At 39.7% G+C, this 72089-nt stretch overlaps 1 protein-coding gene across 1 annotated transcript; it reads left to right on the forward strand.

Annotated features, from left to right (window-relative positions):
- Window positions 1–18607: 18607 nt before the first annotated feature.
- On the forward strand, window positions 18608–53155 carry LOC133055567 (phosphatidylcholine transfer protein-like). The gene is made up of 6 exons (XM_061140723.1): window positions 18608–18742; window positions 44944–45058; window positions 47495–47574; window positions 50759–50930; window positions 51808–51875; window positions 52981–53155. The coding sequence occupies exons 1-6, from the start codon at window positions 18608–18610 to the stop codon at window positions 53074–53076; spliced, it is 666 nt and encodes a 221-aa protein (XP_060996706.1). The 3' UTR covers window positions 53077–53155.
- The last annotated feature ends 18934 nt before the right edge of the window (window positions 53156–72089 follow it).

Here is a 72089-nt window from a genome sequence, read left to right on the forward strand (position 1 = left end):
GTGCTCTTGAGCTGGGAAAGATTGAAGACAGTAGGAGATAGAGATGACAGAACATGAGATACCAGAACCAGACAAATATACCACAGAAAAAGAAATTACAGGTCAGTATCACTGATGAACATAGATGTAAAAATTCTCAGCAAAATACTAGCAATCTGTATTCAATAGTACTTTGAACATATCATGCATGATGGTCAAGTGTGATTCATCCCAGGGATGCAAGGATTTTTCAACATTCACAAATCAATCAATGTGACATACCATATCAATAAATTGAAGAATAAAAACCATGTGATCATCTCAATAGATGCAGAAAAGGCTTTTAACAAAATTAAGCACCCATTTATGATAAAAAACTCTCCACAAAGTGGGCATAGAGGATTCATACCTCAAAATGATAAAGGACATATGTGACAAACCTACAGCTAGCATCATGCTCAATGGTGAAAAGCTGAAAGATCAGGAATCCTTTAAGATCAGGAACAAGACAAGGATGTCCACTCTCACCACTTTCATTCAACATAGTTTTAGAAGTCCTCGCTTGAGCAATCAGAGAAGAAAAAGAAGTAAAGGGAATCCAGACTGGAAAGAGGTTAAACTGTCACTGTTTGCAGATGACATGATACTATACATAGAAGACACTACGATGCTACCAGAAAACTACTAGAACCCATCAATGAATTTGGTAAAGTTGTAAGTTACAAAATTAATACACAAAAGTCTGTTGTATTTCTATATACTCACAATGAAAGACTAGAAAGAAAAATTCAAGAAATTCAAATGGTAAATTTGATGCATTTAGCATTGTATCAAAAAGAATAAAATACCTAGGAATAAACCTACCTAAGGACACAAAAGGCCTATATTCTGAAAACTACAAATGCTGATGAAAGAAACCGAAGAAGACATAAACATATGTAAAGATATACCATGTTCATGGATTGGAAGAATCAATACTGTTAAAACAACTATACTACCCAAGGCAATCCACAAATTCAGTGCAATCAATCCCTATCAAATTACCCATGATGTTTTTCACAGAACTAGAACAAAAAAATCTCAGAATTTGTATAGCGACACAAAAGACCCCAAATAGCCAAACCAATCTAAAAGAGAAAAGGAGCTGGAGGAACAGGCTTCCTAACTTCACAGTATACTACAAATCTACAGTCATCAAAACAGTATGGTGCTGGACAAAGATAGAAATATAGATCAATGGAATAGAATAGAAAACCCAGAAACAAACCCATGCACCTATAGTCAATTAATCTATGACAAAGGAGGTAAGAGTGCATGATGTTGGAAAGACAGTCTTTTCAGCAAATAGTGCTGGGAAAACTGAGCAGCCACATGTAAAAAATGAAATTAGATCATTCCTTAACTCCATACACAAAAATAAGTCCAAAATGGATTAAAGACCTAAATGTTAGGCCGGACACTATAAAATTCTTAAGGGAAAACATAGGCAGAACATTCTCTGACACAAGTCACAGCAACATTTTTTCTAATCCATCTCCCAGAGTAATGGAAATAAAAGAAAAAAATAAACAAATGGAATCTACTTAAACTCAAAAACTTTTGCACAGCAAAGGAAAAATAACCAAAATGAAGAGACAACCCACAGATTAGGAGAAAATATTTGCAAATGATGTGACTGATAAAGGATTAGTCTCCAAAACTTACAAACAGCTTTTGATACTTAATAGAATCAAAGCAAGCAACCCACTCAAAGAATGGGCAGAAGGCCCAAATAGACATTTCTCTAAAGAGGACTTACAGATGGTCAATTGGCATATGAAAAAATGTTCAAAATAGCTTAGTTATTAGAGAAATGCAAATCAAATCTACAATGAGATATCGCCTCAGACTTGTCAGAATGGCTATCATCAAAAAATCTACAACCAACAAATGCTGGAGAGGGTGTGGGGAGAAGGGAACCCTCCTGCACTGTTGGTGGGAATGTAAATTAGTACAGCCACTATGGAGAACAGTACGGAGGTTCCTTACAAAGCTAAAAATAGAGCTACCATATGATCCTGCAATCCCACTCCTGGACATATATCTAGAGAAAAGCATGGCCTGAAAATATACATGCACCCCAATGCTCATTGAAGCACTGTTTACAATAGCCAAGACATGGAAACAACATAAATGTTGTTTAAGGAATGTTCAATAACACTCCTTATAAATATATACCACAACTTCTTTTACACACACACACACACACACACACACACACACACACACGTACATACATATAATACAGTATTACTCAGCCATTAAAAATAATGAAATAAAGCCATTTACAGTGACATGAATGGACTTAGAGGGTGTCATGCTGAGTGAAGTAATAAAGATAATGATAAAAACATCACTACTAACATTTATTGAGTTCTCACTATGTGCTGGGCACCATGGGACCACTTTCCAAGGATCATTTCATTTCATCCTCACATCAACCATGTGAAGAAGGCTCTAGTACTTCCCTCATGTTACAAAGAGGGAAAGTGATTACTCAGAGATAAATCATTAATCAAAGATAACAAATGAATGAACCAAGACCTGAGCCCAATCATTTTGTCATGGTTACTATATATAACATTAACAATAGCAGCTATGTATAACACTAGCAATAACAGCTATACTTGCACATACATTGTATGGGTTCTGGATTGGATTCTTTCCTTCCCTGGCTGTTGAGCCTGAACACCAAGAGAGGAGTGAGACAAGCAATTCCAGAAAAGTAAGTCAGACTGCCAACCTTGCCAACAGAGCTCACTAAACCAAAGTCACAATTCTCAACCCTAACCTCTGTGTTCTAAGGGTGACATAGGTAAACTGCAGACAGACATTGGGATGGATGATGGAGTTACTGAGATGCAAGTTCACCTAGTCTGGAGGTCAGGATGTCCAGGGCAGTTATTCATGTCAGGAAGTCTTTCTTATCCCATCTGATTGGGAGTCAACTGAAGGGGACATATGGGTACCTGGCCCAACTTTTGAAGGTTCAGAACCCTGTCACTGAGGTGTGAGAAGGACCCTTTGGTTCTGACATCCCTTCTGGAAGATTACCACTGATGTGCCCTCTGCAGTCTTGGGAATTGTCACCTTGCCCCATGAGAGCAGTGGAAACTCCTTGCAGAATGTTTGAATCAGAGTCATGCCTGGCAAGACATGGAGGGAAATAGAAGGAATGGCAGATTGAAGATTAGTTTTATATCCAGTTATTAAGATACTAACAGAAGCAGGGCTGTTTTGTGTAGGTTCATTATTTGTAATACATTTCCCTTTCACTTCTCATTAAAAAGAGGCAACTTTTAAACACTGTTATAGAAACATTAGAAACAGTTTAACACAGAAAATATTCACATTCTGTTTTGGTTCTTTATGATCCTTGCTAATCTTTGTTCATATACTGTCCATTTTTATGTGACTGCCATCATAGACTAGAAAAGTGAAAGGTGAAAGTGAAAGGGAAGGTCACTCAGTCATGTCCGACTCTTTGAGACCCCATGGACTATACAGTATGGGATTCTCCAGGCCAGGATACTGGAGTGGATAGCCTATTCCTTCTCCAGGCAGTCTTCCCAACTCAGGGATCGAACCAGGGTCTCCTGCATTGCAGGCGGATGCTTTACCAACTGAGCTATGAGGGAAGCCCCAGGGGGGAACTGGCGGCATGGTCTGGGAATCGAACCCAGGCCTCCGGTGTGGCAGGCAAGAATTCTACCACTGAACCACCCATGCACTGCATAGACTAGAGTCAGTGGGAATGGCAAGCCACTCCAGTATTCTTGCCTGGAGAATTCCATGGACACAGGAACTTGGTGGGGCTACAGTCCATGGGGTTGCAAAGAGTCAGACATGACCGAGTGATTAACACACTCTCACGTGCGCACGTGCACACACACACACACTCACACGCGTTAGTCACTCGGTCGTGTCTGACTCTTTGCAACCCCATGGACTGTAGCTCCACCAGTTTCCTGTGTCCATGGAATTCTCCAGGCAAGAATACTGGAGTGGCTTGTCATTCCGTCCTTTAAGGAATCTTCCCAACCCAGGGATCAAACCCAGGTGTCCTGTATTGAAGTAGATTCTTTACTGTCTGAGCCACTCTTTTTTCCATCTTTTTTTTTTTTTTCCACTGACCTCTCTGATGCTTGCATCTCCATGCTTGAGTGTAAGCTTATTCATATCCATTCCAAGGGATGCAGAAGCATGACAATCCAGGAAAGAGTAAAATTTTCTATTCTGCCATGTAGTCATGACTCCAATGAAAAATAAGACAGCTGTTAGTAAGAAGATGGGAGAAAGAAAAGAAGAGGGGAAAACAGGTTTTTAAAAAGAGTATTCGTTCTAGTTATTTTCAAGTTAGGAAAACTGACGGTGAGGACACTCACCAACAAGCTGACAAGCAGCGCTGCCCTCAGCAGGCTTGGCAGTGGCCCAGCAGTTACACCCAGAGGAGGGCATCTCTGGCTGTGCCAGGCAGCCTTTCCAAGACTGGGTGAGGGGAGGGGAAAATGCTTCACATTCCTCTGTCTCTGTTCAGTCACTGACTCAGGAAATAGGTCTGTTTTACTCAGCTGGTAGCTTCACTACTTTTTCCTGGGAGGCCAAGGGTTCAAGTTCCACCAACGAAAGTTGGCAGCTCCCCAAAGGCAATGCTTGCCTTGTCATGGAAGGCGGATGGTTGCATGCAGTGGAATAGAGAGCTTTTTCTCTTTGGTTCTCCCAGGGAAACGGGGGGCAGAAGAGCAGGAATGACACCATATCACTCATCTTAATTTGATCCAGCAACTCCAAAGGACCCCAATATGACACTGGTGCAACTGTCACCCAGCTGCAGGCACTTCTGAGAAGAGAGGAAAAACTGGGCTTCCTGCCCCCATGCTCCACCATGTCCTTAAATCAGCACTCAGCTCAGACTTTGTTTCCACCACAGGAATGCAGGCAAGAACGGCACCAAACAGTGGTAGGTCTGCATTGCCAGAGTGAGGAAGCAGAGGCCCACAGGTACAGAACAGACTAACCCTGGAGCTCAGAGTCACACTTGTGCAGAATATGCTCTTGATTTTCTCCAAAATGCTTATACACAACACTTCTTGACTGTCTAATATTACATATAAAAGCAATTTATCAGTTGTATACTTGTAAAAGTTTGGAAAGTATGATCACACTAGAAGGTATTTGGAATCATTTGTATTAAATACAGCTGTTAAGTTTGCTTTTGATTTAACATTGGAAATTGGAGAGCTAACAAAATGGTGGCAGAGAGGGGGTTTGGAGAGAGTGAAGATGATGATGACTCTTTCAAATAAAATAAGTTCCCCTGAATAAAAAACAAAGCCTTTAGGTATGTGATGTAATTTATTATTCTGTCTGAATAATTTCTATGGCAGCCTGCCTAGCCTGAAAAAAAAAAAAGAAGTTTTCTGTTGTTTGTATATTGGACAATGTTTGGTTTATAAATTGCTTCAAGGGTAGCCCTTGTTTTTTCATTTTGTGGACAGCCCTGACTCCAGAGCCATTTGCCCCAGGATCAGGGGGGACTGTGTGTTGGGGGTGGGGGGGAATGGTTTGTTTCTGGAGAAATTGTCTTTAGACTGGAGAAGCTAAGGTGGCGGGAGAAATGTCTCAGCTGATGGACCATCACTCTCTCTCGTCCCCTCTTTGAAAAAGACATGGTGCTTGTGACCAGTTGTTCACGAAGTAGGACCAGCACCAGGACCCCACCAAGAGGCTCAGGTCTGGGGCTTTTGCTCTCAGGACACTTTTCACCAACTCCCAGTGGGTTTCATTTCTAATCAGTTATTCGATTCTCTCTTCCTGCTACTGTAAGTCCCTCTCTCCCACCCTCCCAGACCTAAACATGTCTTGAGAGAAAAGATGACTGCTTCAGAGGAAAGGAAAGCCCAAAACCAGAAGGGAGCTGTGCTGTGTGGATTTCCTTCCACCCCCGTGGAACCTGACTTTAGTTCTCATGTTTCCACCTGTAAGTATTAACATCTTTTCTCTGTTTTCAAGAGCAAGTTTTTTTTGTGGTTCTTAAAGCAATTTTATTGACTATAATTCACATACCATACAATTTGTCCACCTAAAGTGTACAGTTCAGGGCTTTACTATATATATAGAGTTGTGCAACCCTCACCACAATTAAGAACGTTTTATTACCCTCCCCAGAGAAACCCCACATCCTTTAAGCCAATCATTCTCCAATTACCCATCCTCCCAGATGTAGAAAACCACTAATCTAATTTTTGTCTCTACGGATTTGCCTATCTTGGATATTTCATAGAAATGGAATGAATGAGCTTCTAAAGCATGCTTCTATTCTTCCACAGAGTTTGGCAAAAGATCTTGAACCTACTACTGTTTGAGTAAGGTTAAATTAGATTACTTGGTTTTAGAATTAATATAACCCCTGAAGTGGAAAACTAGATAGTCTTATATGAAAAGACTCAAATACCATTACTCAGAGTGGGCTAATGGCCTGGATATTATCAGAATATAAAGACAATCTATGATTCACAGCTTCCGCTCCCCCAGACATGGCATCCTGTTCTGACAGCCCTTTCAACTTTACAACAGGTACACCATAAGCTCAACCATTCAGAAATCTATCAATTCCTTAGAATATGGGTATTCTCTCATGAGCTGGCATGCCACTCTGCCTGTTAACAGGCGATAACATTAAAATGTACTAAAGACCATGTGATTTATTCCCAACATGCTTTTATCCTTTCCAAAACATTTGCTAAGTGAACATTTGTAGAACATTTGCTGTACATTGTCTTTATTTCCAAGGACTGAGGTAAAGATCATATGCAACCAATAGTTGAGAGATAATTGGACACTTTACAGTTTCAACCTCAGGTGAACTCCTCTGCCTGAGTAAATTTTATGGTGAGAATTTCCTTTTAATAGAATGTGAAAACTTTAAGAAAAATGGAGCTTACAGACCACAGTATGGTCTGTTAGATAAATGACCAGGAGTAGTATTTCTTAAAACCACATTTTATAAACAAAGTTATCAGAAAGCCCAGAAAAAAAAAAAAAAAACCCAGTGGTTCAACATTCATGCTTAAATGAAGATAACACATGTGCCTCAAGCCCTAGATGTGCCAGGGCTTGGAGGGAAATTGGGGAGGATTAATGTCAAGAACCCTTCAGGGGCTGCTAGGCACTGTCATCCTAGGTCTGACCTGAAAGCCTTCTGTTTGAGGAGAAAGCAAAAAGAGACCGACTGGATGAAGGCTTAGCTCTCAGAGCTGACACAAAGGATCCAGAAATACTCTCTCATGCAGCTGGCTTCTTTTCACTGAGATGGTGCTGAGTCACAAGTAAAATGGTCATTGTGTTTAGTAACTGAAGACAAGAATGGCTTGTGCTTTTCAACCTAAGGGTGGTCTCGAGCAATGACTCTGGACCCCTGGATGTTGAGGAATATCTAAGAAGGCTAGGGTGCTCTTGCCTTGTGTTTGAAGTGAGGCCTTTGGATTCTTCCTTTGTATCATTTTTCCTAAGGTCTGCCTCATGGTGACCTAGTGACTGTGAATAGTGCTGTTCAGAGTGAAAAGGTGGTTTTACTGCTTTAAGGTCAGATTTCACACACTTGAACCCCTTGCATTAGACACAGATTCTTCACAATTAAAGGAAGCATGAAACTGTCATAATCATTTCTCTCTTTGGGTAGGGATGTGGTTTATATCTTCTCCCAGGAAGGGCATCTGTCCATAAGAGCTCATCCTAAAGATCAAATCAGTCATTTAAGAAGCACTGGGCTAGGAATTTCTTGAGTCCAGGATGACAGAGTAGAACTCACCATGGAAAAGACCTTCAAGATACTGATGTTTTATTGGTGGTTTGTTGTTGTGGGAAAGGGGGAGAGCATGAATGTGGTGAGCATTGTGATGTAAGTGGTGTGGCGTATGATGAAGCATAGCCTGGTGTAGGTTAGAAAGACTTCCCAGGGGAAGTGATTCCTTTATTGGGCCTTGAAGTAGGAATAGGAATTGGCTAGGCATCTACAAGTTGCCAGTTGAGGAGAAGAGACAGGCAGAGATATAAGCCCATGAAAAGGCACAGGATTAGACATAGATTGATGTGGTCTGGCTTGTCCTGAGTGGTGGATATATGTTTTTCAGAAAATGGGGCTGTACAAGTCAGCAAAAGCCAGAGAAATAGAAGCCTTGCATTGAAATGAGACATAGCTGTTTTCTAGCTCTTTCTCTTTCTTCCAACATGTGAATGATGCCCTGAGTTTTATCTTAGTGATTACTACTAAATGTATGTCCCTCTCTTTTGCTCTAATGGACAAAACTGTACTCCAGTTTTGGCTCTGCCACTTACTGTGTAGTCTCAGACAAATTAGCCACATAGAGCCTTTGTTTCATCTTTTGAAAAATAGGACCAAACTAGGAACAAAATCATGAGACTATTGTGAGTGTTATCTGTATCAAACAAGCACAATGATGGGCATTAAAAAGTTTTCATAAAATATTGTGGAGTCATACTGGTACACGAGTGAAAAGGAAACTTTGCCATCTGGAAAATAGCCTTTAGCTGCCTAGACACCAGTAGCTTCCAAAGCAGTCTAGGAGACCTGGGAAGAGACAGAAAGGGGATCTGAACTCTGAAGGAGAGTGACAGGAAGCCAGGGGCCCCAGAGCCAGGAGACAGTGGTCCAGAAGAGCAGATCAAAGTGGGGGGGGATGCAGCTTGTGCCAGACAACAAGGGCATCATGGGTCAGGAGTGCAGGCAGGAGGGAGGGGTGGCAGGTGCTGCTCACGGCACTTCAGGGAGTGGATGCACAGCAGCCCATGGCTTCCTCTTTCCTGTAGTAGTCCTGTGTCCTACCAGACTCTGGAAAGAAACCAAAAAAAGGAATATAGAGAGAGGTAGAGAAAAGGGAAGACAGAACAGCTGTGTTTTTGTATAATAACAGTATCATTCCTTCATGATAAATACTCTCAGTGGGAAGGAACTTAACCTGTGAAAGACCATCCATGAAAAACCAGCAGCTAATCTTATTCTTAATGATGAAGGATTCTTTCCCCTTAAGATCAGAAGCAAGAAAAGGTTGTCTGCTCTTCCCATTCCTATTAAAAATTGCATTAGAGGATGTGACCAGGGCAATTAGTCAAGAAAAAGGAAGAAAAGACATTTACATAGAAAAGGAAGATGTAAAACTATCTGTATTTGCAGATGACTTGTAATTAGAAAAAAGCTTGAAAGAAGAAAAAGATTGAAAGATTTACAGTTTCTGATTTAAAAGCTTAATACAAATCAACAATAATCAGGACAGTGTTGTATTAGCATGAGGATAAACAAAGATCAATGGATGAAAATTGATAGTCAAAAGTAAACCTCAGTTACGATCAGTTGATTTTCTAAGTGAAGTGAAAGTCACTCAGTCATGTCTAACTCTTTGCGAGCCCCATGTACTATACAGTACTTGGAATTCTGTAGGCCAGAATACCAGAGAGGGTAATCTTTCCCTTCCCCAGAGGATCTTCCAACCCAGGTCTCCCGCACTGCAGGTGGACTCTTTACCAGCTGAGCCACAGTGGCAAAAGATTCAATGAAGAAAAAGGTCTAACTTTTTCAACAAATAATGCTAGGACAGCTGGTTAAACACATACAAAAGAATGAACTTGGACTCTTACCTCACAACATATACAAAAATTACCTTAAAATAGATCAAATTCCTAAATACTAGAACTAAAACTATAAAAAGCTTAGAAGAAAACTTGGGGGAAAATCTTCATGACACTGGATTTCACAACAATTTCTTAGATATGACAGTAAAAGCACAAGGAACAAAAGAAAAAAATAGGTAAGTTGGATTTCATCAAAACTGATAAATTTTCTCCTTCAAAATATATCAAAAAATGAAAGCAACCTAAAGAATGAGAGAAAATACTTTTACATTATATATATTTAGATGATGTACTAATATAGGATGAGCCTTGAGAATATCATATCAAGTGAAAGAAGTTAGCCTCAAGGGACCATATATTGCATCATTCCATTTATATGAAATGCCCAGAATAGGCAAATCCACAGAGAAAAAGTGTAGGCTAGTGGTCACCCAGGATTGGGAGTTAACAGATATGAAGTTTCTTTTGGGGTGATAAGATGCCCTAAAATTGAATGTGGTAATGATTGCACAACTCTGTAAATATACCCAAAGTCACTGAAGTGTAAACTTTAAGTGCATTAATTGTACAATATATGAATGATATTTCAATAATGCTGTTATTTAAAAAAAAAAACCCAATAATGACACACATTAACTGGCTGCTATGCTAATGCCAGGCACTGTGGTAAGCTCTAAATTCCAACCTTAGGGTCAGGAGAGTTTTATTGTATTTATTTAGAGTGAAAAACTGTCTAAGTTCAGAGACAATGATCTTGCCTGTGGTCACAAAACCAGTACCATAATAGTCAGGAGGTAGGATAGACCCATTTTTGTCTCACTTTGAGTGTTAGGGTCTTATTAAAAGGTCATAGCTTGGATTTTGTGAGTCTTCTTGTGCTCCAAGTCCTGTGTATACAATATAACTAACCACCAAACAGCAGGAGTTAGTGAAAAGTCTGCTTCCAATTTTCTCAGCAGGGTACTGTGGTGAGGTGTTGGATCCCAGGTGCTCCTGGATATGAGGTGGAGAGGACTCTGTCCCCCCATTAGCTCTGTTCTCTGGCTTTCTAAGGACATTTGTTCTAGAGATGCCCTCACCTCCCCCCTAAGATGTGTCAGAGCTGTAATTCTAGAAGTGAGACTGTTGACCCTCCCCCTTTGGCATCTGATTTTACAGATTCATTCTTGTGTGCAAAACTGATTCCTGTTACTTTTACCTTTGTCCACTTCCTATTTCCAAGAAATAAAACGTAAGAAGGAAGGTGTTAGGCTCATGAAGACAAACATGTCACATAATTTTACCAAGGAAAACTTGAATGAGTTTTGTAGATCTAACTATGAAGCACATGGATTCAATGTTCTTTTGGGGCTCAGCAATTAAGAAGAAAATGGGAACCCAAACCAATTATGCTTAGGATCTTTTCAAATCCCCAGTGTTGGAAATCTTGAAAAACATTCCAGGATATTTGACTGAACTTGGAAAAATCAATACCTTGACTGTGCCTATTCCAGGCAAAGGTGATTGTGAATAGCTTAAAATGATCCAAGTACAAAAGAAGCCACAAGCATGATCACTTCTTTTGTAGGAGGTGGTATAATTGTACCCACCATCAGTGGAAATTTCGTTGCAGGTATTAACTAAAAACATGGTTACAATAAGAGTTTCTTAGAGAGTGAAAATCAATTTAAGTTACCAAATGCAAATTCTAAAGGGAAGAAATGAATTCTTCCATTACAATATCTGTGGTAAAGAGCAGAGGTTGGAAAGGAAATGGCCTTTCAATGACTGTCCTCTCTGCTTTCTGTGCATTCTAAAATAGTCCCAGGGATTTTTGTGGCCTCATTTCATCCTTTGATTTTTCCATTGGGTTCTTAGGAATCAGAGAAGAACATATTGCAGTGATCAGGATCAGAGAGCCATTCCCTAGTTTTCAGTAAATCCAAACCCTTCTTGATAGATTGGGTAGGTAATGGTAGGGCAAGAATAATGCCAGGGGAGAAGTTGAGTCTTTGTTGAAACACTGAAATTGTTTGATGCTGTTCATAAGCAGATACAATGATTTCAAAATTGTTTCTCTCATTATTTCACAGTATTTACTAAGTGTTAGGTACATGCTATGCATTAGGAAAAACAAAACAAAACAAAAGAGTTCAGTGGCTCGGTCATGTCTGATTCATTGCAACTCCATGAACTGCAGCCCACCAGGCTTCCTGGTCCATCACCAACTCCCAGAGCTTGCTCAAACTCATGTCAATCAAATTGGTGATGCCATCCAACCATCTCATCTTCCGTTGTCCCCTTCTCCTCCTGCCTTCAATCCTTCCCAGCATCAGGGTCTTTTCCAAGGAGTCAGTTCTTCCCATCAGGTGGCCAAAGTATTGGAGTTTCAGCTTCGACGTCGGTCCTTCCAATGAATATTCAGGACTGATTTCTTTTAGGATTTACTGGCTGGATTTCCTTGAAGTCCAAGGGACTCTCAAGAGTCTTCTCCAAACATCAAAGTTCAAAAGCATCAATTCCTCAGCACTCAACTTTCTTTATAGTCCAACTCTCACATCTATACACATCTTTGATCAGATGGACCTTTGTCAGCAAAGTAATGCCTCTGCTTTTTAATATGCTGCCTAGGTTGGTCATAGCTTTTCTTCCAAGGAGCAAGCATCTTTTAATTTCATGGCTGCAGTCATCATCTACAGTGATTTTGGAGCCCAAGAAAATAAAGTCTCTCACTATGTCCATAGTTTCCCCATCTATTTGCCATGAAGTGATGGGGCCAGATGCCATGATCTTTGTTTTCTGAATGTTGAGTTTTAAGCCAACTTTTACATTCTCCTCTTTCACTTTTATCAAGAGGCTCTTTAGTTCCTCTTCACTTTCTGCCACAAGGGTGGTGTCATCTGCATATCTGAGATTATTGATATTTCTCCCAGCAATCTTGATTCCAGCGTGTGCTTCATCCAGCCCGGCATTTCACATGATGTTCTCCGCATATAAGTTAAATTAGCAGAGTGACAATATGCAGCCTTGAAGTACTCCTTTCCCAATTTGGAACCAGTCTGTTGTTCCATGTCTGGTTCTAACTTTTGCTTCTTAACCTGCATACATATTTCTCAGGAGGCAGGTAAGGTGGTCTGGTATTCCCATCTCTTTCAGAATTTTCCACAGTTTGTTGTGATCCACACAGTCAAAGGCTTTGGTGTAATCAATAAAGCAGAACTAGATTTTTTTCCTGAAATTCTCTTGCTTGTTCTATGATCCAAGAGATACTGGCAAATTGATCTCTGGTTCCTCTGCATTTTCTAAACCCAGGTTGAACATCTGGAAGTTCAGGGTTCATGTACTGCTGAGGCCTGGCTGGGAGAACTTTTAGCATTACTTTGATAGTGTGTGAGATGGGTGCAATTGTGAGGTAGTTTGAACATTCTTTGGCATTGCCCTTCTTAGGCATTGAAATGAAAACTGACATTTTCTAGTCCTGTGGCCACTGCTGAGTTTTCCAAATTTTCTGGTATATTGAGTGTAGCACTTTAACAGCATCATCTTTTAGGATTTGAAATAGCTCAACTGGATTTCCATCACCTCCACTAGCTTTGTTCATAGTGATGCCTCCTATGGCCCACTTGACTTCACATTCCAGGATGTCTGGCTTTAGATGAGTGATCACACCATTGTGATTATCTGGGTGATGAGGATCTTTTTTGTATAGTTCTTCTGTGTATTCTTGTCACCTCTTCTGTCTATCTTCTGCTTCTGTTTGGTCCATACTATTTCTGTCCTTTATTGTGCTCATATTTGCATAAAATGTTCCCTTGGTATCTCTAATTTTCTTGATGAGATCTCTAGTCTTCCCCATTCTATTGTTTTCCTCTATTTCTTTACACTGGTCACTGAGGAAGGCTTTCTTATCTCTCCTTGCTATTATTTGGAACTTTGCATCAAATGAGTATATCTTTCATTTTCTCCTTTGACTTAAGCTTCTCTTTTTTTCTCAGCTATTTGTAAGTCTTCCTCAGACAACCATTTTTCCTTTTTGCATTTCTTTTTCTAGGACATGGTCTTGATCACTGGCAAGTGATTAATTGGCAAGATGGTGGAGTAGAAGGACATGCGCTCATCTTCCCCTGTGAGAACTGCAAAATTACAACTTGCTGCTGAACAACCATCAACAGGAGAATGTTGAATCCCACCAAAAGAAGATACCCCACGTCCAAGGGCAAAGAAGAAGCCCCAGCAAGATGGTATGAGGGGTGAAATCGTGTTTAGAATCAAATACTATACCTGCCAGAAATGCTCAGAAGGCTAAAACAAAACCTGGTTTGTACCAGGACCCAGAGACCCCACAGAGACTGAGCCAGACCTGTGTTTGAGTTTCTTGCAGAGGCACAGGTCATCTGTGGCCTGCCTCAGGGGCAAGGGCTCTGGATGCAACTACCTGGGTCACACAGCCTGTGGCACAAGCCCTCTTGGGAGGAGTTCACCATTAACCCCACCATAGAGCCACCAAGCAGATGACCCACAAACCTCATAACAATTATACCAAAGAAATTATTGCACTGTTAAGAAAGTTCTAGGACATACAGCAGATTTCCCAACCGGGAGATCTGGCAAAGAGCCTGAGAATCCTTAGAGAATTTGACTTTGGAGGCCGGTGGGATTTGATTACAGAACTTACATAGGACTGGGGAAACAGACTCTTGGAGGGCACAAATAAAACTTTGTGCACACCAGGACCCAGGAGAAAGGAACAGCGACCTCACAGGAGACTTACCCAGAATTGCCTGTGAGTGTCCAAGAGTCTCTGGCAGAGGTGTGGGTCAGGATGGCCTGCTTCAGGGTCAGGGGCACTGAGTGTTGGTCTCAGGTCAAACAACAGGGAGGGAACACAACTCCACCCATCAACAGAAAATTGGATTAATAATTTACTGAGCATGGCCCCATCCATCAGAACAAGACCCAGTTTCACCCACAGTCAGTTTCTTTCACCAGGAAGCTTCCATAAGCCTCTTATCTTTATCCTTCAGAGGGCAGACAGAATGAAAACCACAATCACAGAAAGCTAATCAAACTAATGATCACATGGACCATAGCTTTGTCTAACTCAAAGAAACTATGAGCCATGCTGTGTATGGCCACTCAAGACAGACAGGTAATTGTAGAGAGTTCTGACAAGAAATGGTCCACTGGAGAAGGGAATGGCAAACCACTTCAGTATTCTTGCTTGAGAACCCCAATAACAGTATGAAGAGGCAAAAATATATGATACTGAAAGATGAACTCCCCAGGCCAGTAGGTACCCAATATGCTTCTGGAGAAGAGTGGAGAAATAACTTCAGAAAGAATGAAGAGACAGAGCCACAGTGAAAAATGCCCAGCTGTGGCTGTGACTAGTGATGGAAGTAAAGTCCGATGCTGTAAAGAACAATATTGCATAGGAACCTGGAATGTTAGGTCCATGAATCAAAGCAAATTAGAAGTTGTTACACAGGAGATGGCAAGAGTGAATATTGACATTTTAGGAATCAGTGAACTAAAATGGACTGGATGGTGAATGTAATTCAGATGACCATTATATCTACTACTGTGGGCAATAATCCCTTGGAAGAAATGGAGTAGCCCTCTCTCATCAACACAAGAGCCCGAAATGCCATTCAGGTTCAGTATCAAAAATGACAAAATGATCTCTGTTCATTTCCGAGGCAAACCATTCAATATCACAGTAATCCAAGTCTATACCCCAACTAGTAATGCTGAAAAAGCTGAAATTGAATGGTTCTATGAAGACCTATGAGACCTTCTAGAACTAATACCCAAGAAAGATGTCCTTTTCATCATAGGAAACTGGAATGCAAAAGTAGGAAATCAAGAGATACCTGGAGTAACAAGCAAATTTGGCATTGGAGTACAAAATGAAGCAGGGCAAAGATTAATAGAGTTTTACCAATAGAACGCCCTGGTCATGGCAAACTCCCTCTTCCAATGAGATGACTCTACACATGTACATCACCAGATGTCCAATACTGAAATTAGATTGATTATATTCTTTGCCGCCAAAGATCGAGATGCTCTATGGAGTCAGCAAAAACAAGACCGGAGCTGACTGTGGCTCCAATCATGAGCTGCTTATTAGCAAATTCAGTCTTAAATTGAAGAAAGTAGGGAAAAACACTAGACCATTCAGGTATGACCTAAAAGAAATCCCTTAAGATTATACAGTGGGAGTGAGAAATAGATTCAAGGGATTAGATCTGATAGACAGAGTGCCTGAAGAACTATGGATGGAGGTTCATGACATTGTACAGGAGGCAGTGAACAAGACCATCCCCAAGAAAAAGAAATACATTAGAAAAACTACAGTAAATAAAACAGACAAAAATCCCTTGCCCTACTAGGATTCACATTCCAATGGTTAAAAAAAAATTATCATTATCATTTGGGAGATATTAAATTGTTGTTGTTTCAGTCACTAAGTCACATCCAGCTCTTTTGTGACCCCATGGACTGATGCCCACCAGGCTCCTCTGTTATGGGATTTCCCAGGCAAGAGTACTGGAATAGGTTTCCATTTCATTCTCTAGGGGGCTTTCCCAACCCAGGGATTGAACCTACATTTCCTGCATTTGCAGGTGAATTCTTTACCACTAAACCACTTGGGAAACCCATAATATTAAATAGCTAGTTTTTAAAAGAAAGTTGATGTATTGGTCAAAGAGGGTTAGAATTTATTTTTGTCTTCTATATGCAGCTATAACCTCCTGTTAGACTTTTTGCCCTAGTACTACAAATATTTATTCTATTTTGCTGATAAATTTTAACACTGACCTCCATTGAATAAAATACATTGTCTTTACCATTAACATAGCATCTTAGGCACAAAGCTAAATTTTTGTTTGAAAAAACACATAGATGCATCCTTTAAAAATTTTTCCCCAAAATAACTAAAAAAGTGGAGATTGGGAAATGCACTGAGAAAGCAAAATTTGAATGTAGATATTTAAGAGAATCTTACGAAAAAAGTAACCATCAGGTTTGCATTTTGCTTTAAGGTGACAGGATGGTTCCCAGTCTCCCCTTCCTTCCATTTCTGCATATCAAGGTCATACAGTTCTTTGTGGCAGGAAATGCTATTTTTAGTGGATTTCAGTCTAGACAATAATCAGCAGAGCTCCTGTATGGTACCTGTTGTGAACACGTTAACAGCTACAACTTTTGCAGTGCTGCATTAGCCCAGCCTTGCTTTCACTGCTTCTGAGCCTCCAGCTGGCCACAGCTGCTTTTACTGATGCTCCCTAGCTAGAGGCTGAGCTCCCTTCCCTGTTCTTGAGGGAGATGAATAATGCGACAATACTCCTCCTCCAGGTTTGTATTGTTATTTGAGATTGTAGATTCAAGGACCCTGGATAACTGAAGAGCTCCCATACTGCTTGCCACTAATCAGATCTGAGATGTACTGGCAAGATTGGTTACCAGGAGGGACTGGGTACACTTGGGTTGCAGTTCATTTCTGCTTTCTTCCTCTGCGTTCAGCAAGTCCACAATTTAGAGCTGCAGCCCTGATGTCCTCTCCTTTATCTAATCTGTTTACACCTCTAGTTTACTAGTTCAGATTCTAGCTTTGGTGATCTAATTACTGGTCTGGATATTCTTGCTTTGAAAAAGACCTTGGAGATTGTGTCCATCTGGCTTGTTAGATTGGTCAGTTTCTACCAGTATAATTCTTTTTTTAAAAATTTTTTTTATTAGTTGGAGGCTAATTACTTCACAACATTTCAGTGGGTTTTGTCATACATTGACATGAATCAGCCATAGAGTTACACGTATTCCCCATCCCGATGCCCCCTCCCACCTCCCTCTCCACCCGATTCCTCTGGGTCTTCCCAGTGCACCAGGCCCGAGCACTTGTCTCATGCATCCCACCTGGGCTGGTGATCTGTTTCACCATAGATAATATACATGCTGTTCTTTTGCAACATCCCACCCTCACCTTCTCCCACAGAGTTCAAAAGTCTGTTCTGTACTTCTGTGTCTCTTTTTCTGTTTTGCATATAGGGTTATCGTTACCATCTTTCTAAATTCCATATATATGTGTTAGTATGTCTACCAGTCTAATTCTTGTTCCACTGACTGGGTGCAATTTACTGAAAAAGCCTCTTCAAAAAGTGAAGATGAAGACAGGTACAGTCTCAGCAATACTGTGTATAATCTAACTTCTAGCACCTCTGGAACTCTCCCCTGTCTTAGCTCAGTATTCATGTTCAAGCTAACTCCTGCTCCCTTGCCAGCTCACCTGATAATACTGTAGGCCTCAGTGCAAAGAGCCTAAGGCCCAAATCTCAAGCAAGAATAATTTATAACTGGAGCTACCTCATGTTAATATATATTAGCTGTTTGACATTCCCCCTGGCCACAGAAATAGACAGATCTGGGTTATACATTTATCCCAGTTTTCTGTAGAAGGTTAAGGCTTTGAAAGCAGGAGTGGCCTTCTCTGGTGCTAATTCAAGACCCCTTTAGTCTTCCTTTGGGAACTTCCTGGGATACACAGCTCTAGATTTTTTTAGGGCACCCAGAATGTGGGATGGGTTTCATATCATCATCATCAGCCCCTTTTAATGTTTCCAGCTTTTTCTTTTATTACTATTTTAAGGGTCCTTAAAACACACACACACACACACACACACACACAACAACAACAACAACCTTTGGTGTACAAATGAATTTGAGCATGGGAGGAAGGAATCTTGGAGAAAAGTGAAAGTGAAATTAAAAAGAGAACCAGATGGCTCTTAACAGGAAAGTGGGCTACACTGCCACCAAGTACATTGATAAGTCCTGCCTTCTACCCTATCTCTTTTAGGATTCCTGCCAGTCACCCTGGGCCACACTCTTGCCCTGGTCTTTAACACATACTAAGCCTGTGTGTTGCCTCCCTTGCAGGCAGAAGGGCTGTGGCTGTGGAAGAATGGCCTCTGCCAGCAGGTTCTCTGAAGAGGAGTTCCAGGAGGCCTGTGCAGAACTACAGCATCTCCAGATATCAGGCTGGGAGATGCCAGTGGTCACCTCAGTTGTTAGGGTCTACCAGCGACCACTGAACAAGGTAAGGTAGCAGCATGCAGGGGACCCCTGGGAGGCTGCAGCCTGTCTGGACCCCAGGAGTCTTCCAGAACCAGGAGGAACAAGTGCTCCTGGGGTGGTGCCTCCAGCTAACTTTGCCACTTGTGGAAGCAGGAGGTGAAGAGGTAAACTGAAATTATTCTCAGGTCTGAGGTCTACCCAACAGGAAAAGTGGTTTGTTAGAAGTTAGTGATAGTGTTATAATATGGGTCTGCCTGATTATTAGCCCCATGCACTTGCCTGAAAAGGACATGGAGTCCCCCTCCTTGGTTGATGTCAGTGGTATTTGTGTGGCAAGGCGTATCTTAGGTTTGAATATAGGTAAAGAAGAGACTGGACTTTTCAGAGAGTGGGTGTTCAGGGTAATGTACGTGAAGAAATCCAGTGAGCTCCTAACTAGCTTCTTGGCCTTAAGTTGCCCTCTACCCCTTCCATCTTACACACCACAGCTAAGTCAAGCACCTGAAAGAGCGGCTGTGATCTATCAGTTCCCTCCTCTGGCACTGTTGACTGATGAATTAATAATAACAGCTACAGTAATAGTGAACACATTACATGTTGTCTTAGGGTCCAGGAACTGTTTAAGTGCTTTGCAGGCACTGCCTTATCTAGTCCTCATATCAGCCCTAATGTGAGGTTCTAGGATTGTGAACAATTGGTTAAGAAACCGCAGTGAGCTGTGACTATGATTTAAATGATGCTATAACAAAGCTATTATTATATGTTTGGAAAAGATTTAAGTGTAGAAGCACTTGAGAGAGTTTACAATGTAACAAATAGATAACATTTTAAAATAAAACAGATTGTGATTTTAGTAGACACAAATAATTCTGAATCTTGGACAAATTGCTACTTTTGATAGATTTTAATTTTCTTTTTTCCTATTTAATCACAGAATTTTAAACTTAGAAATTCTCTTCAAAATCATTCTGTCCCACACTGTCACATTTCCTCTCATTTTTTTAAAAAAAATTTCTTTTCCTTTTCTCAGTTTCCCTGTTCTTACCTTCTCTTTTTTTGCCCAGGTAATAATGGTAGTAACTTATCTTTACAGGTGCTTTAATATACAAAATGCTTCTACATAATAGTTTTTCATTTATCCCTCTTAAAAATTAGAAGAGAGCTACAGGCTTATTTTCCTATTTTACGGATGGCATAAAACCCAGAGTTGTTAGGTGAACCATACAAGACCTTATAACTAGTAACCAGATATGAACCAGTTGACTTTGATGAACTCAGTACAAAAATATGCAGCTTGCTTCAATTCAGAAGTAACTTCTCTTTCCCCAAACCAAGCAAAATCAGTGCAAAGCCACTGTGTGTTAGTCCATGTGCTACTTCAGGAAGAACATGGGTTTTGGAGGCAAATAGCTTTGGATTAAAATCTCTGCTCCTCCCCACTCTCATTCATTTATTTAGGAGATATTCATCAAATGCCTACCATGTGGTACTGCTTTGTAGGTGTTGCAGATATGCAGGGAACAGGGATTTGGAGCTGCTGGTTCAATAAATGAGCTTCTTGAACAATAAACCATATTCACTGATGATAATACACTCATAGTATATAATGAAATGGCAGCTGAAAATCTCTACAAAGAAAGCAAAGTGGGATGAAGGAATACAGAGATGTTATGGTGGAGAGTATCCAGGGGTGTTGTGATGTACTTTAGATAAATAGAATATGGAAAGTCTCTCTTCCAGAAGTAACAATCAAGTGGAAAAAATGAGGGATTGTCTCCTGAAAATATCTGGAGGAGAAATTGACCAGAGAGTGTTTCTCACAGCACAAGCACAACAAAATTGCTTGGGGAGCTCTAAGGACATTAGCAAGATTTACTTAGAGTCCAAATTTAATTTTTTTTTCCCAATTTTTTTTTTCACGTGTATGTTTTCTTTTTTTTCCCCATTTATTTTTATTAGTTGGAGGCTAATTACTTTACAATATTGTAGTGGTTTTTGCCATACATTGACATGAATAAACCATGGATTTACATGTGTTCCCCAACCTGAACCCCCCTCCCACCTCCCTCCCCATCCCATCCCTCGGGGTCATCCCAGGGCACCAGCCCCGAGCACTTGTCTCATGCATCCAACCTGGACTGGCGATCTGTTTCACCCTTGATAGTATACATGTTTTGATACTGTTCTCTCAGATCATCCCACCCTTGCCTTCTCCCATAGAGTCCAAAAGTCTGTTCTATACATCTGTGTCTCTTTTTCTGTCTTGCATATAGGGTTATCATTACCATCTTTCTAAATTCCATATATATGTGTTAGTATACTGTATTGTTGTTTTTCTTTCTGGCTTACTTCACTCTATAATGGGCTCCAGTTTCATCCACCTCATTAGAACTGATTCAAATGAATTCTTTTTAATGGCTGAGTAATATTCCATTGTGTATATGTACAACAGCTTTCTTATTCATTCGTCGGCTGATGGGCATCTAGGTTGCTTCCATGTCCTGGCTATTATAAACAGTGCTGCAGTGAACACTGGGGTACACGTGTCTCTTTCAAATTTAATTGAGCTGTGGTGGAACTTGAAGGGATGGTCCTTTGGAAAAACTCCCCTCTCACATAGAGGTTGATTATTCTGTCCTCCCTACTTTTGTGTATGTTGAAATGCTAGTGCACCAGAATCACCTGTAGGGCCTGTAAAAATTAACAGAAAGAACCCAACTCCTAACTTTGATTCATGCGTCTGGATTCGGAGTTTCCTTTTTACTTCTTCATCCTTCCACTTCCCCTTTCTCTCTTTCTCCTCCTTCTTCTCTTTCTCCTCTTCCTCCTTCCTCTTTTTCATTTTCTTTTTAAGGAATTCTCTGGTTACATAGAAATTCCTGGTCCAGGGACCAGACTTTGATAACCATTGATGTCTGCAGAGCATCTTGTATGGTGCTCAAGGAGGTTCTGACTTTGGAGTCAGGAGAGGGCCCTAGAGATGAGAAACAGCGGGAACTGAAGCTAAGATTGAAAGTAAAAGAGTGTCTTAAGATGAAAGCAGCATCTACTTTAAGACTTACTTTCCCTTATTTTTAAATTAGTGGCCACTTGGGAGTGAATGTGGTTTCCTGAACAGTGTTGAGAAATTCTCCTGGCAGGATAGGGCCATAGGTCACTTGCATAAGTTTTCTAGGGAACTACAGTCAGGCCTAAATGGAGCTTTAGATTGGTTCCTATGTCAGTAGACACAGTGACATGATGGTTGATGGTTTGCAGAGGTTCACATCATTGACTTAGAACAAGAAAATGTTGGTATAAAAAAAGATCTGGGGGTGGGGTGGGGCGAAGATCTGGGAATTCCCTAGAGGTCCAGGGGTTAGGATTCTGTCCTTTCACTGCTGAAGTCACTGATTTGATCCCTGGGCAGGGAACTAAGACCCCACAAGCCACACAACATGGCAAAATACCAAGATCTGGTTGATGGTTTAACTTCTTATGTTTTTTAAGACCACTGTTTGGCACTGTGAGAGGGGCCTGTGTTTGTTCTTTAATGGGTCTTCTAATCAGTGAGTTTGGTGAGAGGCAGACTGTATTTTCTCAGGGACTGTTTGTTCTTTTATATGCTGATAATCTACTAAACTGTTGAGAGCCTGGCCTCTCGAGTAAAACTCTGTGGCTCACCAGGCAGGGCTGAGAGAAAGTTTTACCTTTCAGAGGGAAGCAGATATTTAATTGCCATGAGAACACACTTACCTCCATGAAAGAGAAGCTTCCACTCCCATTCTCGAGGTGGGATCAGAATCTGATAGCATCATGGGATTTTTTACTTCCGGATGACAGGACTATTCTACTTTCTCCCACCTTTCTGTGTACCAGCATGATTGTTGGAACAGTTATTGTACCCAGGACACATAATGGAGCCTATTTATTCATGGGTAAAACCACCAAAGCTTAAAGCTGAGCACCTGGTGTGGCCTCCTTCTATGTCCTGCCACTGATCAAAGCCACCTCTCTCTCTCTCCCTTCCTTATTCCTTCATCTCTGAGATCCCTGAGCATACGACTGGATAGACAGATATGTCAGAGCCTCAGCTCTCTCTCAGGAGGAGGGTGTGGTATAAGGCAGTATGAAGATGCTGGTCCCAAGATATAGCTTTGGGGGAATGAAGGGCGAGGGATGAGGAGGATCCACTACTTTTGTCTGCAGATAAAAGTATAACTTTCACCTCACTCAGCCGTGCCCATCAGAAGAAAAACAAACAAACAAACAAACAAAAACTCAACATAAATCTCACCCTATATGAAGCACACACAAACTACTGGACCAAACTTAGGAGGGCAGGAATCAAAAGGAAGAAATAATTCAACCTTCTTCAAGGAAAGAATTCAACTTTTCTTGAAGCCTGGGAAAAGGAAACCTCAAAAACAATAACTTAAAAAAAAAAAAAAAGAAAGAAAGAAAAGAAAAGGCAGAGGAATACTGCACAAATGAAGGGACAAACAGGAAACACAGAAGTCCAAATAAATGAAGAGGGAATAGGAAAATTAACTGAAAAAGAATTCAGAATAATGATAGTAAAGATGATCAAAACCCTTGAAAACAAAATGGAGAAAATGCAAGAATCAATTAACAAAGACCTAGAAGAATTAAAGAATAAACATACAGGGATGAACAACACAATTACTGAAATTAAGAATACTTTAGAAAGAATCAATAGCACAATATCTGAAGCAGAAGAAACAATTAGTGAGCTGGAAGGTAAAATGTTGGAAATAACTTCTGAAGAGAAGAATAAAGTAAAAAGAATGAAAAGAGCTGAGGACAGTCTCAGAGACCTCTGAGACCGTATCAAATGCACCAACATTTATAGAGGTCCCAGAAAAAGAAGAGAAAAAGAAAGGGTATGAGAAAACTTTTGAAGAGATTATAGTTGAAAATTTCCCCAACGTGGAAAAGGAAATAGTCAATCAAGTCCAAGAGGCACAAAGAGTCCCATACAGGATAAACCCAAAGAGAAACATACTAATCAAACTAACAAATATTAAACACTAAGAAGTAATATTAAAACAGCAAGGGAGAAGCAACACGTAACATACAAAGGAAACCCCATACTCTTTTTTTTTTTTAATTTATTTATTTTATTTTATTTTTTCCCCCATACTCTTAACAACTGATCTTTCAGCAGAAACTCTGTAGGCCAGAAGGGAATGGCAGGGTATATTTAAAGTACTGAAAGGGAAAAATCTACAACCAAGATTATTGTATTCAGCAAGCATCTCATTTAAAATTAATGGAGAAATAAAAAAGCTTTTCAGACAAGCAAAAGCTAAGAGAATAGAGTACCACCAAACCAGCTTTACAACAAATGTTAAATGGACTTAAATAGTCAAGAAATACAGCAGAAGAAAAAAGATCTACAAAATCAACCTCAAACAATTAGAAAATGGCAATAGGAACATATATATCAATAATTACTTTAAATGTAAATGGATTAAATGCTCCAACCAAAAGACACAGACTGGCTGAATGGATACAAAAACAAGATCCATATATATGCTGTCTACAAGAAACCCACTTCAGACCTCAAGACACATATAGATTGAAAGTGAGAGGATGGAAAAATACATTCCATGCAAATGGGAAGCAAAAGAAAGCTGGAGTAGCAATCCTTATATCAGACAAATTATACCATAAAATAAAGAAGATTACAAGAGATAAGGAAAGACACTACATAATTATCAAGGGATCAATCCAAGAGGAACACATAACAATTGTAAATATCTATGCACCCAACATAGACACACCTCAATACTTAAGACAAACAATAATAGACATAAAAGGAGAAATTGACAGTAACACAATAATAGTAGGAGACTTTAACACCCCACTCACACCAATGGACAGATCATCAAAACAGAAAATTAATAAGGAAACACAAGTCTTAAATGATATATTAGATGAGATGGATCTCATTGATATCTTCAGGACATTCCATCCAAATGCAGAAGAATACACCTTCTTCCCAAGTTCACATGGAACATTCTCCAGGATAGACCACATCTTGAGTCACAAATCAAACCTCAGTAAACTTAAGAAAATTGAAATCATATCAAGAATCTTCTCCAATCACAATGCTATGAGACTAGATATCAATTAGAAGAAAAAACTGTAAGAAATAAAAACACATGGAGATTAAACAACGTTTCTAAATAACCAACAGGTTACTGAAGAAATGAAAATGGAAATAAAAAAAATTATAGAAACAAATGACAATGAAAGCACAACAACTCAAAACCTATGGGATGTAGCAAAAGCAGTCCAAAGAGGGAAGTTTATAGCAATACAATCCTACCTCAAGAAGCAAGAAAAACATCAAATAGACAACCTAACTTTACATCTAAAGCAACTGGAAAAAGAAGAAGGAAAAAATAAAACCCAAATTAGTAGAAGGAAAGAAATCATAAAGATCCAAGCAGAATGAATGAAAAAGAAATTAAAGAAACAATAGTAAAGATAAATAAAACTAAAAGCTGCTTCTTTGAAAAGATAAACAAAATCGACAAACCCTTAGCCAGGCTCATCAAGAAAAAAAGAGAGAAGAATCAAATCAACAAAACTAGAAATGTAAAAGGAGAAGTTAGAGCAGACAGTGCAAAAATACAAAGGATTATAAGAGACTATTATGAACAACTATATGGCAATCAAATAGATAACCTGGAAGAAATCAACGGATTCTTAGAAAAGTTCAATCTTCCAAGACTGAACCAGGAAGAAATAGAAATTATGAACAACCCAATTACAAGCACTGAAATTGAAGCTATGATAAAAAAAAAAAAAAAAAAAATCTACCCCCCCCCCCCCCGAAAAAGAGCCCAGGACCAGATGGCTTCAAAGGAGAATTCTATCAAACATTTAGAGAAAAAGTCAATGCTTATCCTCCTAAAACTCTTTCAAAAAATTGCAGAGGAAGAAACACTTCCAAATTCATTTTATGAGGCCACCATCACCCTGATAGCAAAACCAAAGACAACACAGAAAAAGAGAACTACAAGCCAACATCACTGATGAACATAGATGCAAAAATCCTCTACAAAATTTTAGCAAACAGTATTCAGCAAGACATCAAAAAGTTCATACAGCATGATCAAGTTGGGTTTATTCCAGGAATGCAAGGATTCTTCAATATATGCAAATAAATCAGTGTGATACACCATGTTAACAAATTGAAAGATAAAAACCATATGATCCTCTCTATAGGTGCAGAAAAAGCCATTGACAAAATTCAACACCCATTTATGTTTAAAACTCTTCAAAACATGGGCATAGAAGGAAACTACTTCAACATAGTAAAGGCTGTATGTGATAAGCCGACAGCAAAGATTATTCTCAGTGATGAAAAACTGAAAGCATTCCCCCTAAGATCAGGAACAAAACAAGGCTGTCCACTTTCACTACTATTATGCAACAATGTTCTGGAAATCCTAGCTACACCAATCAGAGGAGAAAAAGAAATAAAAGGACTCTAGACTGGAAAAGAAGTAAAGGTCTCACTGTTTGCAGAAGACATGACATTGTACATAGAAAACCCTAAAGATAGTATCAGAAAATTACTAGAGCTAATCAGTGAATTTAGCAAAGTGGCAGGATCCAAAATCAGTATACAGAAATCACTTGCATTTCTATAAACTAATAATGAAATGTCAGAAAGAGAAATTAAGGAATCAATCCCATTCACCATTGCAACAAAAAGAATTAAATATCTAGAAATAAACTTACCTAAGGAGACAAAAGAACTGTACACAGTACATTATAAGACACTAATGAAAGAAATCAAAGACGACATAAACAGATGGAGTGATATTCCATGTTCCTGGGTAAGAAGAATCAGTATTGTGAAAATGACAATACTATCAAATGCAATCTACAGATTTAATGCAATCCCTATCAAGTTACCAAAGGCATTTTTCACAGAACTAGAACAAAAAAATTTCACAATTCTTATGGAAACACAAAAGACCCCGAATAGCCAAAGAAAGAAGAATGGAGCTGAAGGAATCAACCTTCCTGACTTCAAATTATTGTACAAAGCTACAGTCATCAAGGCAGTATGGTACTGACATAAAAACAGAAATACAGTCCAATGGAACAAGATAGAAAGCCCAGAAATAAACCCATGTGCCTATGGGCACCTTATTTTTGACAAAGGAGGAAAGGATATACAATGGGGCAAAGACAGCCTCTTCAATAAATGGTACTGGGAAAACTGGACAGCTACATGTAAAAGAATGAAATTAGAACACTTCCTAACACCATACACAAAGATAAACTCAAAATGCCTTAAAGACCTAAATGTAAGACTAGAAACTATAAACTCTTAGAGGAAAACATGGGCAGAACACTAAATAACATAAATCAAAACAAGATCCTCTATGACCCACCTCCTAAAGTAATGGAAATAAAAACAAAAGTAAACAAGTGGGACCTGATTAAGCTTAAAAACTTTTGCACAGCAAAGGAAACTATAAGCAAGGTGAAAAGACAGCCCTCAGGATGGCAGAAAATAATAGCAAATGAAACAACTGACAAAGGATTAATTTCCAAAATATACAAGCAGCTTATACAACTCAATGTCAGAAAAACAAACAACCCAATGAAAAAGTGGGAAAAAGACCTAAACAGACATTTCTCCAAAGAAGACATACAGATGGCTAACAAACACATGAAAAGATATCAACATTGCTTATTATTAGAGAAATGCAAATCAAAACTACAATGAGATATTACCTCACACCAGTCAGAATGGCCCTCATCAAAATGTCTATAAACAATAAATGCTGGAGAGGGTGTGGGGGAAAGGGAACGCTCTTGCACTGTTGGTGGGAATATAAATTGATACAACCACTATGGAAGATGGTATGGAGATCCCTTAAAAAACTAGGAATAAAACCACCATATGACCCAAAATCCCATTCCTAGGCATAAATCCTGAGGAAAGCAAAATTGAAAGAGAAACATGTATCCCATTGTTCATTTCAGCCTTATTTATAGTAGCTAGAACGTGGAAGCAACCTAGATGTCCATTGACAGATGAATAGATAAAGAAGTTGTGGTACATATGCACAATGGAATATTACTCAGTCATAAAAAGGAGCATATTTGAGTCAGTTCTAATGAGGTGGATGAACCTAAAACCTGTTATATAGAGTGAAGTGAGTCAGAAAGAGAAAGATAAATACCATATTCTAATACATATATATGGAGTCTAGAAAAATGGTATTGAAAAATTTATTTACAGGGCAACAATGGAGAAACAGACATAGGGAACAGACTTATGGACCTGGGGAGAGGGGAGAAAGGGGTGAGATGTATGGAGAGAGTAACATGGAAACTTACATTACCATATGTAAAATAGATAGCCAATAGGAATTTGCTGTATGGCTCAGGAAACTCAAACAGGGGCTCTGTATTACCCTAGAGAGGTGGAATGGGGAGGGAGATGGGAGGGAGGTTCAAAAGGGAGGGAATATATGTATACCTATGGCTGATTCATGCTGAGATTTGATAGAAAATAGCAAAATTCTTTAAAGCAATTATCCTTCAATAAAAAATAAATAAATTAAAAAAAATTATAACTTTGTGCTGCCATCCTGTCTTTAACCTCATCCTTGCATGAAGATCACACCAGGTGGCTATTAATCAACCAAAGCTTTTATTATCATTGGGCCTTGGAAAACCTGACAGGCAAGGTGACTTTTAGGAAGGTTTTGGACATTCCAGATCCTTGGATGTAACACCATACCAATACTTGCGTGAATCAGGAGCTGAACCAGGGCAATGCCAAGTAGAGGTCAATTCTTGCCTGGTCTTCCAACTGGCCTTTAACATCAAAATGAACACCTGTGGGCAGAAGGAGAATTCTAGCAGGCTCTTTGTGTGAGTACTTTGTTAGCTCACAAGCTCACCGCTCCCTGACACTATTTCGGAAAACTATTTTACTCTTTATGGAAACCATGCAAACGGCTATTTTTTTGTAAGCAAGGGAGAATCCATGTTAATATGAACTTTTAAATTCTACCCTGGTACTTTTAATGTGTTGCTAATATGCAAAAAATCTTATAAATATAACATAGCTACCTCATCTTATATAAATATATACATCTTATAGAAATATAAAATATAAAATACATTTAATGTAGGAAACACATCTTTCTATAGTTGCCTTTGGATTTTCTGAATGTACCTTAATGAGAAGAATACTCCAGAATATTGCTTCATGACCCATTTGGCAATCTTTCAGATTTTATTGTTTGCTTGTGTTTTCCTAAGCCCTGGTGATAACTGATGTCTCTAAAAGACAAAGCTCATGTCTTTCAGAAATTTTAAGACAAGAGGCACTTTCAATGTTATGTAGATCTGAGTTCCTGACCTATAGCTTTTTTCTCCTTCAGAAATGTCTTTTAACATTTCTTCCAGAGTAGTCTGCTATTGATGGACTCCCTCAGTTTTTATTGCTTCACTTTTGAAGGACAATTTCATTGGATATAGAGTCCTAGGTCAGTGGCTTATTTCTTTCAAAACATTCTATATTTCACCCCACACTCTTTTAGCAGGGTGGTTTCTGATGGGATGTCTGCTATAATCCTCATCTGTATTCCTCTATATTGATAAAGTGCTCCCCTATCCTCCCCTCTCTAGCTTATTTAAATATTCTCTTTAGTTTTCGGAGTTTGTATATGATATATTTAAGGTTTTTTTTTTTTTTTTTTTTTGGTATTTATTCCCTATGGTGTTCTAAAGATTGACAGATTTAGTTTGAAAGGTGGTCTGAACTTAAATCATAAAGTCCCATGTGATTCAAAATACAATATAATGTATTTAGAACTTATGCCACAAAGATTATTTTCTTACATGTGGAAATGCAAGGTGACTAGTAATTCACATCTTTCTCAGGTTATATGTTTTAAAAGTGATGGTGGCAATAGTCTAAAGCAGAGATTGCTAACTTTTTTTCTGTAAAAGGCACATAGAAAATATTTTGGGCTTTATAGGCTATGAGGCAAAATGGAAGTTATTTTGTATTGACTTATATAACTGCTTCAGTTCATGTAGTTCAGTTCAATCGCTCAGTCGTGTCCGACTCTGTGACCCCATGAATCGCAGCATGCCAGGCCTCCCTGCCCATCACCAACTCCAAGAGTTTACTCAAACTCATGCCCATCGAGTCGGTGATGCCATCCAGCCATCTCATCCTCTATCGTCCCCTTCTCCTCCTGCCCCCAATCCCTCCCAGCATCAGGGTCTTTTCCAGTGAGTCAACTCTTCACAAGAGGTGGCCAAAGTATTGGAGTTTCAGCCTCAGCATCAGTCCTTCCAAAGAATACCCAGGACTGATCTCCTTTAGGATGGACTGGTTGGATCTCCTTGCAGTCCAAGGGACTCTCAAGAGTCTTCTCCAACACCACAGTTCAAAAGCATCAATTTTTCAGTGCTCAGCTTTCTTCACAGTCCAACTCTTACATCCATACATGACCACTGGAAAAATCATAGCCTTGACAAGACGGACCTTTGTTGTCAAAGTAATGTCTCTGCTTTTTAATACGCTATCTATGTTGGTCATAACTTTCCTTCCAAGGAGTAAGCATCTTTTAATTTCATGGCTGCAATCACCATCTGCAGTGATTTTGGAGCCCCAAAAAATAAAGTCTGAAACTGTTTCCATTGTTTCCCCATCTATTTCCCATGAAGTGATGAGACCAGATGCCATGATCTTAGTTTTCTGAATGTTGAGCTTTAAGTCAACTTTTTCACTCCCATCTTTTACTTTCATCAAGAGGCTTTTTAGCTCCTCTTCACTTTCTGCCATAAGGATGGTGTCATCTGCATATCTGAGGTTAGTGATATTTCTCCCGGCAATCTTGATTCCAGCTTGTGCTTCTTCCAGCCCAGCGTTTCTCATGATGTACTCTGCATATAAGTTAAATAAGCAGGGTGACAATATACAGCCTTGACGTACTCCTTTTCCTATTTGGAATCAGTCTGTTGTTCCATGTCCAGTTCTAACTGTTGCTTCCTGACCTGCATATAGGTTTCTCAAGAGGTGGGTCAGGTGGTCTGCTATTCCCATCTCTTTCAGAATTTTCCACAGTTGACTGTGATCCACACAGTCGAAGGCTTTGGCATATTCAATAAAGTAGAAATAGATGTTTTTCTGGAACTCTCTTGCTTTTTTGATCATTCAGCGGATGTTGGCAATTTGATCTCTGGTTCCTCTGCCTTTTCTAAAACCAGCTTGAATATCTGGAAGTTCTCAGTTCACGTATTGCTGAAGCCTGACTTGGAGAATTTTGAGCATTACTTTACTGGCGTGGGAGATGAGTGCAATTGTGCGATAGTTTGAGCATTCTTTGGGATTGCCTTTCCTTGGCTGCTTAGAAATATAGAAAACATTCTTAGCTTGTGGACTGTTTAAAAATAACCAGCATGACATAATAACCTCTGGTCTAAAGTATAGTTTGTATTCTTAATTGTCCTATGATTTTAAGATTTATGAACATAAAACCCTAGCTGAGTCTCAGCTTCCCCATCTATACACTGGAGATAAATCTTGCTCTTCCAAATTTGTCCAGAGATCTAATGAGAAGGTATGTTTTGAAGCACCTAATTTTAATTAAATGGCCTTTGTCTGTGAGCTGTAGAGAGGGTGATCTGTGTCCCAGTATATCCATTACAGGTTTAGTTTACCCTTGCCTTGGTGGAAAAAAAAAAAAAAAAAAAAAAATTATAACACCTCTCTCACTAAAATGAGCTATGGTTGGAATGATAAAATATAAATTATCTTTGCTATAACTGTGTGCATTTCAATGCATTATTGTTCAGTTCAGTTCAGTTTAGTCGCTCAGTCGTGTCTGACTCTTTGCGACCCCATGAATCGCAGCACGCCAGGCCTCCCTGCCCATCACCAACTCCCAGAGTTTACCCAAACTCATGTCCATAGAGTCGGTGATGCCATCCAGCCAACTCATCCTCTGTTGCCCGTTCTCCTCCTGCCCCCAATCCCTCCCAGCATCAGGGTCTATTCCAATGAGTCAACTCTTTGCCTGAGGTGGCCAAAGTACTGGAGTTTCAGCTTCAGCATCAGTCCTTCCAATGAACACCCAGGACTGATATCCTTTAGGATGAACTGATTGGATCTCATTGCAGTCCAAGGGACTCTCAAGAGTCTTCTCCAACACCACAGTTCAAATGCATCAATTTTTCGGCTTTCAGCTTTCTTCATTAAGTTGGTGCAAACATAATTGCGGTTTCAGACCATGTATTTTAAATCTTTATAACTAGGTTCAAACACATCTTTATTAATCAAAGCAGGAATCATTACAATCAACACATTTTTGCCAGCAAGAAATAAGTTTATTTATTCCTATAGCATAAAAATCCAAGCTTCAGGTTTTAAAGAACTCTAGAAAGCATTTTCTGCCTCTTGCTGGTTGTGAAAGCATTTTCCCTGCAAAACATCATCGAGATGCTTGAAGAAGTGGTAGTTGGTTGGCAAGAGGGCAGATGAATATGGCAGATGAGGCAAAACTCTGTAGATGAATTCATTCAACTTTTGAAGCATTGGTAGTGTGACATACAGTCAAGAGTTGTCATGGAGAAGAATTAGACCCTTTCTGTAAACCAATGCCGGCTGCAGGCATTGCAGTTTTTGGTGTATCTCATCTATTCGCTGAGCATACTTCTCAGATGCAGTGTTTTTGGCAGGATTCGGAAAGCTACAGTGGATCAGACCAGCAGCAGACCTCCAAACAGTGACCATGACCTTTTTTTGGTGCAAGTTTGGCTTTGGAAAATGCTTTGGAGCTTCTTCTCATTTCAACCCCTGAGCTAGTTGTTGCCAGTTGCCCTATAAAGCCCACTTTTCATTGTATGTCACAATCTGATTGAGAAATGCCTCATTGTTGTTGCATAGAATTAGAGAAAATGACTCTTCAAAATGACAAATTTTTTGTGATCAGCTCATGAGGCACCAAGCTTTTTCACCTTTCCAATTTGTTTCAAATGTTGAATGACCATAAATGGTCAACATTGAGTTCTTGGGCAACTTCTTGTGTAGTTGTAAGAGGATCAGCTTTGATGATTCTCCCAATTGGTCACTGTCAACTTCTGATGGTGAGTCATTGCATTCCTCATCTTCAAAGCTCTTGTCTCCTTTTCAAAACTTCTTGAACCACCATGGCACTGTACATTCATTAACAGTTCCTAGGCCAAATGCTTTGTTAATGTTGTGAGTTGTCTCTGATGCTTTATGACCCATTTTGAACCTGAGTAAGAAAATTACTCTAATTTGTTTTTGGTCTAACATAATTTTGCTAGTCTAAAATAAATCTAAAATAAACAGCAAGTAATAAATCATTAGCAAACAACATAAAGTGAGAAATGCACATTAAAATGATGTATAATATAACCACATTTATATAAGAATGTATCCCAATATCAAAGGGCAAATTTCAACAGTGCAAAACAGCAATTACTTTTGCCCCAACCTAATATTTATTTAACAATATGTTGGCAGAGGTCAGTGACTTTTGGAGGCAGGATAATAAACTTTAATAATAAACTTTAAACTCTATTGTCACATGACTGGCTTCAGGTCCAAGTTCTGTTGTAACTAATGAACTTCAAGTCTGTGTGTTATGAAACTTGGATAAGTTTCATATATATATATAAAATATATATTTTATATATATATAATGAAAAGCTTTGAAGATTTATTAACTACCATAAAATACATTCATTTAAAGTGTGCAATTCAATGGTTTTTAGTAAATTTATGGGGTTATGCAGCATTCACCAGAGTCTAATTTTGGAACATTTGTGTAACCTCCAAAAAAAATGTCTTGCTCACTTGCAATCTCTTATTGTTCCCATTCCTAATCTCAGACAAACACCAAGCTACTTCCTGTGTCTACAGAATTAACTTTTCTAGGAATTTCTCAGAACGTCCTTAAACCTCAATTTTGTTGTCTTTAAATGGGTTTACTAATGGCCCACATTCTCATGTTTTCATCGTGCAGATTAAGTAGGGTGACCCCTGTAAAGCACTCAGCCCAGGCCCTGGTATTCAGTAAGCACTCAATGAGCATTTGCTATCAGTGTTATCTTAGCCAGTTCTCTACAGTCCTTCAGTATTAAACTTGCTGTCTGATTTTGAAGAGATATCAAATACTGAATCAGTTTTAGTCACCTGTCTTTCTTCTTACAGTCATGGTGCACACTTCCCAGTGACAGCTACAGCAATTAGGAGTGATTCTCCCTAATGAAAAAATGTTTGCTTTTCATACCTTCTGAGCCTGTTACTCTTGCCCCAGAGGGCTAGTGCTGGAAATCTTCCAAAGTAGTGGATTGAGGAGACTTCCTGGCCCCTGAGGAATAGAAATGAACTCTTCTATTAAAAGCAAAGAAAATTCAGTGTGTACTGACAGGATTAGAAAGACGTGATTCATCGGGGCTGTCTTGTAGTTAGTGATATAAATGCAGATAAATACCAAAATTGAAGAGAATGAGAGATGACTTTTTCCAGGTCAGGTGGCAGGGTATAGGAGCAGTAGGGGTTACTCACTCCTCTGTAGGAATTACTCTTATGTGGGAATTGCAAATGTCATATGCAAACGCTATGATATTTGGATATTTGCCATATGTAAACGCATTGGCTCTTATAGAATTTATTCTGCTTTAGGACAAGTAACCGTACAACTGTCAGTAGTGTTTCACTAAGTGTATTAATAATTAGAGTATTTATATATAAAGTTTTTAACAGTACTTTAGTGTAATATCAAATAAAAAACAAACCTGGGCTTAGTAAGGAAAAACTTTCATTCAAAGGATTATTGCCAAGGGTTGGGGGGTTATTATAGTAGGTAGAATTGCTGTTGCTGTTCAGTCGCTCAGTCTTGTCCGACTCGTTGTGACCCCATGGACTGCAGCATGCCAGGCTTCTCTGTCCTTCACCATCTCCTGGAACGTGTTCAAACTCATGTCCATTGAGGCAGAATACTTTGACCAGAAAATCTGTGGGTGTCTCAGGAGTGAGGCAGAAAGGTATTTTTTATAGACAAGTGTCAACAAAACTGAAGTCGTGTGTGGGGAAGTGATATGAAGGTGGCCTGACTGGAGAATAGAAAAGAGATTTTTGTTGCCTGAATCCAGTTTATTTTTAGAAGCATCTAGATGCTGCTCAGGCTGAGGCTCGATCAAGTTTAGGGACCTGAAGGAAGGAAATATGTTTACCAGTTTGGTTATCAAGCATTTTGTTATGATTGATCATTGGAGTAAACTGTTTCGGTGATCATTTATGGGACAATGAAAGGACATTTAGAGGTGCTGTATTTGGCCTTGTGATAGGTGAATAAGATGTGTGTGTGTGTGAGTCTCATCTAAATCATGGGGGAAAAGGTGGCTTTTTTGTGGTAAGCTGTTTTCTGGATCACAAAGAGAGTGAGTGTTTCATACCTCTACTCTTCCAGGATTACAGAACTGAAGTAAAATTCATTGTTAGTAAGGACTACTCAAAATAATTAGGATTGCTTTTTAGTTACAAGTAAAAGGAAACTGCAGTAACAATGACTTTTTAAAATGAGGTTTATTTTTCTCACCTAATAAGTAGTTAGAGGTCACCAGTTGCTGGCACTGGATCACCTGACCAATATGGCTAGTAAAACTCTTTGAATCTTTTTAGGCCACATCCTCTTTGCTGTCTCTTAGCCACAGAATAGCTGCTGGGTTGTTAATATCTTGCGTGTATTCAAAACAGGAAGGAGGTGTTATATGGGCTTCCCTGGTGGCTCAGCTGGTAAAGAATCCATCTGCAATGCAGGAGACCTGGGTTTGATTCCTGGCTTCGAAAGATCCTCTGGAGAAGAGAACAGCTACCCACTCCAGTATTCCGGCCTGGAGAATTCCATGGACTGTATAGTCCATGGGATCACAAAGAGTTGGACACGACTGAGTGACTTTCATTTTTGCCTTCACCTGCATAGGAGACCAGGATAGTTATTAACTATGCACATGTCCATAGGGATTCTCTAGCAAGAAAGATAGCACATACTCTAACAAATATTCTGTTTCTTCTGCTAATTGTATTATACACTTCATACTGATTCCTTACTATTGAACAATTCATTAACTATTTGAAGTGTAGGGAATTAAATACCCTATAAATAGAGTATTAGAAAATCATGCAATGTGTTTTACTTTAGATAAACTGAGCCATTCATAGAACTGGTCTTTTGGAGGAGCCTTAGGAAAAGCCAAGAACCCCTTAAGTAAGCTTGTTTGGAGTCATTGAAATGTTAATATGCTTGGACAAGTATCTTCAACAGGTGTTGCAGAGCTTACATATCAATACTTTGCAAGAGACTTACACATCAATACTGAGAACACTGGCCAAATAAAACTAAGGTTTATGCTCTTTACCTATTAAATTTTTTTGTAGAAACAGTGGTACCCAATCCTGATGAGATGCTCCTGTGCTACTGGTGAGAATACAAAAATGGAAACAATTTCCTTAAACATTTGTAAACACTTATAAAAACTATAAAGAGACAAAATGTTAGTATCATTTACCCTAAAATATATCTCTACTAAAACTTCCTGTTTTCTGAAGGAAAAATTGTCATTATTGTCCATGTTTATATGTAATAGTTGTTTCAAAAATATTTCACATTTGTAGAAGTGTATGGAAACAGAAATAATTCATAAATAAATTAAGTGTTATCTCTCCAAGCTTCAAAGTAGTATTCTTTAAAATAGCATAGCCTGTTTATATTATATTACTTCCATTTTGTAACATGTAAAAGTATCTAGTTACTTAAAAGAAAAATGTCTACTTTCCCAAAACGCGAAGTACACATTATTTTCAATTGCACTTTGAAAATTCTCTAGGATTGATGACATATTAGGTCATAAGACAAGCCTCAACAAATTTAAGAGTATATAAATTATTTCAAGCATCTTAAATTTGTTATGACGAAATCAAAGAATAAACTAAAAATACCTTGAGGCAAATGATAATGAAAACACAATGATATAAAGTCTATGGGATGCAGGAAAACCAATTCTTAAAAGGAAGTTCATAGTGATACAGGTCTTCTTTAAGAAATAAGAAATCTCAGTTAAACAATATAACATTAACCTAGAAGAATTAGAAAAGCAAAAGAACAAACAAAACTAAAAAGGCAGCAGAAGGAGGGAGATAATAAAGATCAGAGAGGAAACAAATAAAATAGAGATTATGAAACAGGAAAAGTCAATATAACCAAGACCTGGTGCTTTGAAAAGGTAAAAAAAAAATGACAAACCTCTGGCCATACCCACCAAGAAGATAAGATGGAAAACAAGACCAGAAACAAAATAAGAGTCTGTTCTGTACATCTGTGTCTCTTTTTCTGTTGTGCATATAGGGTTGTCATTACCATCTTTCTAAATTCCATATATATGCATTAGTATACTGTATTGGTCTTTATCTTTCTGGCTTACTTCACTCTGTATAATGGACTCCAGTTTCATCCATCTCATTAGAACTGATTCAAATGAATTCTTTTTAATGGCTGAGTAATATTCCATGGTGTATATGTATCACAGCTTCCTTATGCATTCGTCTGCTGATGGACATCTAGGTTGCTTCCTAGGTTTCTTCCATGTCCTGGAGGAAGGAGGTGGGAGGGGGGATCGGGATGGGGAATACATGTAAATCCATGGCTAATTCATGTCAATGTATGGCAAAAACCACTACAATATTGTAAAGTAATTAGCCTCCAACTAATAAAAATAAATGAAAAAAAAAATACAACAAAATAAGAACTGAGAGAGGAGAAATAATAATCGATACCATAGATTGCTAGAAATAACAATCAATACTACAGAAATTTGGATTTCTTGTGCTCCAAAATCACTGTGGACAGTGACTGCAGCCATGAAATTAAAATGACAAACCTAGATAACATATTGAAAAATCAGAGACATTACTTTGCCAACAAAGGTCTATCTAGTCAAAGCTGTGGTTTTTCCACTGGTCATGTACAGATATGAAAGCTGGACAGTAAAAATGGCTGAGCAACAAAAAATTGATGCCTTTGAACTGTGGTGCTGGAGAAGACCATTGAGAATCCCTTGGAAAGCAAGAGATCAAACCAGCCAATCCTAAAGGTAATCAACCCTGAAAACTCATTGGAAGGACTGATACTGAAACTGAAGCTCCAATACTTTGGCTACCTGATGCAAAAAAGCTGAGTCACTGGAAAAGACCCTGATATTGGGAAAGGTTGAAGACAGGAGGAGAAGGGGATGATAGAGGATGAGATGGTTGAATGGCATCACTGAATCAGTGGGCATGAGTTTGAGCAAGTTCTGGGAGATAGTGAAGGACAGGGAAACCTGATGTGCTGCAGTCCAGGGGGTTGCATGCAGACATGGCTGAGCAACTGAACAACAACAATAACAACCACAAATATATATATATATATATATATATACATACATATATATATATATATATATAAATTAGAGAAGACTATGAGCCATTATATGCCAACAAATCTGACAAGCTAGAAAAAAGACAACTTTCTAGAAACATACACCCCACCAAAATTGAATCAAGAAGAAATAGATTGCATGATCAGACCAATCACTAAAAGTGAAATAGAATTTATAGTTTAAAAAATCCCTACAAACAAAAGCCCAGAATAAGATGACTTCATAGTTAAATTCTACCGAACACACAAAGAAGAACTTATACCAATCTTCTTCAAATGTTCCAAAAGTTTGAAGAGGATCAAACATGCCAAAAAACATTCTATGAAGTCATCACTCTGATACCAAAACCAGAGAAAGATATTACAGAAAAAGAAAATTACAGGCCAATATTTTGGGTAAATATAGATACATAAATTCCCAATAAAATATTAATAAATCAATTCCAACAGCAATAAAAAAATCATACACCACAACCAAGTTGAAATCATCTCAGGACACCGTGATGTTTCAACACACAAATCAATCATTATGATACATCATATCAGCAAAAGTGACAAAACCCACAAGATCATCTCAATAGATGCAAGAAAATAATTTGGTAAAATTTCATATCCATTTATGATAAAACTCTTGTGAAAGTCAGTATAGAGGGAACATATTTCAGCATAATAAAAGTTATTTATGACAAACTTACAGCCAATATAATAACTAAGGGTGAGAAGTTGAAAGTCTTTCCACTAAAATCTGGAACAACACAAGGATAACCACTCTCACCATTTCTCTTCAACATAGTGTTGGAAGTCTTAGATATACAAACCAGACAATAAAAAGAAATAAAAGCTATTCAAAATGATAGGGAGGAGGTAAAATTGTCATTATATATGATATATGATCATATATAATGATATGATATGATACTGCATATCATATGATATGATACTGCATGTAGAAAACCATAGAGACTCGCTGCACAAACTGTTAGAACTTATAAATGAATTCAGCAAGGTAGCAGAATACAAGATTAACATACATACATCTGTTACATTTCTTTATGCTAACATGAAATATCAGAAAGAGAATGAAAAAATTGCAGCAAAAAAGTAAAGTATCTAGGAGGTAAAACCTGACCAAGGAGGTGAAAGACATACACTGTGAACTGTAAAACATTAATAAAGAAAATTAAAGACAATTCCAAGAAATGGAAAGATATCCCATGCTCTTGGATTGTAAGAATTAAAATTGTTAAAATGGTCATACTACCCAAAGCAATATACAGATTTAATACAATACCTATCAACATATTCATGACATTTGCCACAGAACTATAGAAAATAATCCTCAAATTCATATGGAACCATAAAAGACCCAGAATTGCCAAAACAATCTTGAGGACAAAGAACAAAGCAGGAAGCATAACCATCCCAGACTTTAGACAATACTACAAAGCTACAGTAGTCAAATCCATATGGTATTGGCACAAAAACAGACATATGAATCAATGGCACAGAATAGAGAGTCCAACAATACACCAACATACTTATGGAAAATTAATCTTTGATAAGTGAAGCAAGGACATACAACTGGTAAAGAACAATCGCTTCAGCAAGTGGTGCTGGGAAGGTTGGACAGCCACATGTAAATCAATGAAGTAGGCACATACCCTCGCACCATACACAAAAATAAACTCAAAATGGCTTAAAACTTTAAATATAAGACAAGACACTATATGACTCCTAGAAGAGGCAAAACATTTCTGACATGTCATATCAATGTGTTCTTAGGTTAGTTTCCCAAGGCAATGGAAATATCAGTAAAAATAGACAAATGGGACTTAATTAGACATTGCACAGCAAAGGAAACCATAAACAAAACAAAACAACAACCTATGGACTCTGAGAAAATATTTGTAAATGATATGACTAACAAGGCTTAATTTAACATCTCCTACAATTCAATAACAAAAAAGTACAACCCAATAGAAAAATGAACAAAACCTAAATAGATGTTTCTTCAAAGGAGATATACTGATGGCCAGCAAGCATTTGCAAAATGGTCATCATCGCTAATTATTAGAAAAATGTAAATCCAAACAAGGTCCCATCTCACACTAGTCAGAAAAGCTATGATTAAAAATCTACAAATAATGACTGATAGAGAGGGTGTGGTGAAGAGGGAACCTCTTACACTGTTGCTGGCAATTAAATAATGCCATTTTCAGCAATATGAATGGACCTAGAAATTACCCTACTAAGTGAAAAAGTCAGAAAGAGAAAGATGAATGCCATACGATATCACTTATATGTTAAATCTAAAGTATGAAACAAATTAACGTATTTATGAAACAAAAACAGACTAACAGATATGTAGAACAGACTTGTAGTTGCCAAGGGGGAGAGGAAGGATTAGGGAGTGGAGGATTGGGAGTTTAGGATTAGCAGATGCAGTCTGTCGTATACATGATGGATAAACAGCAAAGTTCTACTGTAAAGCTCAGGGAACTATATTCAATGTTGGGAGTTTAGGATTCACAGATGCAGACTATCGTATACATGATGGATAAACAACAAAGTTCTACTGTAAAGCTCAGGGAACTATATTCAATGTCCTGTGATAAATCACAATGGAAAAGAATATAGGTATATATTATACCTGAGTCACTTTGCTGTACAGCAGACATTAACACAACATTGTAAATCAACTGTTTCAATAAAATATTTTGCAAAAAGGAGAAATATGTCAAATATTGCAATTAGGTGTTTGTGAATTATAGAGTTGCATGCCATTTTAACTTTGTTACATTGGGCATTTCATAATTTTTCTTAATGATTAAGAATTATTTTTATAACTATAAAAACTCACTTTATTTTTTCAGTGACAGAATGAAAATGTTATTGTATTTGCTGAATTTCTCTTTTAAAAGAAATGATGGTTTAAAAAAGTGCATTGATCCAAATTTGAGTGAGGCTGCTAACTACCTAAAAAAAAAAATTACTGATAGACTAGGAAAGGAGTCAGTGAGCATTTGGTTTCTTCGGTGTTCTGACATTTTTCAGCCCTTCCATGAAGGGAATGTTTAAAGGAGGTTATCATAATAGTTCATTCTACAGTGTTGACATAAATCACAGCATTCTATTTTTCTCTTATTAGAGGGCTTTCTGTTTCCTTTTCTGTGATATTACAGGGCTGAAGTCACTAAGAGCTATAATTATCAATACACTTAGGAGGAAAGGGAAACATTCCCAGAGGAATCAGTTTGCCTTAATTCATCCAAATAATCAAAGCTAACTCATGTGAAGTTGGGAAGATTATAATCTCTACACATAATTATCCCCTTTGCTCACTGTATGTAGAAAATGGGGCCACATTATTCCTGAAGAGCAGCTAATTGTCTCTCTCCCAAAGCTGTGTGAGTGTAGATATGTGTTGTCTATAACCCTCACTGTCTTCCCATCCTTGAGAGGGAGGAGAGAGGGAGGAGGAGAAGGAGATATTTTTTACCTTAACTTGCCCTTCTTTGGGGTATCCATGGCAGAGCATGTAAAGGGGTCAGACCTACCAGCTTGTCATTTGCTGGTTGGAAACACTTGGTATAAGGCCACTTACTTTTAAAGCTGACACTTCCTTATGAATTCAGTTTCAATTTTGCTTTCCATTCCCTGCCAGGTACTTTCACCTACATCTGCGATTCTTCAACTGGGAATTATTGTTATACCACCTGAGTCAGGAGACCCTTGAAGCCTCAGAATCTCTAGAAAGATTTCCATGTTTACCCCTTGATTTCACATAAGTCCCTGGGACAGTGTTTAAGAACATGGGTCATTCATGTTTGATTAGTCAATAACACTGCATTAGCAACTGGAAGTATGAGTCCATCTAAAAGGTTCACTTTGTTTAGTTTATTAGTTTTTGCACTGAAATTAATTAAGTCATTAGTTTAACCTTAACAATATAGTCTTTAGTCAAGGTGAAGTTCAGGAATTCTTAGCTACCGTTGTACAGAGAGTGGAGTGTATCCACTCCAGCCCACATCCTCACAGAATATGGTTTAACATGAACAAGGAATATCTTTTGTACTTAGGAATCTAAAAATGGCCCTTTTCTGATTAAAAGGGACTAGTATGGTTTGAAGTTGGTATTTCTTCCCCCCTTTCATTCTTTTCTATACATGAGTTGCTTATAGAAAAAGGAAGCAATTGGTGAAAAATTCTGTGTTGGAATTGGTAAAACAATATTTTGAATTTAATTTCTCTCTATGGTTATCTAAAATAATCTGAAGCTTGGATGATAGCTGCATATATGATACTTCCACATGGATATTTAATAAGCATTTCAAGCTCAACATTCTCACAGTAGAGCTCTTGGTTACCCTGCAGCCGTCAGATCACCACCTCTGCAAGTTTTAGCTGTTTTAGAAAATTGATCTCCTATCTACCTGGTTGTTTAAGCAAATGTTATAAGAATTTATTATTATTATTATTATTTTATTAGTTGGAGGCTTACTGCACAACATTTCAGTGGGTTTTGTCATACATTGACATGAATCAGCCATAGATTTACACGTATTCCCCATCCCGATCCCCCCTCCCACCTCCCTCTCCACCCGATTCCTCTGGGTCTTCCCAGTGCACCAGGCCCGAGCACTTGTCTCATGCATCCCACCTGGGCTGGTGATCTGTTTCACCATAGATAGTATACATGCTGTTCTTTTGAAACATCCCACCCTCACCTTCTCCCACAGAGTTCAAAAGTCTGTTCTGTATTTCTGTGTCTCTTTTTCAGTTTTGCATATAGGGTTATCATTGCCATCTTTCTAAATTCCATATATATATGTTAGTATGCTGTAATGTTCTTTATCTTTCTGGCTTACTTCACTCTGTATAATGGGCTCCAGTTTCATCCATCTCATTAGGACTGGTTCAAATGAATTCTTTTTAACGGCTGAGTAATATTCCATGGTGTATATGTACCACAGCTTCCTTATCCATTCATCTGCTGATGGACATCTAGGTTGCTTCCATGTCCTGGCTATTATAAACAGTGCTGCGATGAACATTGGGGTGCACGTGTCTCTTTCAGATCTGGTTTCCTTGGTGTGTATGACCAGAAGTGGGATTGCTGGGTCATATGGCAGTTCTATTTCCAGTTTTTTAAGAAATCTCCACACTGTTTTCCATAGCGGCTGTACTAGTTTGCCTTCCCACCAACAGTGTAAGAGGGTTCCCTTTTCTCCACACCCTCTCCAGCATTTATTGCTTGTAGACTTTTGGATAGCAGCCATCCTGACTGGTGTGTAATGGCACCTCATTGTGGTTTTGATTTGCATTTCTCTAATAATGAGTGATGTTGAGCATCTTTTCATGTGTTTGTTAGCCATCTGTATGTCTTCTTTGGAGAAATGTCTGTTTAGTTCTTTGGCCCATTTTTTGATTGGGTCATTTGTTTTTCTGGAATTGAGCTGCAGGAGTTGCTTGTATATTTTTGAGATTAACCCTTTGTCTGTTTCTTCATTTGCTATTATTTTCTCCCAATCTGAGGGCTGTCTTTTCACCTTACTTATAGTTTCCTTTGTAGTGCAAAAGCTTTTAAGTTTCATTAGGTCCCATTTGTTTAGTTTTGCTTTTATTTCCAATATTCTGGGAGGTGGGTCATAGAGGATCTTGCTGTGATTTATGTCGGAGAGTGTTTTGCCTATGTTCTCCTCTAGGAGTTTTATAGTTTCTGGTCTTACATGTAGATCTTTAATCCATTTTGAGTTTATTTTTGTGTATGGTGTTAGAAAGTGTTCTAGTTTCATTCTTTTACAAGTGGTTGACCAGTTTTCCCAGGACCACTTGTTAAAGAGGTTGTCTTTTTTCTATTGTATATCCTTGCCTCTTTTGTCAAAGATAAGGTGTCCATAGGTTCGTGGAGCAAATGTTATAAGAATTTTTAAAAATTCTTTGCTTTCTCTGTCCCCACAGCCAGTCTGTCAGCAATTCCTGTTAACATTACTTCAAAATGTGTCCCTAAATCACTAACTTCTCCCCATCATTTCTGTTACCTCTTTGTCCAATCACCAACATCTCTTCTCTGGATCATTGCCCTGGTCTTCTAACCCATCTTCTTGCCCCCTTATGATCTATTTTCAAGCAGCAAGAACCATGTTTTAAAAAATTATTTCCTCGTTTTAATTAATTCATTTGTTTTCCATAGCAATTAGAATAAGATCTCTTACCCCTTTACCTTGGTTCACAAAGCCCTTTGGACCCAGCCCCCACTGCTTCTCTGACTGTCCCCCATCACAGTTCTCTGGACCCCTTGACTTTCTGTTCTTTGAGTAAGACAATGAATCAACCTGAGGGCCCTTTCCCAACCAGGAATGGTCTTTCTTAATTTTCCCATAGCTGGCTCCTTCTGCTATTTAGAAAAAAATTCTGATTAGTCCAATATAGAAACATTTCCCACCAAAACTAGAATAGGATGAATAACCAGCCCACCAAAACTAGACATCATTTATCACATAACTCTCTTCTATCCTTTGTACTTTACCTGGGCAGCTGTCACCTCCAGTGGCAAAGGTGATGAGAGCAGAATCCTCACCTGCTTTTTCAGCATTGCATCACCAAGTCTACAGGAGAGGGGCTCAGGAATGACGTACAAACAACCATTTTTCATGTGCTGTGTAATAGCAACTCGAGAACCAACAGGCTATTTCTCTCTGCTCTCATTTTATAGCCGACTGGACTTTATGAGTATAAGGTCTCTGGTATTGTGAGATCTCCACCAGACCTACTTGCAGATGTCTATATGGACTTAGACTATAGAAAACAGTGGGACCAGTATGTTCAAGGTGAGTCACACTTGATCTAAAAAAACTACTAGAAAGTAGAATCTATTCCTATTACTCTAGCCAGTAGAATGCAATAGGTTTAGTTATGTTATATATGCAATAAGTTTAGTTATATTATGTTTCATTTAAAATTTTGGCTGAAATATCTGAAGTGCTGGGCTTAAATGTGATAATTTGCCCTTACTGCAAGTTTGTTGTCATCTTATATATATACCTGAATATTCAAGAAAGGCTTTTTGGAAGAGGTCATGTTTGAACTTTGCTTTAGAAATGGAATCAAAGTTTTATAAATGGCAAGAATACATGTGTATGGGGAAGTGAGAGGTGAGGGGGGTGAGTGGAATAAGGACATCTGGCCCAAATAACAGCATTAGTAAAATGAGAAATACCTGAAACAACATGAAATGTTAAAAAAGGAAAACAACTATGAGCAATTTTGTGTTCTTGCATAGTTGTGGTAGCAGAATTGGAATTAGCCCCAAGGGCCTAGGCTGGCCACCTGGCTACACTTCTTAGATTTTTCCTATAAGTGATAGAGAGTTATAGAGGGAATAGATAAGGTATCTTTTTCCCACTTAGAGTGAACAATGGCCTCTGCCATCTCAGTCACTGTAAAATAGATACACAGCTAGCTGAGGGGCACAGGAATCCTGGTAGACCCTTGTTGTGGTCAAGAATTTTGTTTGCAAGTAAGAAAAGCTAACAAATGGCAGTCTAAGGAAAGGAAAGAGTTTATTGTTTCACGACATTGAAAATCCATGAGTATCTGGCCTCCAGGACAGCTGTATTCAGTACTTCATTTCTCCAGCTTGACTGTTTTCTTTTGTGTTGACCACAATCTAAGGCAGATTCTTGTGTCTTGGCAGAAGTGCCACCAGGAGATGTAGGCTTACATTCTAACCATGTACACAACCACAGAAGGACAGGAACATTCCTACTTATGGCATCTAGATTCCCAGGATTGACTCCTATTGCCTCAGCATGGATCATGTGCTTATTTCTTGGGGATGTTTGTCATGGTTTGGGGTCACTAAATGTTATCAAATACCCTTACTATTTAGGGGGCATTGTGATGCCCACTAATTCAAGGAAGAAGTCACACATTCTCTGCCCATCTTCCTAGCAGTTGTGGTTCAATCATGTGCTGTAGACACTGGCAGAGCCTCTGATGTGTGGTACTTGGCATTAAGAGTCTGCACTATGGAGTATGGCCCAGAGACTGCAGTAGTTTGACTTCTCTGGAGCAATCCTGAGGTTCCTAACCTAACTCTATTCCTCCTAGATCTTCTCTGAGCTTCCTGAGAGCCTTTACAAAACCACTTTTGGGCCTAAGCTTGCTAGAGTGGTAAGCCAAGACTATCCACGCATGTATTCCCTAAACTAATTGCTGTGATCATGTTTGACTCATTTTCCCAGCCCTGAATTTAACACTGAGTCAGTCCTGCTTAAACCACATTGTGGAGAAGGAGGGGAAGGGTTATGACCTGAAGGAGAAAGAGATTCTGGGGCAAGAAGGGGAGAGTCATAGCAGAGCAGGCAAAAGCAATGGATGTCCACTCCTTTCCTTCCTTTCAAGGGCATCTGCAGCCTCTTGTAGTAATGGACTGATAAGTTCTTTACTCCATAGTCTGCTTCTAATATGTTTTACTTCTTTCAAAAGCTGAATTAAACAACACATTTCTGCTGTCAGCACCTCCTCAAGGGGCTCTCTTGGCTCTTTCAGCAGTCTTAGCTTGACTCCTCTATATGGTTAGTTAGAAGCTTCCCACACAGCTTGAGGGCAGAGGCTGTGCACTTCATAGTATCCCTTTGCTATCCTCCTCCTTGAGCTGATGCTATTTGCACACAAAAGCATGGTGGACATTATGCAGATTTGGTTCCTATCTCTGTAGTATAAAGCAAAATGGGAGAGAGGCAAGTAGCATAGTGTTAGCATAGTCGAGCTTCTTCCTGCTTAGAAGAACACTAATCTTGCCAAAACCTTCATTAAACAACTGTAAACACTAAACAGCATTGCTCAGTCCCAGGATACTTGTAATATGTCAATAAATTTAAGGTGAGGAGTAAGGTCACAACAGCAAAACTATTGGTATTGCAGTGCCATCCAATGGTTACCATGATTTAATAACTTGAAATTTTATTTTTTGGGAGCCTAATTTCATTATCACATTCTACCTTAGAATGTTTGTAGCATCCAGTGAATGAATTTTGTTGGATTCTTTTATTTTTAATGTGTTTTTAAGTCTACTAAAGACTGTTCCTGGGCAACAAGCTTTCAGTGATAATGACTTTTCCTGGAAGTCAGTGCCTTCTGATTTAGTGGTTTATCATCCTCTACAAGGTTCTCATATCAACACTTCTTGTTAATTGAAGCCAAAGAGACTTCCAGATGCAATAACATCATTTGATTTTTTTTTTTTTTTTTTTTTTTTTTAGAACTCCGTGAAATAAAAGTCAATGGAGAAGAAGCGGTCTATTGGCAAATGAAGTACCCTTTTCCCATGTCCAACAGAGATGTATCCTTTCCAAAAATGAAGTGCTAGTCCCTCAGTCATGGCCAACTCTTTGCAACCCCATGAACTGTAGCCTGCCATTCTCTTCTGTCTGTGGGATTCTCCAAGCAAGAATACTGGATTAAGTAGCCATTCTCTTTTCCAGGGGATCTTCTGGTTCTAGGGATTGGACTCCAATCGCAGACAGATTCTTTATCATCTGAGCTACCAGAGAAGCCCATCCTGGTTCAACATTAATCAGCTTTCTTGGTGTTTCTGTGCCTGTGGCTGTCACCCAATGGTGGCATGGCCAGGAGGTATGGACAACACTGTCTTTTACTCTTGTGCAAGCATCTGCTAAAGCTATTGCTTCTTGTGCGGCTTTCAGAGACCTCAGGGTGTGATTTCTGGGCCTGACTACATGTACAATTACTACAGTAATTGTGGGAAGGCAGCTCATACTTTCTTGAGAACATTTCTAGGAACTCTTTTTGCATCAGAATTGAGGACCTGAAAAAACTTTTCATGAAGAGTATCCAACGCCCTCCCTCAGTCTGTAGAGGAGGAAGCAGGGACCCGGAGAAGTCAGGTGACAGACGCACACAGGCAGGTGGTTAGCAGCCGACTGGGGGCTGCAATGCTGGCCCCACATTTCCAGCGCTCTCCGCCTTCCCACCTTCCTGAATGTTGGCTCTGGACACTGGGTGCGTATTTTTTACCCCTCATTCTCCTCAATTAGAAGCAGTTGAATGGGTAGGGCCAGGCTGGGAGGGTTTGATGGACATTTGCTGTGTGGGTGGATGGGGTGAAACAGGGGTGGGGACAGGTGAGATTTCAACTCTACTGTCCTCTTCAGTCATAGAAGCTGAATTTTCACACACTGCATTTCCATAAAGGATTCTTTTAACAAAGAGTCTGTGGAATTAAAAAACAAGCAAAAACTGCTTGGAAATCACTGCTGGATGGTTGTTGGAATCTTTTCCAGCTGTAACATTCTGTAAGCCTGTATACTCCTGAATAATTGTGCTCTAGAAAGAGAGGGGGTGTGGAGGTGAGTGTGGGTATTGTTCCTGTCTGATTGGTTACCCTGGCTCGGCCACATTACAGACTCCATAAGGTTTATTTCTTGGCACAATTCCCACAGACTGCTAGGTAGTTTGTATATAGGTGGTATGTATTTCAGCCAATTGTGGTTACTTAATCTCTTAGATTTTCAGAGAAGGCAATGGCATCCCACTCCAGTACTCTTGCCTGGAAAATCCCATGGATGGAGGAGCCTGGTAGGCTGCAGTCCATGGGGTTGCTAACAGTCGGACAGGACTGAGCGACTTTCCTTTCACTTCGCTTTCATGCATTGGAGAAGGAAATGGCAACCCACTCCAGTGTTCTTGTCTGGAGAATCCCAGGGATGGCAGAACCTGGTGGGCTTCTGTCTATGGGGTTGCACAGAGTTGGACACGACTGAAGCGACTTAGCAGCAGCAGCAGCACTCTCTTAGATTTTACATGGTTTTCTCTCATCCTGCCAAAACTGTGCAGGGTAGGAGCCATCGTCCCCCTCAGACAGGGAAGAAAACTGAGGCAGAGGGACGTTCAGAACTCTGCTCAGCTTCACGGCAGGGTCTCACCGTTATGGGCAGCACATGCAGGTGTGGACCCAGGTCCAGCTGTGCTCAGAGACAGTGATCTGGACCAGAGCAAACCTGGACCAGAGCAAACTCTGACCTCACAGGACCCTGTGGGGGGGGTGTTCTTGGGAGCAGACACTTGGGGCTCCTTGAAGTTCTGCTGCGTTGTCTTTCCAATGCCATTCAATCCCATGATGAGTATCTCAGTCTCTGTATCTGCAGGGCTGTTCAGGTTTTGAGCACAGAGAACAGTGTAGAGAAAAAGGGCAGTAGTTTTGGAGGGAAGGCTCTCAGGTTGCGTGTGTGCTCACTCCTGGTTTGCTGTGTGACCTTGGAAAATGCCCTTCACCTCCCTGGGCTTCTAGGTCACACACTGGACTTTGCAACCCTGCAAAAACTTCTGTCAAATTGTAATAGATACATTAAGCTAATTTTTCCTCAGTTGAGTCTCAGGTAAAGTCTATCACATGAGCCGAGCAAGTTGTGGGAGAATATTTGCTGTGGAAAAAATAAAAGGCTTGGGAAGGAGGAAATTCAGAGCCAAAACAACATCATTCCTTCCCTAAAACATTTAAGAAATTTATGCATCAGTAAGTAGAGAGTGGGGGCCATAAACTATCCTGCAGGGTGCCTGGGGGAGGGGCAGACCACAGTAAGGGCTATAGAGCCTCTGAGTTGCCCTTGGGCTCTGGTTTTGGCTTTTATAGTAAGTGTAATTGTGTTGCACTTAGAGTGATTATTTGGATTATTTTAGGCTTTCACTCCTTACCCTGTGAAACCCAAAATTCTGTCACTAGAAAGTCTAAGGAAGACGTTAAAGAGCTGAGTCACCTGCAGCTATGAAAGTCTTTCAGGTTTCAGCCTGATCTGTTTTCAAATTCAGGTTCCATCACTCCAGCTAGTCTATGGGATCTTTGGCAAGTTTATTTACTTCTCTGAGCCTCAATTTTGTCATCTGTAAGATGAGGGGACTTATGCCAAACTCAAAGGGATTTTCTTAGGATCAGAACTGGTGTTCAATGTAAAGCATAGGATGTATGTATACGGGAAGGGCTCAATAAGTGGTGACTCCTGCCATTTCTTAAAATTGAATTATCTTCCCTGTAATAGTGTCATAGACATAGTGGTTGATCTGTGAGTGTTTACTGAGATGAAATGACTTTTGTGATTCTTCGTGAACCAGACCCAGTAAGGACATCTGCCTACTAATATTTGGTTATTCAAATATTATGCGTCTTCTTATGATTGCCAGGTGTAAGCAACCTTGCCTGACCATCCTTTGTGCATAGAAATCAGTGATATCAGTGATCGGGGCCTAGGGGGAGGACAGAGAGCAATAACCCCATTGTTTAGTGAGTGAGATTCTGCTCCAGTCTCTCTCCGATGCTCTCAGTGCATGCTCTCAAATGAGAACTCCAGGTGGGAGGAGCCATGGTTTTGCAGGGTAGGTAGGCAGAAGGACAGGAAGTGACGTAACAGTATAAGGGAGCAAACACCAAGTGGAGGAACAGAATCATGTCCCTTTGCTTCTGGCTCGTCTGACATGCTGGCCTTGATGTTGTGCCTTGACTGGTGGTGTAGTGTGTCTATGTGAGGCAGCGGCGACAGCTGGACTTTGAAGGGCGGAAGGTCCACGTGATCCTGGCCCAGAGCATCCCTGTACCGTGGTTTTCAGAGAAGTCGGGCATGATCCGGGTGAAGCAGTACAAGCAGAGCCTGGCAATCCAGAGCTATGACTCTTGGAGGAGCGAAGGTAAATACAGGGCATATGTTGGTGCATCTACCTGGGACACCCATGTGAAGGCCACACTGATTGCAGGCCTATCAAATGCAGGATGTTTTTTTCCCTGAGGTCAGAGACTGGGCATGGGTGCAAAAGAACCAAATGAAACTCAATTCACCCCAGAAGCTTGGCTACAATGCAAGATGAATGTTTAAATCTGATGAGTCCATTCTTTACTGACTCCATTGTCCAGATGAAACCAAAACATCCAAGGGAAACAGAAGGCTTAGAAACTCACTTTGGGAAGGTCCTGTACATGCACAAGCTGGACAGGTGTGGGCAGGAGGGCTGGTGGGACCATCTCTGGGGAGGCAGCTCCTCCTCAGCAAAAACCCAGGGACTCGGAACCTGTCTGCCTTGAGTTCCAGCCTCAGGAAAGAGGCTGGGAGGGGTCAATGCAGCCATCTGCCAGACTGGAATGGATGTGACCCTGAAGCAGCAGTAAAATCTGAACTTAGTTCTGACGTGTGTTAAATGGGCCACCTTTACATGTCACTTTACTCTTCTGAATCTTCATTTTATCATTTATAAACTGGCATTCAATTTTATCAACTTTTTATAATTGAGATAGTTAATGAGAGAAATAATTAAATGGGAGATATATCCCATTTAGATATAGATAATAAGTATCAATTAATAGCACTAGTCATGCCTTTAATAAAAAGGAGCAGAATGTGCCTGGGCTGTTTTCCTAAATGTATATGTGTAAGTCTCCCATAAGGCAAGAGTTCACTTGAATTCAGTGTTACTTCCCTCCTTAATTTCTGGACTGAATATAAGCCTGGGTATTTCCAGGGGTTTGGCTCTGTTTTTCCTCTTGTAAATTGTGCTTTCTTTCGCTCTCTAGTTTTCATGTATTACTTCAATAACCCAGGTGGCCAAATTCCGTTCTGGATCCTTAACAATTTCACCAAGGTAAGATCCCAGGAGACATCAAGGGAGGTGTGTTTGGCAGATGTTAATTTAGCAGTCTGGAGAGATGCACTGTCAGGCCTCATGCAGCTTGTTTGACTGACTCTAGTTAGGACTGGAGTTGCCAACATCCAGGACAGCAGCCGGGACAAAAGACATAGAATCTTTACCTGCAGTGCCAGCCCTCCCTGCTTGCCCACCATGATCTCATCAGGATCACTCTCTGGAACCTCCAGACAATAGCCTGCTCCCTGTAGGAACAGCGGTGCCTGCGGGCCCTCTGTTTGCTTATGGAGGAGTTAGGCCAAGCTAACTTGGGAGGCAGTGAGACATGTCCAAGCCTGGGAAAACTTCCAGTTTTTTTCTTGTTTTCTTTTTCTGTTGAGGAGCAGGAGCCCCAGTTGACCCGGATCAGTAGAGATTGTCTAGGACCTGGAATCATGCCTGCCATTCAGTCTGCTTTGTAAGGTCCTACTTACTGACTGGAGAGGTCACCAGTTCCCTGGGGAAATGAAAAAGCACATAGATTTAGAATCAAGCACAAGATATTTTGAATCCTGACCTTGTTTCTGACTGTGTAATCTAGGCAAGCCATCAGTTTCTCCCCTCCAAAAAATAGAGGTGGATATCCCCACTCTATAGAGAAGGATTAAATAAGACAACATTTGGGGAAATTCTTGAATGCTCGATGCTAACTGGAGGATCACATATCCCGCTTCATCCCCCTGCCCACCCCTATCTTTACCATTTTCTAATTCTGGAAAGCAAGTCCTTTCTCTCAGTTTTTGGAAGAGTCCCACAGCCCAAGTGAATCCCATCTTCTACCTTCCTTTTTCTTTCAAAATATGATATCTCATAAATATCTTTGCTTTTTATTAGCAAAAGCTAAAATGCACAAGGTCTTACAACAGTGGCCACCTTGCCTTACCAGTGCCTCATGTCTTAACCTGTGTCATCATCTGTGGCCGCCTTCTGTGGAAATCTGCTCGGGGGCCCGATTGTCATATTTATTATTCCAAAAGCCATCTTCATTATCTTTGCCATTTCCTGAAGAATCAAGAGTGAACACCGTGAGGGCATAGAAGTGACAGTTTCCTCTCCTTTGCAGAGTGAAATTCCTGGCTTCCTGAGAGACTTGGAGAATGCCTGTCTGAAGTACCACAGAGCCGAAGAGAGATTTGTGAGCCTTGTGTCCATGGAGTGATGTCCATAGAATGATGCCTGCACGTGCCCCAAGCACTGACACTCAGCCTGCCTCTCTCTTTTCCAGCCTCAGAGGCCCACACACTCTCCATCACTTGTCCTCAAGTGTGTTTGCCTGAGATCCACTTCCTTTCCCACTCTCCCTGCCTGGGACCCACTGCCCTCTTCCACTGTTGAATGCAGGTGATATTAGGGGAACCTTTGATTGTTTATTTTTAAAAAGGGGAGTCCTCTAGGGAACACAGTCATTTCATTATGCCCTTCTAGGGTGTTGTGGGTGGGGGACTGACACCACCTCCTCAGGGCGACTGATCCCAGTGAGCCGGCTCCTTCCTACACCTGAGTCGTTGCAACTCAGGAGGGTGATTTCCTGGCGAAGTTGTTTTGCCTTCAGAACTGACTCCCAGTGTGCCAAGACTGGAAGATGCATGTCTGTTGGCCTTATGCTTTGCTGATTTGAGATGATAATCCACTAAACCTGTCCCCATTCCTACGTGGGGAGGATCATGACCTGTTTTGATTTCAAACCATTTGAAAGATGTCACAGACCTGACTACGTGTATAGTGTGAAACAGTTTTTTTCTCATCATCCTTGTCTGGGTTTTTCTCTTTCCCATATGCCACTGGGGAAGGCTATCTGTACCTCTCTATTTCCGTGTTTTACTGGACAATGAGGCATCAAGATAACTCTGGTGGTTACCATAAGCCAACTTGCTCTGCACACAGCATTGAGAATAATTTTCTTTATGTGTAATTTCCTTCTATAATATTTGGACATGTTGAAAGAATAAGTGTTCACAGACAGGGAAATATGAATTAGAGGTGTGGTTGACGCTACACCTTTTTTCTCAGGAATTCTGTTATTTGCCTCTCCCACCAACAGAAGACTTCCCTTTTCCAATTTTTCTCTTGAGTCTCGGAATGAAAGCTATTCTGTGGACAAAGGCACAGCTTTATAATCTCAGGGAAAATTTTTAATCACTTTGTGTGATGGTACCAAGTCTTGATTACTGGACATACAAATTCAGGATGTGATGCCAGAAGCAGGGGATTTATTAAAATGGGATAACTCAGACTGTGTCTTTTCTCTCTGGAAAAGGAGGTGTGTTGAATATCAAATAAATACACAGTGACTTATACTTGTCCTGTCTACAGTCTCTTTTCTGCCTTATTCCCTATGAATGAGATCGTTAGGTCTGTTTGGTTTGCAAGTGAAATCCAACCTAACTCATGGACTTGAACATAAAAAAGAATTTTAGGCTCACTTACATGCAAGGTCAGGTGTAGAGTAGCTTCAGGTAGTGGTTGATACAGGTGCTTGACAGATATTAGGAATCAGCTCTGTTCTTCTTTAAGGTTTCTTAGATACTGGGCCATGTTTGGTGGCAGGATCACTGCTAGTAGAAAATGGAAGACCTGAATCTTCCTGAGTTCACACCAAGTCAAAAAAAAAAATTTCTTTCAGTAGATCCTGAACCACCCCAAGATTCCCTCTAAACCATATATCAATCCCTATCCCAGTGATTGGTCATGTGGATAGAATTCTGCAAATAAATGAATACTTCATAAATGTATCATTGAAATAGCATTATTGGTAATGTAGGGCTTGTCTTCTGGCTCAGATGGTAAATAATCTTCCTACAGTGCAGAAGACCTGGGTTCAATCCCTGGGTTGGGTAAATCTCCTGGAGAAGGGAATGGCTACCCACTCCACTAGTCTTCCCAGGAGAATTCCATGGACTGAGGAGCTGCAATTTAATTTTAGGTAAAGTAAATCTGAATATCTCATGTAATAGAGGTCAAGTTGACTGTTTATATATAAAGTCATTGAAATACAAGCACTAGGATTATAGTCTTTCAGCAGAGAATCCACATGAAATGGTATCATGCAAACTATCTTTAACAGTGTTTGATAATCTGCTAAGAACACAGAATACTAAGTTTCTACATGTGAAAGTGAAAGTGTATGTGAAAGTGTTAGTCAACAACTCTGTCAACAACTCTTTGTGACCCCATGGACTGTAGCCTGCCAATCTCCTCTCTCCATGGAATTCTCAAGGCAAAAATACTAGAGTGGGAAGCCATTCCCTGCTCCAGAGGATCTCCCTGATGCAGGAAAATTTCATGCATTGCAAGCAGATGCTTCACCAAGTTTCTAGGTAAGGCAGCTTAAAAAAAATCACTGTTTGCTATAATGAGTAGAGTTAAAACCCTTTGGCATTCAAGTTTACTAAATTGGAGAAGATAGTACCAAATAGTGGGAAGCATGGAACCCCTGACCAAACGGTAAATGCCAGAGGACCAAAAAACATGGAACTGGTGCTTTGGAGTTTGAGCTGGATTTTTACAATGTGACTCACTGAAGGGACTGAACGTATCATTTGGAATTTAATGTTATTGTATTCTCATTCCTCTAACTCTGTTTCACCTATTTTTTCTGTCCTTCTGAGTAGATAATAAGATCTTTGTGGGTAGAAACCCTTCTTTCTCTTAGATTACTGACCCCTAAGCAAGTATATCCTAGGCATTCAAATGGTACCTAATGAGGGACTTTAAGGACCTGGAGAAGACTGACCACACACACACCCAGAAGGCAAAACCTATCTAGATAGAGAGGTGAGATTTGATTACATGAAATACTATTTTAATATTTAATAATCTGATTCAAGGTGATTTTTCCCACATCATCATTTTGGGGGTTCTTGATTCCTCAGGATCTCTTGGGTCTCTCCTTGAAAGTGCTCAAGTCCTTTGCTTATAATGGGGTGACTTTGCTGCTGTGGCTTTAGGTTATACTTCAATGTTACAAAAACCTTACTGTCTACACAGTCCAGCTGAGCTTAGTCAGGATTTCAGGATTTTGATGACTAAAGTAGCAACTACTATCAGTGCTAATTTTTTTCCACAGTTTAATTATTCATACTGCATAACAGTTTAAAGTTAATGACGACCTTGGAACTGAGGAATTCCAGTAGATGATCAGTTCCTGAAAATGTTCTTATGTCACAGTGAGGGTCCTGGCCTGGCTCCTGGCTGAGATCCCTCACCAAGAATCCCACCTCGAGGGCCTGCACTTCAAAACTCCTTCTTCCCAGCAGGGTTTGAAAGAAACGCAGGAAGAGCTCATTCAGTCCTCATGTTTCTGGTGGCACCGCCCAGTCGGCTCAGAGAATTATCTTTAAATGCTTTGAGATCTGTATTCACTTCACAGATATTTCTCAATGGTCTGGCATCCTTCTGGCCAGGGGATAGCACGGTAGCTCCTTGGAATTGTAGGGACTTGGGGTCCACTCTCAAGGAGCTTATGATCTAGTGAGGAAGACATAGCAGAGAAGCTTTTGAAAGATGATGAATTGTGAGAAAGGGCAAATAAAGTGGGCTAGAGTCTAAACCTGGGGCACTAACCAAATCTGAGGGGTTGCAGAGAACATGTTGGCGTTGGCTGGATGAAGGTTGGAAAAGAAGACTCTTCCACATGGAAGGAACCATTTCCACAAAATCCCTCAAGCAGGAGAGCCAGTCATGTTGCAGGAACTGCCAAAGGGTCTGAACAGTGAGGATGGAGGAGGACATCACTCACATGTGGCTGAAGAAGAAGGCAGTGAGGCTACAGGAGATCCTGAGAGCTATGGCAAGGATTTTGGTTGTTCTACCCAGAATGCAAGTGAAGTTTGAAGAATTTTAGGCTGAGCAGTGACCCAATAAAACATAGTCATTCCTAACATCAGCTCACTTCCCCCCATGGTTCTCCACCATCGCCAGCATCCCTCCAGCACTGTCATGGAGGTGCTCTCCAAGATGCTGTAAGTCTTGTCACTCTGTATCCCTCCCACCGTGAGACAGCACTCTCAGTAGTCCACATCCAAACCTAATGTCTAAGGTAGAGCATCAGGCTCTGAAACTTAATTGGAGAAAAAGGGAACATCCATGCCCATCACCCTGATGCTCCTGGTCCATGCAGTTGTCAACATGCCTCCCAGTGTGACTGCATCATGCATCCCGTGAGAGCAAAGTCAGTGCAGGAGCCAGAAGTGGTGGTGAAAAAAGGAAGTCACGCAACAGGTAAGCAGGTCTACCTTCATCAAAGTTTAATTTTGGATACAACTCTCCAACTACAAGGAAGAATTTTTTTTTTTCTCGAGAATATAAATACACTTTATCTGTTTATGTTCTCAGAGTTTAGAAACCACAAAATGGGAGGATTTCAGAAAAACTGTTTATATTGCTAATCCATTGTATGTGTTTTTGTGTGTCTGCTTGGATACATGTAATGTATGCTCCATTTCCTCAGATAAAATAATGGAACAACAATGAGGCAGCATGTTATGGGAGTGAGTTTGCAAGTTCTCTACCTGATGTGCCAGGTTGAGTGCTAGGCAGTGGCGTTCATAAAGTTTAATTAATTCTTCTGTTAGAGAATTAGCAGACTACCGAGAACATGCAACATGCACACAGTTTATGATAATGAGAAGCTGGGATCACTGCCATACAGAAGGAAAATGTGATATTCTGGGATTCTGCAGTTAACTGATTTGAAGAAGAAAAAAAAAAAAGATTAAAGGCCCCAAATGGAGCCTTATGCAAAGCCCGCCATCCCAAACCAGGACTAATTTCAGATTTGGCTCTCCCAGAAATAGAATCTCAATGAGGTCCATAAAAAATTCTTGATCAGCACCAGTTAATCTGCTTGATAGACCTCTTGTTGTTGTTCAGTCACTAAGTTGTTTCTGGCTCTTTGTGACCCCACAGACTGCAGCATGCCAGGCTTCCTTATCCTTCACTATCTCCCAGAGTTTGGTCAAACCCACGTCCATTGAGTTGGTGACGCCATCCAACCATCTCATCCTCTGGAGCCTCCCTCTCCTCCTGCCCTCAATCTTCCCCAGCATCAGGGTTGTTTCTATCCAGTTGGCTCTTTGCATCAGATGGCCAAAGTATTGGAGCTTCAGCATCAATCCTTGGAATAAATATTCAGGATTGATTTCCTTTAACGTGGTCCACTGGAGAAGGGAATGGCAAACCACTCCAGTATTACTGCTGTGAGGACCTCATGAACAGTATGGAAAGGCAAAAAGATGTGACACTGGAAGAAGAGCCCCCCAGGTTGGTAGGTGTCTGGTGTGCTACTATGGAAGAGTGGAGAAATAGCTCCAGAAAGAGAGCTGGGCCAAAGCAGAAGTGATGCTCGCTTGTGGATGTGTCTGTTGGTGAAAGTTATGTCTGATGCTGTAAAGAACAATACTGCATAGGAACCTGGAATATTAAGTCTAGGAATCAAGATAAATCGTTCATAGTCGAGCTGGAGATGGCAAGAATGAACATTAATATTTTCAGAATCAGTGAACTAGAATGAACATAAATGGGCGAATTTAATTCAGATGACCATTATATCTATTAATGTGGTCAAGAATCCCTTAGAAGAAATGGAGCAGCCGTCATAGTCAACAAAAGAATCTGAAATGCAGTACTTGGGTGCAGTCTCAAAAATGACAGAATGATCTTTGTTCATTTCCAAGGCAAATCATTTAACATCACAATAATTCAAGTCTATGCCTCAATCACTAATGCCAAAGAAGCTATACTTGAACAGTGCTATGAACACTTCCAAGACCTTCTAGAACTAACACCAAAAAAAAAAAAAAAAGAAAGATGCTCTTTTCATCATAGGGGATTAGAATACAAAAGTAGGACATCAAGAGACACCTGGAGTAGCAGGCAGGCTTGGCCTTGGAGTGCAGAATGAAGCAGGGCAAAGGCTAAAGAGTTTTCTCAAAAGAACACACTGGTCAGAGCAAACCCTCTTTTCCAATAACACAAGAGATGACTTGGATAGACCCCTGCCCTCCCCTAAACGAAAGCAACCTTGTAATAACCAACCTGCTCTTTTCCTAATATAACCTCTTTGTTTCTGCTCTCTTCTGCTTACAAAAGTCTCTCATTTATTTATCCCTTGGAGCTCCTTACTATCTCCTAGGAGGGATGCTGTCCAATTGAATTGATTGCTTTTAAACAATAATGGTTACCATTTATTGAGCAGTTATTATGTGCGAGGAACTAAACATATTGCATGCTTTATCTCATTGGTTCTTTGATTTTTCCCCTTTGACTTTATTATTTTTTATTTTAAATTAATTTATTTATTTTAATTGGAGGCTAATTACTTTACAATATTGTGATGGTTTTTGCTATACAGAGACATGTATCAGTTATAGCTGTACATATGTCCCCTGTCCTGAAACCTCTCCCACCTCCCTCCCCGTCCCATCCCTCTGGGTTGTCCCAGAGCAGCAGCTTTGAGTGCCCTGCTTATTGCATCAAGCTTGCACAGGTCATCTATTTTACATATGATAATATGCTTGTTTCAATGCTATTCTCCCAAGTCATCCCACCCTCAATTTTTACTGAAAGAAGCTCTTAAAAATTTTAATATGTCTTAGCTTATCTTTGAAACATTCTGGTATAAAAAGAAGATACCAAAGAAGATGCCCTGAGGGCCCCCAGAAGCAAAATCAACCAGACTTGGTACCTACTGAGCCCCTGACCTCCGCTGTCTTGTCAGGGATTTCTGGAGGCGGTAAGTCCCTCTCAGATTCTAGCTCTGCAGCTTTTCCTTGAGGTATCAGACGTTATTTGAGCACATCTCCTTCATGACTGTGTCCGGAAACTGGCTAAAACCAGATTGGGTCTGACTTAAAAATTGAATGGGCTTCCCTGATAGCTCAGTTGATAAGGAATTTGCTTGCAACACAGAGACCTGGTTTGATTCTTGGGTTGGGAAGATCCCCTGGAGAAGGGAAAGGCTACCCACTCCAGTATTCTGGCCTGGAGAATCCCATAGTCCATGGGGTTGCAAAGAGTCAGACACGACTGAGTGACTTTCACTTCACTAGAAATCGGACTGAGTCTGGGATTGAACTGGATCAAGATTAGAAACTTAAATGAGTCTAGAGTCAGTCTGAACCTTACTTAAGTTGGACTGAGTCCAGTGTGGGACCTCAGGTGAATAACATTTTGTTTTAGGGCTGGACCAGCAGGCTAGCCTTACCAAAGACCATCTTGAATCACAGTGGCCACAGTGGAGAAATTGTAACCTCGATAATCTTATCATTTATGATGTGATCTAGAATAAAAGAGCTCCCTGGATAGCTCAGCTGGTAAAGAATCCACATGCAATGCAGGAGACCCTGATTTGACTCTTGGGTCAGGAAGTTCCCCTGGGGAAGGGATATGCTACCCACTCCAGTGCTCTTGGGTTTCCCTGCTGGCTCAGATGGTTAAGATTCCTTCTGCAGTGTGGGATTGCAGGTTTGATCCCTGGGTTGGGAAGATCCCCTGGAGGAGAGAATGGCAACCCACTCCGATATTCTTGCCTGGAGCATCCCCATGGACAGAGGAGCCTTGTGGGCTGCAGTCCATGGGGTTGCAGAGTCAGACAAGACTGAGCGACTAAACACAACACTTGAGTGAAATGGGGATCTCAGCCAAGAACTCATTATGAAGGTAGGGGGAGTGTGACTTTTCCTCCTCTAAAATCTAGATGACCAGGATGGGATTTGCTGGAACACACTACTCACTCCAGAGCCTGAAGAAAGGATTCCAGGAAAACAACCAGAAGCCAGCAAAGGTAAGAATTCTGACCAAAGTCAGTTCTCTCATCGCTGTCTCCATCAGTAGTGCATGGCTAACAGAGGAGGTAAAACTTCACCTTCTCCCTTTCTTTCTAAATTCAGACTGGTAGGCAGTAAACATTCTTAAGAATTAGATCTTTGAATGTAAATTTGCTTTTGAGTACCTGATGGTTGTGGATTCCTTCTTTCTCAAGCACAGCCATTGCATTCCTGTTTGTCTAACTTCTGTCCTGATAACTTGGCTTGGCAACAACCAATTTAAAGATCCAAAAATTTTAGCTGGGAGGAAACGTGGGCTGCACTCCAGGTGCAGCCAGGGTCCTACCACTGTTGTCAGCTTTCAAGGGAATTATCTAAGCCTTTCTTTCTCTCTTTTTGTTATCTTTGGTATAGCTGTGGAACTTGGTGGGGTAGTGTCTTTTGCACCCTTTGGGGCACCTCTTGCCTTATGGTCTTGTTCAGTATTTATGACCCAGGAGTATGTACTGTTTATCCAACAGAAAACTATAAGATATTCAAAGGATTTTTTTTTAATTGTATGTTAGGAAATTGGCCAAATTAGAAGCTGACATTCAGAGCTTGGTGGAAACTTTTTCTCAAGGCCTTCTCCTCTAAACTAAAGTGAAACTATTGAGCCAGAGGCAAAGAAAACTTCTGAAGCCTCTGTGGAAAAGCTTATTAAAACACTCCTCAGACACACAGTTCTAAATCTAGAATATAGCACTTTTTTAAGAAGCAATATTTTAATTATTCTTTATTCTTGAGTAGAAATTTATTATTCCTTCAAATTATATCCTTTAAGTAGGTCTCAATGAATAGCCTTTAAAAAATTTTTTTTTGCATTAATCCTTGACTATCACACTTTTAAATTTATTTTTAGTTGGAGGATAATTGCTTTACAACAGTGTGTTGGTTTTAGCCATAAATTAATATGAATCAGCCACAGGCATACATATGTTCCCTCCCTCTTGAACATCCCTCCACCCCCCACCCCTTCCGTCTCTCTATGGCATCACAGAGGGCTGGGTCTAAGCTCCCTGTGCCATACAGCCAGTTCCCACTGGCTGTTTTAAATAAGGCAATGTATATGTTTCAATGCTACACTTTCAATCAGCCCACTGTCTCCTTCCCCCTGTGTCCACAAGTCTGCTCTCTAGAACTGCATCTCCATTCCCGCCCTTCAAATAGCTTCATTAGTTCCATCTTTCTGGATTCTATATATATATCCATTAATATACTATATTTGCTTTTCTCTTTCTGACTTACAGGCTTCCCTTGTGGCTCAGCTGGTAAAGAATCTGCCTACAATGGGGCAGACCTGGTTTGGGAAGATCCCTTGAAGAAGGGAAAGGCTACCCACTCCAGTATTCTGGCCTGGAGAATTCCATGGACTGTATAGTCTGTGGGGTTGCAAAGAGTTGGACACGACTGAGTGCCTTTCACTTTCTGACTTACTTCGTTCTGTGTAATAGGCTCTAGGGTTATCCACCTCATTAAAATTGGCTCATGTATTCCTTATGTGGCTGAGTAATATTCCATTGTATATATACACCACAGCTTCTTCACCCATTCATTAGCTGATGGATATCTAGGTTGCTTCCATATCCTAGCTTTTGTAAATAGTGCTGCAATGAACATTGGGGAACATGTCTTTGTTAATTATGATTGATTTCCACTTTAGTTGAAGATCTTTTTCTTGATGTAAAGAAGGGAATTGAGGATAACATCATTGGATGGTTAGGGCAAACTCCATATCATTCATATTGCCTCCAAGGATTAAATAGCAACCCACACCAGTACTCTTGCCTGGAAAATTTCATGGACGGAGGAGCCTGGTGGGCTATGTCCATGGGATCACAAAGAGTCAGACACAACTGAGCAACTTCACTACTTTACTACTTGCCTTATAAATCAAGCCTTTATAAGAACAGAAATGAAGATCTAGAAATAATTCTAAGTCCTCTTATCCTTTTCACCAATCCCCAAATGTACTGTTTTGATCTCCGAAGTCTTGCAGATATTCTAAGAGTTCTGGGCTTAAGGAACAAAGGTCCTTGGTTCAACTTCCCTTCCTTCTTTATGCCTTTGAGATGTAAACATTCTACATAATCTTCTTTAGGAAGTAAGGGAATTTTTATCAGAGAGAAAAAAAGGCTATTTTTAAAATAAGGAGTTTAAAAAAATCTTAAAAGTCTACCACTTGAACATCCCTCCCACCTCCCTGCCCTTCCCACCCCTCTAGGTTGCTACTGAGCCCTGGTTTGAGTTCCCTGAGTCATATAGCAAAGTCCCATCGGCTTTACACATGGTAATGTATGTTGACATGTCTCCATGCCAATGTATGTCTCCATACATCCCACACTCTCCTTCCTCTCCCACAGCTATGTCCATAAATCTTTTCTCTCTGTGTCTCTATTGCTGCTCTGCAAATAGACTCATCAGTACCATCCTTCTAGATGCCATATATTTGTGTTAGTACACATTGTTTGTTTTTCTTCCTGACTTCACTCTGTATAAGAGTCTTTAGATTCATCCACCTCATTAGGACTGACCCAAATGTGTTCCTTTTTATAACTGAACAATATTCCATTGTATGTATGTACCATAATTTCTTTATCCATTCCTCTGTCAATGGACATCTAGGTTGCTTCCGTGTGAGAGTATAGGGGAAGAGTATAGCAGGAAGGTTAGGGGCCCCCAGGTGGAGGAAATAGACTGCAAGTGTCAGATGTTTTTTTCTCCTTCTCTATACAAAATTTAAAAGAGGTTGCTTCTAAAATTCTGTGTTGCCATGACAATACCTGGTTCCACCTGAACTTAATTTTTCTCGAACCTTGAGCTAACCAATGCATTTTTCTTATGGAAATGTTTTTCTTATGTTAATGAACTATGCATTTACCTTAGACTATCTTAGCTATTGTAAATAGAGCTGCAATAAGCACCTGAGGTTTGTTCAAGTGGGAGGGGACACGGGTAAACCTGTGGCTGATTCATGTTGATGTTTGGTAGAAACCAACACAATACTGTAAAGCAATTATTCTTCAATTAAAAATAAATAAATTTAAAAAAATTATTGCCTGTGGTTGCTTCATGTAAAATGTTAAACTCTTTTTCAATGTTTGAACTTAACTGTTGTTGAGAAACAATAAAAATTAACTTCCTTAATATCATTGCCTTGCTTATAAAGAAAAGAAAAAGTGCTTTTCATATGATGACTTCTTTGTAAATAAATTAAATATAAATAAGAGCTTTTGGGTAAACTCCTTAGGAATAACTACATTTTAGAAATACCTTGTTAGAAATAATCTCCCAAACCAACAAGGACTTACTGTATGGTAGAGGGCACTATACTCAATATCTTTCTATAAGCTACTATGGAAGAATATAAATCAATTAGCTGTATATCTGAACTAGGACAACATTGTAAATCAACTACACTTAAAAGGAAAAATTAATAAACAATCTCTCCAGATTTTAGGCATTTGAAATTAAGAGTTGTGATCAATTAAGTCAAATGATGAAAGTTTATTAAATAGGTCATTTCCAAATAAAATAAGATACCAAGACATTAATCACTGAAAACTGGCTTCCTTTTACAAAGAAATTAAAGGTATCTAGATGATTAAAAAAATATACTTGGTGCCACACTGAGATATTTTCTACAAAAGGCACATAGCTTTAGAAAATATTATTGGTTTTATGTTTGCCAATCTACAGAATGCTAAAGTTTATAATTGCTTACTTCTTAGTTTTCACTTATAATTAAGGTTTTTAAGAATTGAGGATTTGAATTTAGATATGAAATTAAAGTTGCTAGAAGCAATAAGGGAAACATTTCAGTATACAATGGCAAAGTAGGATTTGTGTTTTCAGTAGAAAAAGATAGGAGTAGAACTGCATTATGCTAAAAAAAAAAAAAAAAGTAATTTTGTCTTAGAGCTGGTTGTCTGGATAGAAAAAATAAAAACAAAAGACAAATTAATGTGGATACAGAAATTTATGGAAGATTTGTGGAAAATAACACTGAGAACAGAGTTTTGTTCATGGGAATGGTTGGCTTAGAATAAATTTAATTCTGTAAATTTTAAAAGTAAGTCGGTATAAAAGCAGGATTTGTTTTTTTTTTTTTTTTCTCTGTTAGAGGATAGTTTTCTTAAAATACTGATCTCCTACCTTTAGCCGGGAATCTGTTATAACTTCCTTATTTTACCTTTGAGATCTTCAGTTGTCATTTTGGTTAAGTGGATAAATACTGATTCACGGTGACCTATGATCCTGTTTGACCAAGTAGTTTGAAACTTTTTGATATTTTTGGTGAAAAATTTCCCAGATCAAATTCTAACATAGTTCTCTGACCTCTATCCAAGTTTTGGTTGCTTCAAAGGAACATTGAAACGTCCCAAAGAGAGATACAAGCTAATTAAGTTAATTTGGTATGTTAAATTACTTGGGAAGCATTGTCAAATAAGTAAAAACCTTCTTAGGTTACATTATATGAATAAATGCTATTAATCTAGAAATCATATTGAATTTCTAAGAATCTGATAAGTTCTGGTAAAAATGTCATCAGTCATAATTTAAGTCATTATCTTAAAATGTTGTATGTCACAGCTGTAACCAAATTTCTTTGTCGATTGTGTAGTAAGTGGGTCTTTAACCATGCCTTCTTAAGTCTTTAGGCATTCATAGACAGTTATTATTTTATTCTGATGGCTTTGCAAAAATATTTCCTCTTCAAGAATATTCTTAGAAAAGACTTTTTGACAAGCACAGGATTTTGATAACTATGAGGACACATCTGCTGAACTGGGTAAGAAATTAAGCAGTTCTAATGTAAAATCTGATGGCTTCATAAAACTGGTAACAAAAAGGGTTATTTATGTAGTACTGTGTGAAATAGTGAATATGGTTATAAATTTATGGTTTCTAGCCAATGTATTACTAAGTTTCAATCTTTCTTTTCCAGATAAAAGACTCTTATCTGGAAAAGTATCCCCACCACAAACTAATTATGAGTTACAGCAACTTGGCGAATTATACCTTTTAAGCAGAATTGAAACGTTTATCTTTTCTTTCTCCTTGATCCCTCCAGGGACTGGAAACTCTTAGGTTTCCAGAAACTTTGGAAATCAAGTAAATTAGGAAAACAATCTCCTAACAGGTTCAGCGATCTCAAATTATTTTAGGCCCTTGAAAAGGGAGAAATTGACTCAAATCTGTAGTTAATACAGGTGAAATCTGTGACAAGGCTTTGGCATGACTTTCTTGGCCTTACGAGGCCTTTTAAAAATTCAATCTGAATTTCCATATGAAAAGTTTTACCAAAGCCAGTTTCTAAAGGCCTGTATGATTACACATGTATAAATCATCAGGCCAAGTTTATTGAAACCAGAGTTATTTTGCAAACAAATTAGTCTTGTTTTGGTAGAAATGAAGGTAATTTTAGGGAGAAAAAGATTATGTTTATGTGGAAAGTAAATTCAAGTTGTGTTCATTGAAATCTTTATTTACTAAGACTTACTTCCCAGATAGCTCTGCTGTTACATTGTTATAACTTTTAGTTGAATTATTAAAAGGACACTCTAGTTTGTTTCTGAAATGTCATTTATTAATATGTCTTTGGATGAAGATCTGGTGCCCCATAACCTGCAACCGGGGGATTATTCATACTGGAAAAGGTATGATTTAAAGGACTATCTCCAACCTAGATGGAAGGATTCTTATCAGGTACTCTTCACTAGCTCATGCATATTTAATCTGAAGGAAATTGATGCTTTGATTACTGCTTTCACTTAGAGAGGGACCTTACAATGTACTGTACTATACACAGGCTACTGATCTCAAAATCACCTTAAAGCAAAGCTCACACAGAGGGCAAACTACCAGACAGGGTGGTAGGAAGAAGTAGACAGATGGTCTAAGATACCGAAGCAGCCCTGAAGACTGATTACTTTGGTAACTGCTCGTGCTTGCTTATGAAATGAATGCATTTCATGATCTTATGTACAGATAAAAGTTAGTTGCTGCTGCTGCTGCTAAGTCGCTTCAGTCGTGTCCGACTCTGTGTGACCCCATAGACGGCAGCCCACCAGGCTCCGCCGTCCCTGGGATTCTCCAGGCAAGAACACTGGAGTGGGTTGCCGTTTCCTTCTCCGATGTGTGAAAGTGAAAAGTGAAAATGAAGTCGCTCAGTCGTGTCCGACTCTTCATGACCCCATGGACTGCAGCCTATCAGGCTCCTCCATCCATGGGATTTTCCAGGCAAGAGTACTGGAGTGGGTTGCCATTGCCTGAATTGTTGAGTTTATGGCCAATTACTTATTTCCAGTACTTCTAGATTAACTTGAGTGGGCTTCTTCACTCAAGGCTGTTAATGGATGACCCTTAGGAAATTATTCTAGAAGGAAGAAGCTATAGTTCTTTTGACATTGATATTGAATGAGATTCTCTCATTTGGCCAGTCAATCATAGCTGCTCTGATCATTGTCATAAATATAAAAGGCCCTCCTCTTTATGCTGAGAACAGTTAAACAATAGTAAGTATGACCAGCTTAATAGTATGAAGAAATGTGACTGGGTGCTTTATGAACAATGCCAAGATATCATTTCCTTCAAAGATAAGGAATGGTACTGAATATATTCAAGTCAGATGACCTGTGGATATACTGGATGGCACCTAATGGAAGTTCTTATCTTGAGTTCTTACTTATAACCTTACAGATACTACTAACTCTATTACTTATATTCTGCCTATTTTGTACTCTGATAAAACAATGATTAGGTGACTTGAAGCAGTTGATGAGACATATAGTTCTGTATAAGAACAATAATAGTAATAGTGTAACTTTAAATATGGGAAGAAGCAACCAGAGGGAGTCATTTTCTAGACTGTAATGCACTAGTGAGACAGGTGGTCCTGAGACTAGGCAGTGGTTGATAGGGCCTAGGCCCGCAACAGCACACTGAGAGGCCTAAGAGTGAAACCTTGGCCTGACCTAGGAACAAGCAATCCTAGCACTCAGACACAAAATAATCAGGAAATGCCTCCTAGGCTATGGTCCAATTTGTGACCATGAGAGGGCACTGCCAACTAAACCTTGGCACTTGCAACCTGTCACTACGAGTATGATGTCACTAGCCACTGCAGTTGGTGACCTTCCGCTCACCCTGAAAGGAGTTCAAGGCAGAGGTCAGGAATAAGGCACTCTTTTTCACTGAGAAATTCTGGCAGAACAGGTCTTCGGATATCCAGATGTTTTCGGCAGAAGATTTCATCAGACCAATTTCTTTCATCCTCTCCTATCTAGACAATCACTGAAGTCTTTAACAGACACATCTGCTCCTCATGACTAATAGTAACATTTTCGTGACTGACAGGAACCTTCTGCCAACATGTGTGCTTGATCACATGTACCCTCCTTCACTAAAATCACATGCATACTGACCTCCCCTTCCACAAGCTCTTCAGAGCAGTTCCTCACAGTGATTTGAGTAACTTTCTCCAGGGCTACAGTCTTCATTTTGCCCCAAAGAAAACTTAACTCACACCTCTCATGCTCTGTATTTTTTTTCAGTCAACACCTTCAGACCAAAAATGTTAAATAAAATGTTCTCATTTTTGAAAAGCAGCTCTACCACAATCTCTGATAGTCTACATAATTTAAGGCAGTAAAATCATTGCTCTAAGGTCTCTTGAGGGTTGAGTCAAAAACAATTCCAAAGTTTTCTGCATCCCTAAGTTTCCCCTTTCAATGGAGGATCATTTTGAAAAGTACACATAAAGGAGTATGACAATCTAAGTCGTGGTGTGTGGCACGTGCTCTATCACTAAAAGAAAAGCAAGATTCACCATAAAGCTTTGTGTCCACTTGTCAAATAAAGCTAGTTTTAGCTTAGTTTAATTAAAATAAGCATATTTTTATATTTTTCAGCATTAAGTACTTTTATTTTACCTGTGTTTGTTGAAAGTCATATAACTTCATATTATCTCTATCACAGAATCCATAGCAAGAAAGATAACAAGCTGGACTTCCCTGGTGGTCCAGTGTTTAAGAATCTGCCTGACAACACAGGGGACGTGGGTTTTATCCCTGTTCCAGGAAGATTCCCCATGCCTCTGCTCAACAGGGCATGTGCACCATGACTATTGAAGCCTCGGTGCTCTCGAGTTCATGCCCTGCAACAAAAACATGTGTGCTGAGTGTCTCAGTCGTGTCCGACTCACTGAGACACTGTGGACTGTAGCCCACCAGGCTCCTCTATCTGTGGCATTTTACTGGCAAGAATCCTGGTGTGGGTGGTCATTTCCTCCTACAGGGGATCTTCCAGACCCAGGGACTGAACTCATATGTTCTGTGTCTCTGTGTCTCTGTGAACTCATATCTTCTGTTGCAGGCGAGTTCTTTATCCACAGAGCCATCAGGCAAACCCATAGCAAGATAAGCCACTGCAATAAGAAGCCCACATGAACTGCAATGAAGTGTAAACTCACTCACCACAACTAGAGGAAGCCTGTGCAGCAAGGATTTCCACAATCTTTTTGGGACTTCCTAGTCTACATAATTGTGTGGAGTCAAATACCTGTGATAAAGTTGAATTTGGATGAAGATTAGTCAAAACACAGAGAGAATTTCCTTTAAAATTTGGGGAAGTAAAAGAACTAGATTCAGTCAAAGCACAGAAGTTAAGTAATAATAGTGAAGGTTTACTTACCATTTTCAAAATGCCAAGCACACTCTGAACATTTCACTCATTAGAATGTTTCATCCTAACACATCTGTTAAGTATAAAGCCTGTAATAGAGCAGGGAACTTTATCTTGTTCCCAGCTATACACTCAATATATAGAACACACACAATTTTCAACTCTCTGCTGAATGAATGAATGAATCAAAAGTGGAACAACACGCTAAAGCCCTAGGATCTCAATCTGACCTTATGGCAGAAAGATGGATATAAAAATATGCACTTTATCTCACATTCCACTTATTTCTTAACAAAAGAGTGAGATCTTAGAACAAATGAACTTTTAGAATTTTTAACAAATAGATTTTTTTTTGCCTTTTAGTTATTTTTTGCTTAGTTTTATTGATTAAAAATAAGAAAAATGATTCTGCATTCCGTTTGAACACCTTTGGAGGACATATAATGACTGTCTAAAAGTTGACACATTAGAAGTCATCATTGGTGTAAATGGGGGAGGAGAGAGGCAAAACATTTCAAGAGAAGAAGTTTTTCATTTGCAGGCCAGGATGCTGGAAGTTAAGAAAATCTGATTCCCTCAGGGGCAGGTATGGAGGTTGGTGGGGGTGGGGAGCAGTTATCAAACCCATTTTCTCCTACCTATTTCACTTGATTCCTCTCTAGTGGTTCATAAACTGAGAAGAAGCCAATGAAAACCAAGCAGGCCAAAAATGGTACTTAGAGCTCATTGAAGGATACACAGCAACTTTTCTCCTATGTCGAAAGCTTGGGAGGGGCCGGATCTGTTTCTAAGTGGTCCTGGTTTCTACTTACCAATGAACACGGAGTTTCATTTTTCCAGGGAGAGTGAATAAACTCTTTCTTAGGAGCCTAATTTCAGGTCGGTGTTGAGTAATTGTTGGATTGCTGAAAGCATCCAAATAAGAGCTCCTGTTGGCTTCCAGCTACTTCAAGCTCTTGTAAACAGTATTTGTTTTCCATCACAAGCTAGAAAATGTGAATGTGCAACTAAGGTGCCAGCTCCCTGGAGAGGAGTGCAAGGAGGCTGTTTTCTCATGTCTCATTTTGGTTTATAACATGCTGCTGCTGCTGCTGCTAAGTCATTGCAGTCGTGTCCAACTCTGTGCGACCCCACAGACGGCAGCCCACCAGGCTCCCCCATCCCTGGGATTCTCCAGGCAAGAACACTTGAGTGGGTTGCCATTTCCTTCTCCAATGCATGAAAGTGAAAAGTGAAAGTGAAGTCACTCAGTCTTGTCCGACTCTTCGCAGCCTGCCAGGCTCCTCCATCCATGGGATTTTCCAGGCAAGAGTACTGGAGTGGGGTGCCATTGCCTTCTCCCTGGTAGGGTTGAATAATCACTAAAGCTCCATGTCTTCCCATCCGATTATATTCCACTAATTTATGAAACACCCAGCAACCCGCTGGAGGACTAGGAGGTCAACCAGATGTTTCCTGATGCAAAGTCAGAGCACTTGCATCTCATGAGAGGGGAGGACTGATGGGCACACCCCTCCTGACATCACGGGGTGAGGCGGCCTGCAGGAGGTCTTCAAAGTAGAGAAGCTTGGCCAGGGAAAAGTTCAGTTGGCAGTTCTGAGCTGGGATTAACTCTCCCAGATAACTAGGAAGAAGGACTCAGCAATTTAAGCATGTTTATTCTCCAGGAGGAGTTAGGCCCTGCATTCTCTAAATGTCCCAGGGCTCTAGGAGAACCTACGCCACAGCTCCCCGGGCACAGTCAGGATCACATTCACCATATTCCACCCCCCACCCCTCTTGTCTGTGCTGGACCTAGCGACTTGCTTGTTAAGAGCAGACCATGCTAGAATTGGTGTAAAGAAAAGCAACAGTGATGGGATGTCATCCAGAGATTAGACCACGAAAAACTGTGATGTCCTTCTTGCTCATTTTCTCTCTCTGGAGCTTCTCACTTGCTCTGATGAAGCAAATCACCATTTGTGATTTGGAGAGGGATGTGACAAAGAACCGAGGGTGGTCTTTTGACCGGCAGCCAGTCAGGAGCTGAGACCCTCTGCCCAACAGGCTGGGGGGAACTGCGTCCTGCCAGCAGTCTTCTGAGTGAGACTGAATGTGCTGTCTGGCTTTGCAAGGACTGTGGTCCCAGAGGACCCCTGACTGCAGCCTTGAGAGATGCTGAGCCAGACACCAGGACCAGCTCAACCACACCCAGACTCCAGAGGCACTGAAACTCCGAGATAAGAAATGTTGTTTATAGTCAATAAATTCTGGCTACTCAGTGATAGGCGACTCACTTCAGTCAGGTCTCTGCTCAAGTGTCTCCCTGTTTAGAGTAGTCTCTTGCCTCCTGAACCAAGGAGGCCAGCAAAACTGATCCCCCATTATCCTCTCTATCCTTGCTCATCTTCATTTTTCCTTATGGAAAATTATTGCTACTTACTTTTATATTACATATTTATTGATTAGCTGGCTTCCCTACTAGAATGAAAATCCAATGAACACCATGTCTGTCATTTTCTTGGTAAATAAGATGAATATATATTTGCCCCAATGCTGCTTAAATATATTCATCAAATATTTATTACAGGGCTAATATATACCAGGTCCAGTGATTATAGATTCCCTGGTATCTAGGTCAGTAAATGTCTAAGTAGATGTAGATAGACGGTAGATATCTCTACTGGCCTTAGTTTTGCTCTCA

This window comes from Dama dama, chromosome 5, assembly GCF_033118175.1.
Source record: "Dama dama isolate Ldn47 chromosome 5, ASM3311817v1, whole genome shotgun sequence".
Taxonomy (NCBI): domain Eukaryota; kingdom Metazoa; phylum Chordata; class Mammalia; order Artiodactyla; family Cervidae; genus Dama; species Dama dama.

Bases quoted from the DNA above. Each gene is read 5' to 3' on its own strand.
- LOC133055567 (XM_061140723.1), top strand. From the start codon at position 18,608: ATGGCCTCTGCCAGCAGGTTCTCTGAAGAGGAGTTCCAGGAGGCCTGT. The intron at 47,575-50,758 runs GTATCCTTTCCA...CTGGTGGTGTAG, and splicing joins TTCCCATGTCCAACAGAGAT to TGTGTCTATGTGAGGCAGCG. The intron at 51,876-52,980 runs GTAAGATCCCAG...TCTCCTTTGCAG, and splicing joins TCCTTAACAATTTCACCAAG to AGTGAAATTCCTGGCTTCCT.